This window comes from Myotis myotis, unplaced genomic scaffold (assembly GCF_014108235.1).
Source record: "Myotis myotis isolate mMyoMyo1 unplaced genomic scaffold, mMyoMyo1.p scaffold_m19_p_2, whole genome shotgun sequence".
Lineage (NCBI taxonomy): Eukaryota > Metazoa > Chordata > Mammalia > Chiroptera > Vespertilionidae > Myotis > Myotis myotis.
In genome coordinates, this window is record NW_023416324.1 from 10,483,239 (window position 1) to 10,548,058 (window position 64,820).

General features: G+C 51.0%; 2 protein-coding genes and 1 pseudogene across 2 annotated transcripts; all 3 read right to left on the reverse strand.

Annotated features, from left to right (window-relative positions):
- Nucleotides 1-6,916: 6,916 nt before the first annotated feature.
- On the reverse strand, nucleotides 6,917-10,111 carry PLA2G2E (phospholipase A2 group IIE). The gene is made up of 4 exons (XM_036351628.1): nucleotides 10,072-10,111; nucleotides 9,323-9,461; nucleotides 9,074-9,180; nucleotides 6,917-7,348 (listed from the first exon to the last, which is right to left on the reverse strand). The coding sequence occupies exons 1-4, from the start codon at nucleotides 10,109-10,111 to the stop codon at nucleotides 7,206-7,208; spliced, it is 429 nt and encodes a 142-aa protein (XP_036207521.1). The 3' UTR covers nucleotides 6,917-7,205.
- Nucleotides 10,112-31,317: 21,206 nt separating this feature from the next.
- LOC118676957 (phospholipase A2, membrane associated-like) lies at nucleotides 31,318-35,849 on the reverse strand. The gene is made up of 5 exons (XM_036351627.1): nucleotides 35,774-35,849; nucleotides 34,930-34,981; nucleotides 34,598-34,742; nucleotides 34,233-34,339; nucleotides 31,318-31,776 (listed from the first exon to the last, which is right to left on the reverse strand). The coding sequence occupies exons 2-5, from the start codon at nucleotides 34,967-34,969 to the stop codon at nucleotides 31,640-31,642; spliced, it is 429 nt and encodes a 142-aa protein (XP_036207520.1). The 5' UTR covers nucleotides 34,970-34,981; nucleotides 35,774-35,849; the 3' UTR covers nucleotides 31,318-31,639.
- Nucleotides 35,850-54,068: 18,219 nt separating this feature from the next.
- Nucleotides 54,069-59,684, reverse strand: LOC118676959 (annotated as a pseudogene).
- Nucleotides 59,685-64,820: the final 5,136 nt, after the last annotated feature.

Consider the following 64,820-nt stretch of genomic DNA (forward strand, 5'->3'; position numbering starts at 1 on the left):
ATGAGGCCAGGAGGAAGGAGTGGGGCAGTGATCACAGCTGCTTCCTAGTCTTATAAACTGTATATAAAGGTTTTATGAATTTAAAAAAAAAGACTTTTTTAGCTCTGTCCAGGTGGCTCTGTTGGTTGGAGCGTCATCCTATATACCAAAGGCGGTTTGATTCCTGGTCAGGGCACATACCCAGGTTGCAGGTTCCATCCCGGTCGGGGTGTGTGGGACGGTGGCTGTGGCTGATTGATGTTTCTCTCTCTCCCTCTCCCTCTTCCTCCCTCCCTCTCTAAAATCAATAAAAACATATTCTTGGGTGAGGATTAAAAAAGAGATTTTTTAAAGGTCAAAATAAATAAAATTGTAGTGGCAACAGCTTTGTCCTAGAGATAGATGTGTTAAAACAACATAGAACCACAGCTTCCAGTAATACAATTGCCACAGGAGATGCTAGAGAGAGGGCACGGATGTGCATATTTTGACTTCGGTGTTGAACACGTGCTTTCCGCACTGGTGGAGGAATTGTGGCCGGAAGAAGGATCTCAGACGTTTGTTGAGGTTGTGTGTGGTTTCTTTTATAAGCTCTGGAAGCACTTCCAAACCCCTTTTGATTCCGAGGGCTTGTGCAGTGGGCTCTCCCTGGGGGCAGTAGGTGCTGGGCGTCGAGGGAGCCTTGCTGGGTAGTTTAAACTGCCCTGCACCCCGGGCGCTCCTTCAATGGGAAATGATACGGTGGAGGATGGGGGCCATGTCGGGCGGGGAGCTGCTCAGGTATTGAGTAGGTAGATATCAGAAGGACTTGGCATTGAACTGCACTCCTAGTGAGTCCCTGTCATCAATGTGCGGCTTCTCATTCTGAGAAACTCGAGCCTCTGCCTGCGTTTTACTGGGTTCGCAGAAAATGCTATCAGTTTACCTCTGAAATGTCCAGCTCAGATAGTCAGTTAAAGGGCACTTGGAATCCTAGTCAGAGCCGTCTAAGTCGCCCTGACCAGAAGGGTCTTTGTCACAGTGAGAACGGAGTTCCATGGTTTCCCTGTCACACCCGTGGCCCCTCTGACTCCATTCTGGGCAGACGCATAGCTCTGTACCTTTTTACCTCAAGGCTCTATAGCAAACCTTTAGAGTGCGATTCCGTTTCCCGTTTGCCACTCTCATTTTCCAGGGTTCATCAGCTCAGCTTTCAGAACAGATGTGAACTCTGGAGCCTTCCGGCTGTTCTGACGTGATTCAATCATGAACTCTTTACAAGGCGTGTTTTTCCACTGATGTTGAATTGGAGATCTAGGGGCATAAATTGTAGCAAATCTCCCGCCATCGCATATTAGAGGGGGACAGGGATCATTGAAGTGGAGATAGTGAGGCCCAGTCACAATGTACTTGCACAGCATGGGACCCAACGTGCACCACGGCTGGACCCCAGCGAAGAGCTGGCCTGTGGGCTGCCCGGCCCTGTTCCGTCCCAAGGCGGATTCCCTGGGGACACCTCAGGCTCTGAGCCATTCCTTCGATGGGTTACTTTCTAGAGCAGTGATGGCGAACCTATAACACGCGTGTCAGATGTGACACGCGAACTCATTTTTTGGGTTGATTTTTCTTTGTTAAATGGCATTTAAATATATAAAATAAATATCAAAAATAGAAATCTTTGTTTTACTATGGTTGTAAATATCAAAACATTTCTATATGTGACACGGCACCAGAGTTAAGTTAGGGTTTTTCAAAATGCTGACACGCCGAGCTCAAAAGGTTCTCCATCACTGTTCTAGAGTCTCTGTCCTAGGTAAGACTGCTTTATAGCTCCATTGAAATGTTAAGCTTCCATGCAAAGTGCTTCAAAAGGGGGTGGTCCAGTAAAGAGCGTATTTCTGTAAAAGCAGAGCTCCTGCCTGGCGACTTGATTTTAAGCAGGGCATCCCCAGGTCACTGCTGGGGACCATGGACGGTGATGATCACTGGACAGCACCTCAGTGGTCTGCCCTGACCCTTTGCAGCCCACACCCCGCAGGCCGCTCTTGCCAGCTGTTCATGGCAAGCGTTTAAGCTCAGCACAGACCTCGGCCTGCGGTTCGGTCCCCTGGCGGGTCCCTCAACCAAAACTTGAGGAATGCTGGCGTGGCACTCCAACATCTTCCCCTCCTTGTTCAGTTCCACCAGCACTGGCTCAGCGAGAAGACAAGAGCCAGGACTCCGACTCCCTGTCCTGCTGCTGAGGTGGCGGTGCGGTGGCGGCCGTCCCCTTGGGAGGGAGGGCGCGTGTCTGTGGAGGGAGCCTTCTCTTGTTTTCTAATTGCACTATCCTCGTTCTGGCTTCAGTCCGGAGACACACGTGAGACCTCCGTGGGGTCACGATCCACAGACTAGCAGCCTCGCCTCATCTACGGGCGACGGGAGAAAGGTGACCACCGTCCCACGTCCACAGTCCATTCCTCTAGGTTTGTTCTTTCCACACATCGTGTTCATTCCAACCCTTTTATGTTTTATTTACCAAAGTACTGTACTTGGCTGTTTGCAGTGTTTTCAAAACAAAATGTTTCTTTTCTTTGTGTTTTCAATCTTCAATACTTGGTGCAATAGAAGCTGCAAAGATGTGCCACTTTATCTATGAAAGATTTATTGTATACCAATAAATTCTAGTTTAAAGACAAAGCTGTGCGTCGTTTCTGCCTCTGACCGCGTGTGAGTCATGAGTCAGGGAGCACCTGTGCAGTGTCCTTCAGAGACCTTTGTGCGGAAGATGTGTCCTTCCCACTGAGCGTTGTTCCGTGCGTGGGCGTCTGGGGCCTCCCGGCCGGAAGCAGTGGGTCAGAGCGTCAGAGCTGGCGCGTGCACACCGCCGTCTGAGGGCTGGACACTGGGGTTTCTGCTTGATATCTAAGCCTCTCTGATGGGTCTCTCGAACTCTGAGGGTCAGGTTGATCCCATTCTAGGAGGAGCTAGACACACGGACAGCAGTGACTCACCTAAACGTCCTCCAAAGCAGGGGGGTGGCCACAGACAAGCAGAGGTGGGTGAATCCTCAGCGCCTCCAGCAGGGCCCGGCCCTCACCAGGGCTCTGGTCACCCTGAGGTCGAGACGGTTTCTCCAGGCCTCGCCGTGGCCTCGCCACCCGAGACTCCCACGCTCTCCCTCTGGTTTCTGTTCATCAAGGATTCTTCCAGTGGGCTCCGTGCGACCTTGATGATAGAGTGTCTAGACCAGAGGAGGCTCTTCCTCAGTCCCGTCCTGGTGTGGTTTTCACCTCATCCCGTGACTCAGACACCCGGGGGCATGCACGTCTCCTTAATTCCCTGTGCAGGGTTCAGCTGGGGCCAGGGGCCCCCTGACGGGTTGGGTGGTGTTGGAGGGGCCTGCTGCCTGGGTCTGGGCGACAGGGATGTCCGCAGGCCTGTCGGGAATCATCAGAGCACAGCATTACCCTGCTTCCGTCTAGGCTGCAGCATCGCCGACTGGGTGAGTGACAGTTGATGAAGCCAAAGGTTGAAATACCACAGGGGGAATGGCTCTTGGTAACCGCTCGTGGTTGCCTAGAGAAAGCCGAGCTGGGAATCCAGGTGTAGGTTCCCCGGTCACAGGCACACCACAGAGTCCTTCCCCAACGCACAGAAGTGCGTGTGCCTTGAGATGCCATCCCCATGAGTCATAAGGTGCCCTGCTCCAATGTGGCTCTGGCTGGACCGCTGGAGGCACTCTGGGGCCGTGGTGAAGCAGTTGGGGTTGTAGGTCAAGATTGACAGCTTTTGTGGTTGCAAAGGGGCAAGACAGTCCTGCCGCTTCCTCGATTCTGGCTTGGCAGAAGGAAACATTTTCCACCCTGGAGACGCGACCTGGACCGCCCTGTGGTGGAGGGACTGAGGTCTCTCAAGAGACTCAGTTTTTATGCAGTTCGTTCACCCACCCAGACTTCTAGGACCCATCCACACTGACTGCACCTGTGCTGTGTGTGGGTCCTTATTGCTGAGCATTGAGTCAGGTGGACCTGGAGTGAAAGTGGGGAGAGACAGGCCGTTGAAGAAGGGCTGATGGGAGGGCCGGGAGTTCAGAGGAGCTCCAGGAAGGCTCGGTGGAGGACGTGACATTGGACCAGGCATGGAAGGGGGATGGGATGTGAAAATGGGGACAAAGTCATTTTGGACTGAAAGACCAGCATAAATAAAACCCTAGAGTGGACCGTCCCACGTGCATGTGACAGAATTGATTAAGGATGTGCAATTCCTGTGGAGAGAGGCTGAGCTACAAATGCTGGTCATGTGCTGAGTGGGGACGTAGTCTGTCTGACTGTGTCTCTGTGTCAGGAGCTGGCCCGTGGGTGCCTGGTGACCTTGGCAACCGCCACAGGCAGCAGCCCTCCAGGAGAATTGCTGTGCACTCGCTCTCCAGCCGGTTTTGCCTCTGCCTCTCTGGGGCATCCGCTTAGGGCACTGAGGGTTAATGATTTTCAAACGCGTGTCCACTTAAGATAAATGAGCACTCAGAGTAGTGAGCCAAAGGGCTATTAAAATACATTAGCGTAGTATTTACCATACGCATGATGCCACTTCCCTGAAACAGTTCCAGGGATCAATAGGGACAGTATTTATGTAGTAGCATCTACTGTGTGATGGATACAACAGGGGAGACAAAATATGTCAAGTGACCTAGTCTAGATGCTCCAGGCACTTTGAGTATGTCAACTCATTTAAACCTCAAAGCCACCCTGTAGGCTGATGGTTCTATCTTCATTTTACATAGATTTGAACCCAGGGCAGTCTGCCTCCACTGTATAGGAACCCAGCACCGGAACTCAAGTAACGGGTGAGCAGCACCAGGGGAGGTATGAACACCTTGCTCGGCAGTTCAGAGGAGGGCGAATCCTTCTCCTGGTGGAAAGCGTTAGGGAAAGGTGGCATTGGAGACGTGTCCTACCCCGTGTGGACTTGGACATGGGACAGGGAGCCTGTGAACAGGGAAGCTTTAAGTTGAAGGAAGCTACTGGGCACAGGTGTGAAGGCAGGAAAGCAGGGGGTATGCTCTGGAATGGTGAGAAGCGTCGAGAAATAGCTGGATAAACAAGGCTGGAAAAGCAGGTGGCTCCAAGCTTGACTGCAAGGTTTGGCAACAATGGGGAGCTACCGATGGTGCAATGGCGGAGGAGTGGCGTGATGGAAGTCGAGCTGTGGGAAGGTGAAGGTGGCATCAGTGGGCAGGATGGAGACTGGATGGAGGATGGAGGGCTGAAGAGCCCTTGGTTCTGAAACTCCAATCTGAGCTGTGTCACAGCATTTACTGTGTGGAATAACCAGGGGTGTGTGCCTGCTCCTTGGACACATCAGCATTCGGCAAGGAGCCAGGAGCTCCTTGTAGAAAAGCTTATTGGAGGAAAGAGTGAACTTTTAATAAGCATTCCGTTGTCCAGCAGCGACACTGCAAAGAACCCCAAAGGAGCAGGCAAATGTCCATGGAATCATAATCGAACTCTGAATGCCAAGCAAGTTATTTAACTGAGTACTTCGTGAATAGCTTTTGTTAGGGGCTAAGTGGGAACAAAAGCAAAACCAATACCAATCTTGTCATCAAAATTGGAGAGGCAAGCTATTAAACAATCAGGCAACACAGTCCCTTCTCCAGCATTGATGTAGCCCCTATGTCTGACCTTCCTTCCTCCTTCCCTCCTCCCCTCCCCTCCCCTTCCCTCCCCTTCCCTCCCCTCCCCTCCCCTCCCCTTCCCTCCCCTCCCCTCCCTCTCTTCCCCTCCCCCTTCCTTCCCTTCCCTTCCTCTTTCCTTCCTTCCACCCCTCCATTCCTTTCTTCCTTTCAATGAATTAAAAATTACGGCTCTAGCTGGTTTGGCTCAGTGGATAGAGCAGCGGCCAACGGATTGAAGGGTCCTGGGTTCGATTCCTGTCAACGGTACATGCCTGGGTGGCATGCTCAATCCCCACTAGGCGGTGTACAGGAGGCAGCCAATCAATGATTCTGTCTCTATCTCTCTCTCCCTCTCCCTTCCTCTCTGAAGTCAATAAAAATATATATTTTTAAAATTACATAAAACAGTGCCTGGTAAATGCCAAAGGCTTTGAGAGCCCTAATAGGTTTTCTTTTAGGATTTCCAGAATTCATTACTAGGGTGACATTCTCAGAATGTCCACAAGAAGGCAGTATTGTAACTAACCCCTTACTAGGGTACTGTCCTCAGAATGTCCACCAGAGGGCGCTATTGTGACTGACCACTTACTAGTCAGTTGTCCTAATAATGTCCACTATTGTAGCTAATCCCTTCCTAAGGTGCTGTCCTCAGAATGTCCCTCTCTTACTAAATTGCTATTCTCAGAATATTCACAAGAGGGCACTATTGCTACACCTCCCTGCAGGGTGAGAGCCCTCAGGTCTATCAATTGGGTTTTCAAAAGGACAGGAGGTTGGAATCGCATGCAGGGGCCACCCATATTGGCTTGTTCCAGCTGTTTCCCAGTGCTTAGCTCGTTGCCCGCACATGGGTGGTGCTCAAAAAAAGAATGAGTGAGTGAATGAATTTGTAGATTAATCAAATTCTACAAAGATAGAACCTGAGAATATTAGAATTAATAGAGGCCCAGTGCATGAAATTCATGCATGGGGGGGGGTGGTGGTGGTGAGGGGAACCTCAGCCCAACCTGCACCCTCTCCAATCTGGGACCCCTCGGGGGATGTCCCATTGCCATCCCTGGGATCGGGCCTAAACAAGCAGTCGGACAGCCCTCTCACAATCCTGGACCACCGGCTCCTAATCCTCCACACCTGCCCTGCCTGGTTGCCCCTAACTGCCCCCTGCCCCCACCGGCCTGGTTGCCCCACGCAGCCTGCTTGTTCAGTTGTTTGGTCGTCCCTCACTAACCCCCCTGCCGGCCTGGTCGTAGGCAGCCATCTTGTGAGGGCGTGAGGGTTAATTTGCATATCACCTCTTTATTATATAGGATGAGAAGCATTCACTGAGAAGAGGCAGCTGAGAGTCCAGGGGTGGGTTATGGAATCTTCTGGGTGCTGAAGCTTCCGGGGCCTGCCTCTTGCTAAGGGGTACATGGCCTGGGAGGCCAGCAATGGTCCCGGCCACACTCTGGGCATCTTCAGGGTGGGATGGGTTTGCAGGAAAGGAATGTTCCAGAAGGAGGGCCTTTGGTGCCAATGCTCCCCAAGCCTGGGGCTGCAGCAGCTGGAGGCGGGGCCTCAAAAGGCCACAGGGAGGAGGGGGGGCACAGCCTTAGCAGGGTGGGCTGGGGCCTGTGCACAGCTTGTTGGGGTAGCGGACGTATTTGCGGTCGTAGGTGTCCAAGTTTTGGCGAAAGCAGAGTGCAGCCGTCTTGTCACACTTGCAGGTCTCTTGCTGGCAGGCCGTTCTGCCGGCTGCGGGGACAAGGCAAGTCAGGGACCCGAGGCTCCGGGTCCACAGTCTCACCCCTGCTCTGCTGGAAGCTCATTCTCATGGGGATGTCTCAGGGATGGGTGAGAGACAGGGTGGACACAGGAGGGCTGCCAGGCCAGGATGCTGGGAGGCTGCAAGCTTGTCCTCCTCCCCCAGCTCGCTCCTCTGCCCTCCCCCGCCCTCCCACCCGCTTCCACCCTGCAGCTGGTCCACTAACTCTCATCTGTGGCGGGAGAGGGGGGGTGGGGGGGGAGGGGATTTCTAGGCAGCTCCTGCCCCATGTGAAGTATTGCTGACAGGGGATTGCAGCCATCAAGCCGAGAGGAAAATTACGAATGACAGCGACCCAATCCCAGATGGGCTGTGCGTGCCCAGAGCAGCCTGTGCCCAGACTGGAGGCCGTGGGGCCTGAGGCTGGGCCCCTGTGCTTGTGTCTGAGTGGACGGAGCCCATTTCTCTGACAGTTACCTTGCCCATCCCCCTCCACGTGTGTGCCCCCACCCAGCGGGGGAGCAGAACTGGTACCAGGCACCGGGGGCCCTAAGCCTCGCCTTCCCTCCCTGCCTGCCCCAGTGGCCCTGGCTCCTTTCTGTCCCCAGGAACACGTCCACAGCTCAGAAATGTCCCCGGCTCTTTCCCCCTCAGCGGTCGCTCTCCATTTTTCGTGCTATTTCAGCAAAACAGAGTTGGAAGGGGCTTAAGGGTCGAGTCAGTTCTTTTGGGTGGTTCCTGCAGGAGCTGGACTGAAGCTGGGCAAGTGAGTGTGACTACCTCCATTTCATAGATGAGGAGGCAGAGGCTTTCGAGGGGTGCCCAGCCCCGAGCCTGTGTCCATACCCACCTGACACCTCCCAGCACTGCCCTGACTGGGGCCATCCGGCCTTGCAGGCACCCCAGGGCTGGGGAGCTCACTCCCTGACAAAGCTGCCTCGCTGAGCAGATGGCTGCGGGAGCAAGAAACTGAGCCAAATCTGCCCCCGGTGGTTGTGGTCCTGGCTCTGCCCTCCCCCAGCACAAACCGGGGGCTGAGCTGAGTCTTCTGTGACCCTCCCTGCGCCCCACCCTGCGCCGGCTCCCCCTCCAGGCCGCCCCGGCTTTGCAGCTGGAAGATGGCTGGGTTAGCTGGTCTGGGCTCTGCGGGGGCTGGGCTGCATGAAGCCCTCCTCACTCTGACTTGGTCCAGGCTGCTTCTCAGGGTGGGGACCAGAGGAAAGGGAGCTGGTCCAAGTGGGCATGGGGCCTGGCAACGCTGAGCAAATGGGCCCAGCCTGGCGGCCCCTGGGGGACACAGCCTTCGGGCATGGCGTCTGCTGTCCCAAATCAGAGCGCCCGCTCTCTGCCTGGGCCCGTGCCCTGCGGCTCTGTCCTGGGGGTTTTACCTCGAGCTGCTGCCAGGCCTGGGGAGGGTGTGTGGGTGCGGCTCCTCAGGGCCCTGGCTCAGCTCTGCCCCTTGGCTCCTCTCCCAGCCCCTGGAACAGGGAGGCCTCTGGGTGGGGGAAGTGCCTGAGGCCAGGGCAGGGCCAGAGGGATCACAGGGCTCCAGATTGGGTGCCAGGCGGAGCAGGTGGGGGTGGACATGCCTCTCCGGGTTCTGTGATGGCGGGAGACCCCATCCCTCCAGCCCAGGGCCCGGTGCCGGGGTCTCCGTCAGGAGGGGCTTCTTGCCTGACGCCAGCCCCCTCCCTGGCATTCGGAGCATCACTCACAGCAGAGGATGTTGCTCTTGCTGGCCGAGAAAAGGTACCGCTCCAGTTTGGGCTCGCAGCCCAGCTTCTGCAGGCGCCCGTAGCAGCAGTCGTGGGCATGGCAGCACCTGGAAGGGTCACCAGGGCCTGCTCGGGGGCTCCCAGGAGAGGCCAGCCCCCCTTCCTAGATGGCCTCGGCTCCTCCCTCCTCCAGGGGTGCTCCCCCAGCTCCTCCACCCCCAGACAGGCCCCCGTGGGCCTCCCGCTCACCAGTCCGTCGGGTCCACCGGCCAGTGGGAGCCGCCGATGCCGCAGTAGCAGCCGTAGTCGTTGTACTGCAGCGCCGACTTCCCGGTCATCTTCTCAATCATCACCCCAAACTGGAGCAGGTTCCCGCCAGCCAGGGCCACTGCGGGGCGGGCGGTGCCCTCAGATCCCTGAGCGTCCCCTGAGGTCCCCTCCCATCCCAGTCAGACATCTCTCTGGCTGTCCAGTTAACCTCGTGTCCCCAGCACCTCCCTCCCAATATCAATAACGCTAATCGGTAATAATATCTCCATTGCACCCGGGTGACTGCACCTCCCCCCCTCATGTCACTGCACCCAATCCCCTCCCCCTCTCCTCTGCCACCTCCCAGGATAACCCCACTGTTCCCCAAGTCTCTCCCGGGTCCTGACCCTCCCCCAGCTGGCAGGCCTGGGCCCCCAGATGCACCCTGTTCCCACCACGTGCCATCGGACGCCACCAGCTGGGCTTCCTAACCACCTGGACCTCCCCCAGCCCCTCCAGATCCTTCCACCATGGAGGCGAGAGTGTGTGCTGTGTGGGGTCCCAGCCAACCCCTTCCTCATGCCCCCCGACCGCCTCCGAGGCATCTCTCCCACCCGCACCCTCCCAATGGCCAGTGCTGGCTCAAGCAGGACTGGCCTCAGGATGACCCACCACACCCTCCCCGGGCCAGGGAGTTTGGGGCTCCTGGCTGGGTCAGGGGAAGGGTGAAGGTCACAGAGGTCACTTACCCAGGAGGCTGAGGAAGGTCAGAAGAGGTGGAGGCTTCATCTTGGGGGAGGGGCAGTGAGCAGGGCCGGGGCTGGGAGCTGGGAGCTGGGACCTGGGCTGCAGAGAAGGAGGTGAGCAGGGGCACCTCTGGTCTGCGGGCGGGCGCTTCCTTAATAGTTAAATACCCGGCCCTGTCCACTCCCCATCATTAACCCCTGAGTGCCCAGTGATGCAAACACACTTCCAGGTCTGACGGGCCAAGGCCCGGGGGAGGGGCCCTCTGGCTGGCTGTTCTCAGGCCTTCCCGTCCATCTCCGCGCCCCTTCCCCAGACCCTCTGTGGCTCCTGCTGATGGGCTCCGGGCAGGGGCGGTGCCAGGGGCTTTGCATTCTGGGTATTTTGATCTCACCCCTGTTTTACTGATGCAGCCACTGAGGCCCACAGAGGCGGAGACACGGCAGCTCACGTGGCCTGGGAGTGCCACGTCTGTCCTTTCTCCCTGCGCTGGGCCTCTGCCCCCGCCCCGCGCCTCCCCCCGGCCTCCGTGCTGCCCAGAGGGTAGCCAAGAGCCGCTTGACCCCCGCAGGACACCGGGGCCTGGGCGGCCTTTGTCCAAGAACCTACGGCCGAAGGCTGGGAGCTCGGCCGGGGTTTTCCTTTCCTGTCCTTTCCTGTCCTTTCCTGGGGCGGCTCCTGCTGATGTGACAAGCAGTGAAAACCTCCCAGATGTGAGTCCTGTCTCCCCCAGCTCCCCAGCAGTGGGGCAGTGTGGCTGCCGGAGAAGGGGGCCTGAGTCAGCGGGATAACCCGCATTCCAGCTCTCTGCAGTCACCTAGGGGCTGGGTCGGGGAGACAGCAGCCCCCAGCCCAGCTTGTCCCCCAGGGCGAGCTGCTGTCCCCACGGTCGGAGGGATAGAGGAGAGGGTGGCTCTGTCGTGGTCAGAAATGCCAACCCCACCGGCCCTGGGCTCACAGCGCCTGGTTGGCCGGCGGCTGCCCCTCCCTGGAGGCCACTTGGGCAGAACTGAGGCCAGACCCAGTCCTGGCGCGTCTCCCTCCTGCCCGGCCCTCCTTCTTCCTGGCCTGGGACTGGGATAACTTGACCAACCACTTCCATCAACCTGTGGGGCCTGGGAGCTGCTTCATCTTGGCCTCCAAGTCCCAAGTCCATCATTTATTACATGGCTTTTTGGTTTATTTGTTAATCCTCACCCGAGGATATTTTCTCCATCAATTTTTAGAGACAGTGGAAAGGAGGCAAAGAGAGAGAGAAGGGAGGGGGAGGAGAGAGAGAGAGAGAGAGAGAGAGAGAGAGAGAGAGAGAGAGAGAGAGAAGAGAGGAGCGAGAAACATTGATGTGAGAGAGACATCAATCAGGTGCCTCCTTCATATGCCCTGATGGGGGCCGGGACCGACCTGCAACCCAGGTATGTGCCCTTGACCAGGAATCAAACCTGCCACCCTTTGGTGCACCGGCCGATACTCTAACCACTGAGCCACGGGGCTGTTATGTGGCTGTTGGCAGGTCCTTTCCCCAGCTCAGAACCTGGTTTTCCTATCATGAGGAGAGAAGGCATCGCACCCCGGCCTCCTTCGTGTGGAGCTCACATGCAGCTACACGGGGAGCACACACGGAGCACTCAGTCTGTGCCGGACTGCGCCCAGCCCCCCTCAGTGGGATCTCATAGCCCCACGAGGCGGCTGCTACCATCATGCCCACTCTACAGAGAGGCAAACTGAGGCACACGCCTACGTCCATGGTGAGCAGGATCTGGGCCAGGCAGATCAAAGGGCTTAACTAATTGCCAACAGGAGGCACACTGCCCAGCGCCCACGATGCCTTTCGATGCCCCACAATGTTCTAATTTCTTTAAAATCAGAAGAATGACTATAATCCAGTCTGCCTTCTATTTCTCTCCATACCTATGAGGTCACAACATTTGCTTTCTTTTCTTTTCTTTTTTTTTTTTTAACGCAGGAGAAGGCCCACGAAAGCAAAAGTGCCCGGGCCCACAACAGAAGCCGTGCTGCGGCCCTGAGCTGACCGCAGGCCAGGAGCACCCTCCCGGGAGCTGACTGGGAGCCTGGCCTTGACCTCCTTTCAGAGGAGAGGTGGTTGCACACTGCAGACAGGAAAGCGTCCCAGCCCAGATTCCCCCACCCCGCCACCAGGATGGAGTCCTAGGAGGTGTCCCCTGGGAGAGGGACAGGCAGGCTGGCAGCTGGGATCCCTGGCACAGGGTTGGAATGAAAGGCTTTTGACATGAGAGTAAAGTCAGTGAAGTTGGGTGCTGCCCCACCTCCTGCCCCTCCCACTTCTTGCTCGAAGCTCCTCCTGGGACTCTTCATGCTGGGCTCTCTCACCCACTCAGAGCAGACTTGGGGGCCCAGGGGCCGGAGAGGTGAGTCCACTGGCCAAGAGCCCCGGCTGCGGTGAGTCATCGGCCCCTCGGTGCTCACCATCGCCTTTTGGTTTTAATGAGGGCACCTCCTGGCAGCCCCTGGCTCCTGGCCTGGGTCACAAAGGCCCAAACAGTGAGTCACTGAGGAGCTGCCTCCTAAATAGCCAAGACTTAGCTTTGACTCCTGGGCAGGCTTGGCCCACAGCCCTTCCTGCAGCAGCTTCGGGGTGTTTCCCCGTGAGGGCGGCGGTGTTTCCGAGATAATCCCTTTGTGAGCCATTTTGAATCCTGGCCTGGCCAGGATGGGGCCCCTGCCAGCCCCTACCAGTGCGTGTACCTGTCACAGAAAACAGGATTGTAGGGCCAGAGCCAGACAGGGAAATCCAGGTGGGCTTCCTGGAGGACGTGTCCCGGCTGACGTTTGAAGTGGAGGTGTTGGACAGACTTGGATTTGGAAGAGAGTTTCAGGCATTCAGGCGATGAGGTTGGCTTTCTGGTTCTCTCACCAGGTTGTCTCTGCACCAGCAAGACTGGGACTGGAGTGTGAGCACCACCACTCAGAAGCTGTGCGACCTTAGCCGGTCCTGTCACCTCTCTGGGCCCAGCTTCATCATCCATACTAAGTAGAAAGGAAACAAGATGTGTAAATCCTTTGCAAAGGGCCATGCCCACAAGGAGGGGCCCAGAAATATTGGGTGCCTCCCTCCCTCTCTCCCTCCTTACCTGGCCACAGAGGACAGCTGCCAATCCAGTACCCCAAAGCATCCCCACCCCACCCTCGTCCCATGCAGCTGGGCCAGGGCCCCCAGCATTTCGGTGGGATTAGTGTCCCTACTCTGCAGGTCTTAACCTCCATGGTGGAGGGTGGCTGGGGCAGAGATGAGTGGAGGGCACAGAGCTCTGCCCTCTCTCTGGGTTTAGAAGGCATCATCGTCACCATCCTAACAATAATAACGGCAAGACGACTGCACGTATGTAGCTCCTGCAGTGCCAGCACCAGACTGGGCCTCTCAGTCTGCGGATCGCACCAGTTCCGCTGCTTCCCCGAAGAACCCTGCAGACTCCCAGCAGAGTGGGGTGCCCTGAGGAAGTCCTTGCCTGTTCGGTCAATACACTATATCGAGGATTTACTACATGCGGGGGATACACAGGAGAGCAAAACCGGGTATGATTCCTGCTCTCCTGGTCTGACAGTCCAGTAGACAGACAGACATTAGTAACTACCTACTGAATGGAAACTTGCAAAGAGAGGTAAGTAGCTTGGCAGAATGTTCCATGGGGCTATGAGGACAGGGCGTCTGATCTGGGCAGGAGGTCAGGGAGGGTAACTCTGTGGAAGAAATAACTTAGCAGGGATCTCAAGAAGTTAACTGGGTGAAGATTGAAGTGGAGAGAATTTACATAAAGAAGCAGCCTGTGCAAAGGCCCGGTGTCCGAGGGACATGGTACCCAGGCAGGGCTGAAAGGAGGCTGGGTAGCTGGGCTAGGGATGGGGCAGCCTTGAAGGAAAGTTGATCCAGGGACCTTGCCCTTCCATTGACCTCACAGGGAACCTTTTGCTTGAGCCCGATGGGCAGGTGGCCTAGAGTTCACAGAACGCTGAAGAGGGCCTGAGCGTCCCCCATGAGAATGAGGCAGCTATTTTCACCCCAAATGGGGAGCCCCTGTGGGCACCCGAAGGCCAGGGAGTGCTGGGGTCCAACCCCAGCAGGTCCAGGGGTCCCCAAAGGTGTGGATGGAGTCGGCGAAGGAATGACATGGAGACAGCGTTCAGTTGATCAGCAGCCTAGCCAGGATCTCTAGCCAAGTTCTGGTCAGGATCTCCAGCGAAGTTCTGGTTAGGATCTCCAGCCAGGTTCTGTGTCCATGTTCTCTTGCTAGGTTCTCCAGCCAGGTTCTCCAGCCAGGTTCAGTCACCAGGTTCTAGTCAGGTTCTCTTGCCATGTTCTATCCAGGTTCTGTAGCCAGGTTCTGTCTCTAGGTTCTTCAGCCAGGTTCTCTCGCTAGGTTCTGTCTCTAGGTTCTGTAGCCAGTTTCTGTCCAGGATCTTTTGCCATGTTCTCTCCAGCGAAGTTCTTCTGTCTCTAGGTTCTGTGTCTAGGTTCTGTGTCTAGGTTCTGTGTCTGTTGTCTTGTTACATCTGTATTTATACCAGTTGATTCCAATCCTATCAATCTCTATTCCAAAGGTTAGGGCGTTTCTTACCTCCATTCCAGGGAGTAAAGATTAAGTAGCTTAAGCATGATTGTTCGTAGTTAAAGTGATTAATTACCCGCCTGGCAGTTAAGGGGTTTTATTCCCTCCCTAACTTCAGGGAAAAATCCCTACCTGGGGAAACAACCTTTCTCAGAGAGGTGACCTTGGTTAAAACACATAGTGCCAAGAAGGTGAGCAAACATATTAAGAACAGTATGCCATATATGCCAGGTCCCTTGAAACAGCAAGGATGGACTGGCTCCCGGCAAGGGAGGCTGGTCCCTTCTGTGGGAACAGCTGTCATCACAGCTGGGTTCTCCATTTGTGATGGAGAGTAAAGAGCAAGAACCCTTGGTCGGGGCCTGTCGTCACCTTTCATAAGGTGACCAGTGTCATTATAAACGGATACAGCCACACCTTGTTGGTTTTTGTCTAGGGAACAATGGAACGCCAGTGAGGGCTTGAAGTAAGGAGGTGTCCCGCTCATACCCATGTTGGGACAAGATGCTCTGGCTGCTGAGAGGAGAGCGAATAGGAGGGACTCCAGCAAGGAAGAGAAGGTCAGGATGCAGGGTGCCCCCATGCATAGATGACAGGGCGGGGCTGAGCTGGGCGCGCTGGGTGGGTGACAGAGCCTGAGGAGGGGTGTGAGTGCATCGGGCCACACCCGCTTCATGGGTGCAGTGATCACGGGTGGGAGAGGAAACTGAGAACCCTCATCCCACAGATGCATCACTGCTGACCCAAGTGGGTAGGTGGGGGAGGGCCCTGGGGAGCAAGGATGCCCAGAGGCTGGAGCAGGTGCCACGTGCAGAACGAGGCCTGTGAGTTTTGCTGAGATACGTGTGTTTGTAAGTGCCTGTGTGTGTATGTGTGGGAGGCTGGGAGGGAGAAGGGGGGCATGTGTAGGCCCTGCCCAATGTGAGGGGCCCCTTTACTCTGAGTGCCACAGTGTCCTGGCTCTATTTTCCCATCTGTACAGTGGGATGGATAATAACAGCATCTGTCTTGTCACATTTTTGGCAGAGTTAATAGAACAATACCTGGAACCTGCAGGTGCCGGGGTGTTTCTCAGCATCTAGAAGCGTTCAGGAATCTGGAGAAGGGTCAATTAATAAAGAGACTAGACATGAAATATAAATTTGGAACGCATTTTTGGGGGGAGCCAGAGGAGACTTAGCTATAGTAACCAAGTTCTCTGAATCTCTGGACCCCTCGCTTTTTATTAACAAAAAGTTGCCCTAAAGCAAAGCAGATATACATATCAAAGGTAAGGTTTGGTATCAGGTTGGGGGAACTGCTTTTGGCTGTTCCAGCAGCAGGTAATATATATGCAGATTTTTAGCCCTGCTGAAAGCCCCAAGGCTCACCAACGTTTTGATAAACTTCTTTTTTTTTTAATATATTTTTTATTGATTAAGATATTACATATGTGTCCTTGTCCCCACGTTACCCTCTACTCCCCCCCACCCCCCGCCCCGCTCATGCCCTCACCCCTCCGTTGTCCGTGTCCATTGGTTAGGCCTATATGCTTGCATATAAGTCCTTTGGTTGATCTTTCCCCCTTACCCCTATCCTCCCCTACCTTCCCTCCAAGGCCCGACAGTCCAATCAATGCCTCTCCGTCTCTGGATCAGCCCTTGTTCATCAGTTTATGTTGTTCATTATATTCCACAAATGAGTGAGATCCTGTGGTATTTATCCACTTTCCAATTCCATCCATGCTGTGGCAAATGGTAAGAGTTCCTTTTTCTTCTTCCTCTTCTTAAAGAATACCTTTCAGCATTTCATATAATGCTGGTTTGGTGGTGATGAACTCCTTTAGCTTTTTCTTATCTGTGAAGCTCTTTATCTGACCTTCAATTCTGAATGATAGCTTTGCTGGATAAAGTAATCTTGGTTGCAGGTTCTTGCTATTCATCACTTTGAATATTTCTTGCCACTCTCTTCTGGCCTGCATGGTTTCTGTTGAGAAATCAGCTGACAGTCATATGGGTACTCCCTTGTAGGTAACTGACTGTCTTTCTCTTGCTGCTTTTAAGATTCTCTCTTTATCTTTTGCTCTTGGCATTTTAATTATGATGTGTCTTGGTGTGGTCCTCTTTGGATTCCTTTTGTTTGGGGTTCTCTGTGCTTCCTGGACTTGTAAGTCCATTTCTTTCACCAGGTAGGGGAAGTTTTCTGTCATTATTTCTTCAAAAAGGTTTTCAATATCTTGCCCTCTCTCTTCTTCTGGTACCCCTATAATTCTGATGTTGGTACGCTTGAAGTTGTCCCAGAGGTTCCTTACACTATCTTCATATTTTTGGAATCTCTTTTCTTTTTCGGTTGGGTATTTTTTGTTTCTTTGTATTTCAAATCTTTGACTTGATTCTTGGGATCTTCTTGTCTGCTGTTGGATCTCTGTAAATTATTCTTTATTTCAGTCAGTGTATGCTTAATTTCTAGTTGGTCCTTTTTCATGTCCTCCATGGTCTCACTATACTTATTGAGGGATTCATTAAATTTATCGGCGGTTTCCATAAAATTCTTGAAAAACCTTATAAACGTGGCCTTGAACTCTATATCCAGTCGTTTGCTTTCCTCCATTTCTGCCATTTGTGACATGTTTCTTTGTCTCCACATTTTGGCTGCTTCCCTGTGTTGATAGAGTGGCCCTGCGCGCCAGGTGTCCTGTAGGGCCCAGTGGCTCAGCCTCCCCAGTTACCTGAGGTGGACACTCTTGGTGCACTCTTGGTGCCTTGGTTGTTGTAGGATCACTGGGAGGAATTGACCTCCAGGCCAATTGGCTGTGAGAATCAGCTGTGTCTGAAGTGGGAGAACTTCTGTGCTGAAGACACCCTTCTGGGGCAAGACTTGCTTCAGTGGGTCTTTGGTGCTCACTGAGTCTGCTCCCTGAGTGTGTCCCTTATGGATCTGAGGAGTTGCAATCTGGATGGTCCCCCTCTGACCACTGGGTACAGTGGCTCCTGGATCTAAGGAGGTGCTAATTCAGCCTCTGCCTGAGGCCACACAGCAGGAGCCACGAAGAGGCTCAGCTGTGAAGCAATGCAAGCCGCTGCGGGGCCTTGGGCCTTCTCTTGGAAGTTCTGGGTCTGCCTGGCTCGGCTGCAGTTAGGTACATTCACATGCAAAAGCCTCTGCCGCAGCCTGGGTGGGGTGGGGTCTCAGGGAATCAAAGGGCGGAGCAAGCAGCTATGGCTGATTCTCCTAAGGAGTCGCGCGTCTCAGTGACCCGATAATTGCTGCAAGCACCTCTGAGGGAAAGTCGCACTCAAGTTCGCCCGCTGCCCGACAGTCCAGCTTCTCCCCGTATGAGTCCTGGGTCCCCAGAGACTTCCAGGAACCGGAATTCAGAGCAGTCGGGAGCTTGTGATTCAAAAAAACAGCCGCGTCCTCAGGTGCCACCCCCTTTCCGCGCGTGCGAGTCGCTGTACCTCTGCACTTCACCTCCGCAGCGCCTCTGGCTCTCAGTGTGCTTTTCTTTCCTTCTAGTTGTAGAATTTACACTCAGCCAGCCTTCCTGTTGTTCTGGATGATGTCTGCTCTGTCCTTTGCGGTATTTTTCAATTGTTGTGGGAGGCGGCAATTTCCCGGTGTTTATCTATGCTGCCATCTTAGTTTCTCTCTGACAAATAGTAATTCTTAATGATAAGTTGTAATGTTGAATCTTTATCCAAGAGATCCTTTAGTTCCAACGCCAAATTAGCAGAATTACCATTTCAATGGCACCTGAGGGCTGGTACTGCCACTCTCAGTCCTAAAAATGCCATTCCTTGATAAACTTCTTGCATTTATGACCTGCTGGAATTAGCCCCCAGCATATCCCCCTTTTTGTTTTAATAAATTTAACAAGAATGTATGTCATTTACAGAACTTGGGTCCTTTTAAGATTTTTAAATTCAATGGAAAGGATTGAGTTCTATCATGTCCCTTTAAATTGCTGCCAGGCATCAAAGGAGTCAGACTGCAGTAAGCTCCTTTCTGGGCCAACAGTTCTTTGAGTCCTCTTTCCAATTACAGTCTCTTGTGACATGACAACAATGATATTCTGGTTCTAGATGGTGGACAAACAATGGCAAATGCAGGTCTGACCTTCTTTGGCTTGGTCCTGGGCAACCTGCAGCGACGCACAGGTGCTGACTGCTAGCATGACAAGGCATCCTCACCATCTCCATCTCTGGACTGTTTCTCCTTTGTCGTCAGTGTGTTGCTTGGGGCCACCGCTCTCTGTGGGTGGAGTAGTCTGGTTAGTTCCTCTCTGGGATGCATTGTTGTAGGAATCCACACAGGCTTGGAGGAATTTTCTGGAAATATTCTTGACCAAAGGTTAATATAGGAATCCTTTCTATAAACTAGACTTGGGAATCTTTCATTCTTCCAAACCATTTTCCTTTGGCTTATTCTGACACCATGTATGTCTTGCCATCAGCATTACAAGTGAAAAATAATTTTAAAGTAAAGTATTTTAAGTAATTAAAGCTTGATTTACTTTACTTACAGGATATTTCTCCACTATCCCCCCCCCCTTTTTTTAAAAAAAAAATATATTTTATTGATTTTTTTACAGAGAGGAAGGGAGATAGAGAGTTAGAAACATCGATGTGAGAGACACACCGATCAGCTGACTCCTGCACATCTCCTACTGGGGATGTGCCCACAACCCAGGTACATGCCCTTGACCGGAATCGAACCTGGGACCTTTCAGTCCGCAGGCCGACGCTCTATCCACTGAGCCAAACCGGTGTCGGCCCCCTTTTTTGATTTAAATAATATTAAGAGGCTTTTGGAAATCTTGCAATGTATTCTTAATAGCTTTTAATTTAATTCTTTGCACAGAAATATGACTGGCCTGAATTCATTGCATGTTAAACAGTTTTTACTATGAGATAAACTATCAGTAAAAAATTAGTTAATGATTTAAGAGTAGTTTCCTGCCCAGTACAACTTAAGTTCCCTTGAACATTTATTTCAATTTGCCAATTTAAATTAGTCTGAAATAAGGCTTATTATCTAATTTTACTTGTCCTTGGCTGTGGACAGTAAATGACACTAATTGAATTTACCCACATAAGCTTTGTTTAGGGAGGCAAAAACACAAATAACTTACTTTTCTCTTTGAGGCCTACTACATTGATTTTTAATTAGTTTTCCAGACATTTGAAGGAAATATCCTTTTTTAAAAACTTCCTTCCAGAATAATGTCTAGGCCACCTCTAGAGAGTTTCTTTTAAAAACCTTTTCCCCCCTTCCCTCTCTCTTTTTTTTTTTTTTTTTTTTTTTTTACACCAAGCAACCTACAGGGCTGGTTTTCAGATGCTGACCTATACCCTCATGTCTATATTTAAGTGACTCTCTTTGTAGTTATGGTGACCACTATTGATTAGATTTAATGTTTGAATAATAACCTTCAGTTTACCCTGTAAATATTAGCAAGAGAGATTTCAAAATTTTAAAATTTCTTCTTTTTATTAAGCTTAAAATTTACTTTTAAATAGTATTCTTTTTGGCTCATTTGCATATACAGAGGGATTATAGGAGTTTTCAGTAATCTTTTTTTACTAGAATCAATTGCTTAACATTTTGGCTTCTTATTTAACTGAATTTATATGAGACCTTGATAATATTTTAAAAAGCTAATTTAAAAAAATATATATTTTATTGATTTTTTACAGAGAGGAAGGGAGAGGAATAGAGAGTTAGAAACATCGATGAGAGAGAAACATAGATCAGCTGCCTCCTGCACACCCCCTAATGGGGATGTGCCTGCAACCAAGGTACACGCCCTTGGCTGGAATCGAACCTGGGACCCTTCAGATTGCAGGCCGACGCTCTATCCACTGAGCCAAACATGTTAGGGCAAAAGCTAATTTTTTAAGTAAAGTAGGCATCTTTATTGAAAAAGCAAAGTAAGTAAACTTATACGTCTGATCCATGAGGTACAAACGCTGCCCCACCCCCAAGCCTTATCTTAAAGCAGGCTGCCTGGGGCTTTTGTCTTTTAAAATTCTGTTGCTGAAAAATTCAGCTTAACTTACATATTTCAGCAACTTTGCCTGCCCTCCCTTAGAGGTTAAAACTTTATACTATTTAAAATATATGTATATAAATAAAATATATTTATTAATTTCTATTTGATAAAGCTTTCCATGTGATTTCAAGTATATCAGATCAGCTTAATTAAAAAATATTTCTTTTAAGAAGAGAGAACAAATTTTTGAAAACACTCCAGGGACCGTGAAATGTTTCAAAAGCCATCCCTCGGTTAAAGTCTTGAAATTTAACTTGGAAAGACCATCATAAGGAAAAATACCACATGATCTCACTCATTCATGGATAATAGAGACCATTATAAACTTTTGAACAATAATAGATACAGAGGCAGAGCTGCCTCAAACAGATTGTCAAACTGCAGCAGGAAGGCCGGGGAGGGTTGGGGGGCAGGAGGTAGGGGGGTACGTGATCAACTAAAGGACTTGTATGCATGCATATAAGCATAACCAGTGGACATAAGACATTGGGGGATAGGGGAGGCTAGGGGACTGTCTAGGGCGGGGGGATAAAATGGACACATATGTAATACCCTTTGTAATACTTTAAGCAATAAAAAAAAAAGACCATCATATATATATATATATATGTATATACATATATATATATATATATCCCAAAGATTATATTATATACTTTTTATAATTATTTTAAAAGCTATAGAAGATGGCGGCGGTATAGGCAGACGCGTCCCAGGTCTTGTCCCGGAGCAAATGGAGTAAGCAGCTGAAACTAGTAACTCCCTCCCCGAATTGGCGAAATTACTCAACTGGTGAGACAGTGTGTGTGTGGATGGATGTGTGTGTGTATGGATGTGTGTGCCTGTGTGAATGGGTGGTGTGTGTCTGTGGATATGTGTGTGTATGGATTTTTGTGTATGTGTATATCAATGTGGATGTCTGGGTGTGTATGCAAGTTTGTGTGTGTCTGTGTGTATGTGTGTGTATGGGTGGCATGTCTGTGTCTGTGTATGTGTGGCGTGTCTGTGTGTGTGTATGGGTGGCGTGTCTGTGTGTGTGTATGGGTGGCATGTCTGTGTGTGTATGGGTGGCGTGTCTGTGTGTGTATGGGTGGCGTGTCTGTGTGTGTATGGGTGGCGTGTCTGTGTGTGTATGGGTAGCGTGTCTGTGTGTATGGGTGGTGTGTCTGTGTATGAGTATGGGTGGCGTGTCTGTGTGTGTATGGATGGTGTGTCTGTGTGTGTGTATGGGTGGCGTGTCTGTGTTTGTGTATGGGTGGTGTGTCTGTGTGTGTGTATGGGTGGCGTGTCTGTGTATGTGTATGGGTGGTGTGTGTGTGTATGGGTGGCGTGTTTGTGTGTGTACGGGTAACGTGTCTGTGTGTGTGTATGGGTGGCGTGTCTGTGTGTGTATGGGTGGCATGTCTGTGTGTGTATGGGTGGCATGTCTGTGTGTGTGTATGGGTGGTGTGTCTGTGTGTGTGTATGGGTAGCGTGTCTGTGTGTGATTATGGGTGGTGTGTCTCTGTGTGTGTATGGGTGGCGTGCCTGTGTGTGTGTATGGGTGGCGTGTCTGTGTGTGAGTATGGGTGGCGTGCCTGTGTGTGTATGGGTGGCATGTCTGTGTGTGTATGGGTGGCGTGTCTGTGTGTGTATGGGTGGCGTGTCTGTGTGTGTATGGGTAGCGTGTCTGTGTGTATGGGTGGTGTGTCTGTGTATGAGTATGGGTGGCGTGTCTGTGTGTGTATGGATGGTGTGTCTGTGTGTGTGTATGGGTGGCGTGTCTGTGTTTGTGTATGGGTGGTGTGTCTGTGTGTGTGTATGGGTGGCATGTCTGTGTGTGTGTATGGGTGGTGTGTGTGTGTATGGGTGGCGTGTTTGTGTGTGTACGGGTAACGTGTCTGTGTGTGTGTATGGGTGGCGTGTCTGTGTGTGATTATGGGTGGCGTGTCTGTGTGTGTGTATGGGTGGCGTGTCTGTGTGTGTGTATGGGTGGCGTGTCTGTGTGTGTATGGGTGGCATGTCTGTGTGTATGGGTGGCGTGTCTGTGTATGTGTATGGGTGGCGATCTGTGATATGTGGGGTCCTTGGCGCGTGGGGCCCAGGGCAGGGCTCCCTCTGGCCTTCCTCTCAGTCTGCGCTGTGCACTGATCGCACCTCCAGGTTGTCCTAGGGGTTTTGCATTAACTCCCACCACAGCCTTGTGAAGAGAGTGTTTTCCAGATGACGAAACAGGCTCAGTGTCTTCCCCAGGAAGCATCCAGCCCAGGACCCGGGGCTGCCCCATTCACAGGCTGAGGCAGAATCCCAGTCTGATGCTGTTGCTCCATGCTGCCTCCCAGTGGCGAGTTTAGGGATACGCCTAGAGCTTTCTCACTCATGCCCTGAGGCCCAGGGTCCTGGAAGCTGGTGTCTGTTCCTTGGATGCACTGAGGTTGACCTCAGCCGCCTCCTCTGACCATTTGTGCTTTGATCTCCCAGAGCCTGCCGCTCCGCCCTCCCTGGAGGTACCCAGGTGACCTTGGCCTCTGTTTTGTGACCTGGATTTCATAAAACGGCTGAGCTTCCTCTCTCCTGGGATCTATCAGCTGACATCACCGGTGCCCAGCGCTCAGGGACGCTGCCCCTTCAGACCTTTAGGAGCCTGAGGCACAGACTGGAGGGAAGAATCCCAGACGGAGGTGAGAGCTCAGGCTTCGGGCTCTGCCACTCACCAACCCACTGCAGCCCCGGGCCGCTATTTCTTCAGCTAAGCTATGAGATGATTGTGCGAGACTCTGCCATGGCCCTGCACGTGGTGGGATTCTTAGCAAGAGATTCCAGATGCGAAAGGGCCCGGGGCCTACATCTATTGCTGGTGACAAGCCACCCCAAACACAGTGGCTTAGCAACAGCAACTTACCGTCCCTCACAGTTCTGGGGTTGGAGTGTGTCTCACCGCGGCTCGCTTGCAGGGCTGCCATCAGCCGGAGGGGCCACGGGGCTGGGAGGTCCCGACGGCCTCACTGCCATGTCTGGTGGTTGGTGCTGGCTGCCAGCTGGGCACCTCCCTTCTCTTCTGCACCAGGATGCGATGGGACAACTCCTCCTCCATTTGGTCGACCAGCTTTCTGACCGGGGGGTCTTGGCGTTCCCAGGGGGCAAAGGCAGAAGCTCCGCCACCTCTCCAGTCTCCGGCTCTGAAACCCACTCGAGGCAGCGACATTCTATTGGTCAACGCGAGCCACAGAGCCAGTCCAGATGCCAGGAGGTGGAGAAACTGAGTCCGCCTCCGAAAGGGAGGATGACACGTCTCATCCCAGAGGAACCGATGTACTGGGAGGGGGACATTAGACAGTTTATCACAGACCGATGGACAGGCCATCCCTAGGGACAGCTCAACTGACCTTACACCAGGGGTCGGCCAGCTTTTTCTAGAAAAGGCCAGGTAATCCGTATTTGAAGCTTTATGTGCCGTATGGCCTGTCACACTACTTCATTCTGCCCTCATAGATCAAAAGCAGCCACAGGCAGCATGCCAACAAAAGGGCAGGCTTGTGTTCCCATAAACCTTTATTTAGCCCTAGCCAGTTTGGCTCAGTGGGTAGAGCATCAGCCCATGGACTGAAGGATCTTGGGTTTGATTCCGATCAAGGGCATATACATGCGCCCTGACCGGGGCTCGAGATGGAGCCTGCACCCAAGGTATGTGGTTGCTGAAGAGTAAGCAGACTGCATTTCCTCCCCTCTCCTGCCGGCTAACCGCGCCTTCTTTTGGCTCTTTCCTTCTCTGTTGTGCACCACAGCTTCCTTCTTTCTGTCCAGCATGTCAAGCTCCATCCATCTGGCCCCTGTGCCCTTGCCTCAGCTGCTCCCTCTGCCTGCATTGACTTTCCCGTGACCTCCTCAGGGCTGACTTCATATCACTTCAAGTGCCTTCTTCTATGCAGCAGCTCCCCTGGCCACTCTACCTCAACCACGCACCCTGCCTTCCCTTACCCTCTCCTAATTCCCTGTTTCATTTCCTTACATTCCTTTCGGCTCTCTTTCCCCCCTTGTAACTTGTTCATTGGCTGCATCGGTTTCCTCCCAGGGGCTTATAAGTGCCAAGAGGCAGGGACCTTGCCTGTCTGGCTGTTGCTGGATCCTCAGTGCTGGGTTCTGTGCCTGGAACATTAAAATTGCTCAGTAAATGGTCCTGTGGAATGGATGAATGGAAAGTGGGGAAAACAGAATCATCTACCTCATGGGATCGCTAATAAAACTGAATGAGAAAATGCATTTGAGATGCTTGGCCTGGGACTTGCCACAAAGTGAGTGCCAGTGAGTGGGAGGTGTTGAGACACTGTTTCTGCTCTTGTCGCTGTGCTGGCCTCTGAGGACCTTTCTCTATCCTGCTGTCACTCGGGGGGAAATGACTCCCAGGCCAGGACCCAGTTGAAAGTGGGAAAGTCCCTGGGTCCGCCAGCCAGCCCTTTCGTTGCCTCCGTGCTGTGGAAAGTGGGTCGCGTGATTTATTTCCCTCAGGGACTGGTGCTCACTGGTAGCTTTGCCCTTGAAAAGTCTCCCGGTTTGAACTAAATGTGAGGAACTCAGAAGGTCTGGATTTGATTTTCAGGGTCTTCAGAGACCAGCAAAAGCCTCATCACTTCACTGGCCAAACGAAAGCACCGGAAATCAAAGCGGGAAGGTGATGAGCAGAAAGGCTGGGTTTTTCTCCCCTGAAAATGTAGTCTTTCCTGAAAGAGCTTTTTCTTCGAGAGAAATCCTTTTCTCCAAGAGTCCATTCCCAGAGTTTCTTGAGCTAAGACAAGTACAGTACCATCCTTAGACCTGAGTCTCCAGGCCCTGCCCTGGGTGGGACCCCGAAGACCAAGGGATGTGCCTGCCGGAGCCGGTGGTCCCCTTCTAGACCGTGAGCTGCAAGTTCCTCGTCCAAATAGCTGAGTCTCCTCCAGGGCCTGTGCAGGGCGTTTGCCGGGTTCTTCCTCTTGCCTGAAGGTGACATATGGTGCCACATGAGCAAGAAACAAGCCAAGGTCCTGGCTGTGAATGAAGGAGATCGGAAATGGGTGTGAGAGGCAGGAGATGATGAATTCAGTTAAGAACTTGGAAACCACTGAAACTGCAGGGACTTCTTGATTCAGGTCTTGTAGGAAGTCTGGACTGAACCTCGAAGAGGGCTCTGTGACCTGTTGGCCTTGAGCCTCCCTTTCAGTGTAGCATGGCGGGCATCTTATCATTTATCACAAGGTAACAGGCCCCGTGTTGTCGGGTGGAAGCTGGGCATAACGGGAGGACATGGTGGATGTGAGTGGCTCAAGGGGTGACCATTAGGTGCCATCATGTGCCTCCCCAGATTCTTGCAGCCTCACCCGTGTCCTTGACCCTCAGCATTTGCTGCATCTGAGCCAGACCCCAAGCTAACAGTGAACCAGATGTGGTTTCCATCCTTGAGTTGCTCCCAACCCACCATTCACTCATTTTGTTAATTAATTAATAGCCCATCACATCCGGTATAGAAGCCTTTTCGTCTCAGATGGTCACCCTCCGCCACTTAGCGTGAACTTGACCTTACCTACTCTACTTGCTGTCAGGCAGGATGCCAGTTTAACTCCATCTGAAAACTGAGGACAAAAGCAAAATGGAAAGGATGTTTGGAATATGTATGATTCCTGTTACTATAGCCCAGAGGCAGCGATCAACGAGAAATGGGTATTTCATTCTGCCAGATGGTGTACACTAGGACCCAGAGGCTCATCTGGCTGTCACGGCAGCTGGCATTCACCCTGACTGGCATCCCAGTCAAGCTACCTAAGGTCATGGGGTGATAGAAAAACCAGACTTTGGGTCAAGACAGCTCTGGGTTTGGATTCTCACTCTTGTCAATTACATACTGCTCATGCATCAGTGGGGGTGTGTGTGTATGTGTGCGCACACTCACATTTATAGGGTAAACTAGGACCCCAGTGCATGGATTTGTGCACATTGAAAGGGAATTAATGAGAAGAAATATTTTAATATCGCTATTTGCCCTTTCTCTATAATAGAAGTGTCAACCAAATTCATGATTGACAATGAGAGATTGAAACACATGTGTGTGATTGGCGCCAGCAAGATCTTTATATGTATTGTGCATGTGCAAGTCAATATAGCCTTTTATATCTATAATATCTATAATAATAAAAGTGTAATATGCTAATTAGACTGGACAGCTGAACTACCTTCCAGATGTCATTCTGGACGTCCTTCCGGATGAAGCTGCAACAGCAGGGCCAAAGCAGAGGCGGTTAGGGGTGATCAGGCAGGCAGGCAGAGTGGTTAGGGGTGGTCAGATAGGCAGGCAGAGGCAGTTAGGGTTGATCAGGCAGGCAGGTGAGTGGTTAGGGGCAATGAGGCAGGCAGACAGAGTGGTTAGGGGTGATCAGGCAGGCAGGCGAGTGGTTAGGGGCAATGAGGCAGGCATGCAGAGTGGTTAGGGGTGATCAAGCAGGCAGGCAGGCCAGTGGTTAGGAGCCAATGGTCCCAGATTGTGAGAGGGTGCAGGCTGAGCGGAGGGACACCTCCGCCCATGCATGAATTTTGTGCACCAGGCCTCTAGTATATAGAATAAACTTGCTTAATTAGACCTGCTTTCTGATGTAGCTAAACTTTTTCCAACGCAATGAAGCAGCCCAACTTCTCTTTCAGGTAATTGTGAGCAACACAGCAGTAAATATCAACACGAAGCAGATTATTATAGATCACGCAGGGAGAACAAAGGGTAAAATATTTAACTGCAGCAGTTTTTGACTATATTCTGCACAGTGAGAAAACCTGAAGTCATTTTCAAGGTCCACCATTTCTTACTTCTTTTCAGTCGGGTCAAGTTTCTAAACTTTTTAAATCTCCATTTCCAGCTAATGAAAAGAAAATAGGATTCTACCGAGTCTCCTATCTACCTGCTCCAGGACTTCTGTGAGGATCCAATGAGATAAGGCTCGTGAAAACACTTCACAAATATTTGGTTAAAGTGTAAAATGTTTGCACCTGGCTATAAAGCAAGTCATGTTCCTGGGCTGAAGAAACTCCAAGGAGGCTAGTCGCTAGGGAGAGGAAGCTGGGCGTTGCTACGTGACATCATTACCCGGCACCCACAGTGACCATTTCCGGGCTGGGCTGTGGGCCGCATTTTGCACCATGGGGTCTCGGCAGCATTGGCTGCGATTTGGTGGGGTGTTGCTCCCGGATGGTGGCGGGGCCTGGGTCCCACTTGGAGAAAGCTGAGTGTTGGTTTGTCGGCACCAGGTCTGTGGTGCCATTTTTTTTAAATGGCCAGTGCACATCATGGCAGCTCCTGCGTTGAACATCTGCCCCCCAGTGGTCAGTGCGTGTCATAGCTACCGGTCGGACAGTTGGATGGACACTTCGGTTTTTAGATATATAGATTTCCAGAAGTGGAGTTGCTGAGTAGAAGGATAAATGCATTTATAATTGACCAGTTGCTTAACCAAATGCACCACACTTTCTCCTCATAACACACTGTCATCATTTGTTTGTGCAAGACTCTGTTGTATTTTATTCATTTTTTTCCCCTTTATCCTCCATCTCCACTACCAGTTTATCCTTCATCTGTTTATTTAGATATATGTTTGCGTGCTTTTAAATTCTACACAAGATAATGGCACTCTACAGGGGTGGGCAAAAGTAGACTTACAGTTTTTCCCATGAAAAATAATACAATAATACAATAATAAACTCTGTTTCCCGTACTCACAACTGTAAGCCTATTTTTGCCCACCCCTGTATAATTGCCTTTTCTTCTGCTGAGATTGCAAACTGGCCTAGGTTCGGTGGCTCCCTTTGCCAAAACCAACCTGGCAAAATACAGATCTGGGAGAGAAGCTTGGATTTGAAGCACTAACAAAAGAGCCTACAGGGTTCTGCAGGAAGAATGAAGCCAGGACTGTCGGAGAGGAGGCAGGCTGTGCCCTGGAGCCTTGCCTCTTTGCCCCGAAGCCAGAGCTGAGAAGCTCAAGTCCAGATACCCTGCCAGGAGAGGAATTGTTAAAGACAATACGTGCTGCTCATCCATTCTTTCCTCTCCTTTTTCATTACTTCCTCCTCCACCTCAACCCCAAATCCCAGGGATGGTTGATTTCAACCTCAGGGTGCGGCTTCCTGCCAGTGTGGCTGCTTCCCGGGTGTTTCATGAGGAAATCCTGACCAGAGCATCTGTGGGGGTGGGGGAGGGGGTGAGGGGAGTGGGGGTGGGGGGAGGTGGAGAGATACCAAATGGCAATCATCAAATCTAGGGCTCATCCCTTCCCCTCTGCAAATTCACCTGCATGCACACAACCGCACCCACTAAAGGAAAGGAAATATAGTTGACAACATACACCACCTGAAACAGAATCGTCAGAATATGGTCCTTCTCATGACCCCCCACCCCCCACCCCAGCCATGTAAGAATGCAACTATTTTCTTAGTTTATAAGCTGTGCTAAACCAGGCAGCAGAGAGACTTGGCCGACAGGCGGTAGTTGGCCAATTCCTGGATGAGACTATATGGTCTAACATTTGGTGGCTGTCTGAGGAGGGGAATGTGTTTGCTGATGCTCACTTTCTTTTGAATAGGAAATGCAAGCATGGGGCTAAAAATTTCACATCGAGGAATCTTCCTCTCACACATCTGTACCCACCCCATTCCCATGCTCGCCCTGCTTTCTCTCCGTAGGCAGCCATTTTAATGAACTTCTTGTGTGTCCTTTAAGGTTTATGGCAATAGCAACACATACGTGTTCACACTTCCACCCTTTCCTCCATAAATGCAGCACCCCACCCCCAACGCTGCCCTTCACCCCATTCCTTTCCCTGGCTGCCCTCATGGCGATTTCCTATCTGCCACAGAGAAAGCCTCCCTCCCTAAACAGATGCATTCCATTTTGAGGTCGTCATTGCTTATTTCATTAGTCCGCTCTACACGGATACTTGGGTTCTTTCCAATCCAATTCAGAATAATGTGGCAATGAAAAAATTCCCCAGGAATTGCTCTGCATGTGCCTGTGTGCCTTCGTAGAGCAAATTTCTAGAAGAGGGGTCGCGGAGCCAAAGGATATACACATTCATAATGGTGATGGATACGCCGATTGGCCCTCCGTGGGCATTTTGCCCTCCCACAGCGCCTGTCCCCCCCACAGCCTTGTGGACAGGGCAGGCTGTCATGCTTTTGGGTTTTTATCTATTCTGATACATACAAATGACATTTCAGTGGAGTTTTAATGTGCATTTCCCTTATTATGGGTGCCCGTGGACATGAGCAGGGCTCCCGCCAGCAAAGGAAGCGTCTTTATGCCGAATTAGAAAAAGGCAGCCCTTCTGGGAGATGAGTGACAGAAAGCACCGCCTCTGGGTCACGCCTGGGTTAAAGCTCAGCTCCCACCTGCGCCCCAAACAGGGACCCACGCCCAGCCGCCCCGATGGTGATTGTTCAAGTAGCAGGCCCAGGTGCGACTCTCCCAGCGGAACCTGGGACAGGAGGGCAAGTAGCCACCAGCAGTCATTTGTGGGTCTCAGTGCAGAATAAAAAGCGGGGCCCTAGGTCAGTGATGGTGACCCTATGACACGCGTGTCAGAGGTGACATGCAAACTCATTTTTTTGGGTTGATTTTTCTTTGTTAAATGGCACTTAAATATATAAAATAAATATCAAAAATATAAATATTTATTTTACTATGGTTGCAAATATCAAAAAATTTCTATATGTGACACGGCACCAGAGTTAAGTTATGGTTTTTCAAAATGCTGACACGCTGAGCTCAAAAGGTTCTCCATCACAGCCCTAGGTTATGCTGCATTTCAAGGTGGCTGGGACACAGCATGCAAGGAGGTGCGATGCCCTTCCGAACACGGGCCTGCGGGACTGGCAGCCTGGGAAGCCGGCCCCGGTGAGGGGATAGCGCCCTGGGATCCAGCTGCTGGCCAGCGACACCTGCGCCCACCTCCCCCGGGCCGGACACACAGAATATTGCCCGTGGAGGTGCGAATCGTAGCTCCCCAGACATCAAGACCGAGGCTCTGTTTTCCCCCACAGGCCGGCAGGAGCTGCTCTCGCCCAGGGAAGGAGCAGCCACAGCTGGGTCTCACTGGTGCTGGTACCTCTCCCGCTTCTCCAATAAGCCCAAAGCTGTCGCCAATGGGATGAGGGGAGAAGGGCTCAGCGAGGTGGCGCTGGCGGATGTGACTCAGCCAGTCTGACTGGAGTCTGTATTTATAACCCCTTACACTACATCGCCTTGTACCAGTTTGCTCTCACACCACGGCAGGCAGACACACACACACACACACACACACACACCCATACACACATTCCCACACACATTCACTCACACACACATTCACATACACTCTCACTCATATACACAGCTCACACACACACACACACACACACACATACATATACACACTCACATGCACACACACACCCATTCACACATTCCCACACACATTCACTCACACACACATTCACATACACTCTCACTCATACACACAGCTCACACACACTCTCTTACACACACACACACACTCTCACACTCATACATACACACACACTCACCGACATACGCACACACACACCCATACACAGTCTCATATACACTCACACACATACACACTCACACACACACACAGACATGTACACAGTTTGCCAATGAACTAATTGCTTTATTTAGAGGAGACCCTGGGAATGTAGCCGCCACGGCTAAGCAGGAAGCGGGACTTGGAGAGCAGTGGGGACGAGGACATCTCCTGCCTCCCAAGGAAGAGGGGAAAGGCGCCAGGCCACATGCCCCGGGGCTTCTCATTCTGGAAGGAAGGCTTCTCTCTGGGGGTCGAGGGCCTCCTGGCTTGTCTCTGGGATGTGAGAGGGGTGTTTCCTTCTTTGCAGGAACTAGCCAGGGCGGGGAGGGGTGGGAGCCAGAGAGGGGAGCTCAGCGTGGGAGGCGAGGCTTCCGGGGGCGGGACCTCAGCACTGGTGGTTTTTCCCAGGGCAGAACCATGTTAATTTGTGGTCTTTCTGGTAGGTGTTCAGGTTTCTCGCAAAACAGTCGGCAGCTGCTCTATCACATTCACACAGCTGCCTGCGACAGTGATCCTGCTCCCCTGGAATCACAAGAAAATAAACCTGGCTGAGGGTTTGGGAATGTTCCATGGCCCCTGTCCTCCAGACGTGTCTAGTCCGGGCAAGCACCTAGGCTCCGGGTCCTTCCGATGGGAAGACAGAGCTCCTGCCCTCGGGGAGCGAGCGCCCAGTCAGATGGGGACGCCCGCCCCCAAGCACTGGGATAGGCTTTCTTCTTCCCAACAGGTGTGTCCAGGTGCAAAGCCCCAGCCCCTAGCCTAGGGCCTGGGAATGGGTTGTGATTGGTGTAAACCAGTCATGCTCCCCCCTTTTTCCTTTCAATGAGTGGTCTCTGGGAGCACGAGACCTTGTTCTGGCCAATGAGCCACAGGGGAAGGATCCTGGGGGAATCCTCCCAAATGCAAATCTTCATGTCACTCCTTCCCTCAAGAGCTCCCCCTGCTCTAGGACAAAATCTAAATACAGTATGGCCTTGGGCTTTGCCTAGCTCCTGGGGGCTGTGGGAGGGATTCATTTCCTTCTCCAAATAGAGACATCCTAGGGGGAAAGCCTCTTCTATGGGGTAAGGCCATGAGGTTGGAGTGGCACCAGGTGTCGTGGCATCCCATGGCCAAGGTCTGGGAGCAGAAGGTGGGAAAAGGCTGTGTCTCTGACCACACGGTGGAGAAGCTGCCCCCCACCCACTCCCCGCACTGCCCTCTGCCAGTCCAGCCAGACTTCCCCATTACCAAAGCCTCTTGTGGTTGGGCATCTTGTTGCTTACGACCCAAAGCCTGCTAAGACACAGGGACCTCTGGAGACACCATTTCTGATCTTAAAGAGCTCAGGGTGTTGGGGGAGAGGCGATACTTTCTCAAAATCCCAGCAGCGGGTCTGCTGTCTGGGGCCACTGGGCAAACCCTTCCATTGACTACCCAGCTCTCTCCTCCCCTTCAGAGCCAATCGTGCCCAGGGACATCTTGGCTTCATGTCCCACTCACTCTCCCCCCGCCTGCCCACCCCGATCTGGATTTGCCCTCACATTCCATGGCAACAGCCCCAGTGAGGTCCTTAGGGTCTTCCTGCCTCTAAATCCGCGGAGCCTGTCAGCCCTTATCCTGGAGACTTAGTGTTAAATCTGCTGCTGTCCACTCCTTCCCTCTCAGCTCTCCTCTTTCTCTCTGACAGGCCCTCCTCTCTCTTCTGTCTGGGCCTTTAGACATCAAATGGACGAGCATATCCCACTCTCAGCTCTCTGTGCCCCGTCCAGACCCCTCCCTGGAGCTGCCGGTCCCTACATCCAGCTGCCTGCTTCGTGTCTCCCTGTGTGTTCTGGGAGCCTCTTAAACATGTCTACATAGAACTCCTCCTCCCTTCACCCACCTGGACCACCTCCTGTTCCATCCACGGGACGGATACCCACCCAAAAGCTCCCTATCCCTCTACCCAGGCAACCACCAAACTCTGCTGATTCTACCTGAAATGACACTCTCAGCCCTCCCATCAAGACTACCATTGTCATATGTCCAATGGCAATGGTCTTCTCACTGCTGCCCCCGCCTCCCAGTCCCATCATCTCTACCCACCCTGGGGGAATCCTCCCAAATGCAAATCTGTTCATGCCACTCCTTTGCTCAAGAGCTCCCCCTGCTCTAGGACAAAATTTAAATACAGAATGGCCTTGGGCTTGGCCTGGCCCCTCCCATTCCTTCAGCCTCATCTCTCACCACTCCCTCTCCTTCAGGCTCACAGAACTGCCCCAGTTCCCTTGGGCCCTTTGACTCTGCTGAGCCTTCTTGTAGGAAGGCCTCTTCTATGGGGTAAGACCATGATGTTGGAGTGGCACCAGGTGTCTTGGCATCCCATGGCCAAGGTCGGGGAGCAGAAGGTGGGGAAAAGGCTGGCTCCTGACATCTAAGCTGCGTCTTTAAGGCGGTGCAGGCACTCTCCTCCCCTCTGGTGCCTGCACAGCCTTAAAGACTCAGCTTGGCTGTCAGGAGCCTTCCTGGACCACAGCCTGTGCTCAGGGCCCTGCCCTTTGGCTTCCTGCATATTGGAGTCTCCCATCTAGTGTTTTCCTTGTCTTTACTTCCCACTCACCTATGAGCTCCCTGAGGCAGGGACACTGTCCCTTTGTATTTCTTCCTCTTTTTTTTGTTGTTGTTGTTAATCATCACCTGAGGATATTTTCCCATTGATTTTTAGGGAGAGTGGAAGGGAGGGGGAGAGACACATACACAGAGAGAAACATTGATGTGAAAGAGACATATCGATTGGTTGCCTCCTGCATGCACCCAACTAGGGGTTGGGGGTCAAGCTTGAAACAGAGGTAGGTGCTGCTGGAATTGAACCCACGGCCGATGCTCTATCCACTGAGCCAAATGGGCCAGGGTGCCCCTTTATATTTCTCTCTCTGGTGCTCAGAACAGTGCCCAGCACAGTGGGCACTCAGTAAGAGAAACCAAGGAGACAGGGTGAAGTTGTAGAACATCCTTACCACAGACGATTTTGCCATTTTGGAAAGCAAAGTTGTATTTCAGAAACTTGGTGCAACATTTCCGCTTCTGCAGACGTTCGTAGCAACAGTCATGTTCGGCGCAGCACCTGCGGCGAGGAGATGTGTTTGGGGCTGCTTCCCCACAGCTCCAGGGAGCCTGGTCCCCCGTGGTCTTGCCCCTTGACCCTGGGCAGAGACCCAATGACCTTGCAATGGTCTAGAGCGGAGTTTCCAACTTGCTGGCTGCTTTGCAAGCTGGGACCTCCTGGGGTTCTGTGACGATGGGCACCAGACCTGCCTGGCAGCTCCCAGCCCTGTGGGGGCTACGAGTGGGCAGAGGGAGGGTAGGGTTGGGGCTGTCTCACCGATCTGTTGCATCCAAGGGGGATCCTCGGCCGCCCAAGCCACAGTAGCAACCATACCAGCCATAAGTAAACACAGCATCCTTTCCTGTCTCGAACTCAATCATTTTCCGGAAATCCAGCAAATCCCCGTGGGTCTGCAGCAGGCCTGGAAGAACATTGCCTGGGAATGGGGCCCGGGGCCATGTGCCCTCCTTCTCTGACCCTCTCTGCTACTCCCCCTCCCTCTAGGGCCTCTCTCCCACCCACTGGAGAGGTCCTGTGGAAATGGGAAGGAAAGCTGGGGCTAAGGGTGCTCTGCCCCCTTGTGGCCAGAGGTCAGGGTTCGCTCTTACCAAAGGCCATGGTCAAGGCCAACAATAGAAGGTTCTTCATGTGGACAGTCCCCTGTGTGAGAAATACAGATGGATTGGCCTAGACTCCTCTCCCAGGTGGTCCCAGCTTCTGCCCTGGCCCCCTGCTCAGCAACTCTGGAGAAAGGAACCTTCAGGGGGACACACAGACATGCTCCTTAATCCAGGATGACTACCTTTGTCACACATGAACACACAGGAGCGTGCACACACAGGGTCTCCTGACCCTTCCCAGCTCTGTTTGACTATTTTCACACACATGCAGGCCTCAGACCCAAGGAGACCCCCACACTCAGGAGATGTCCACGCTTCCCATCAGACTGAGAGTTCCTGGAGGTGCAACCAGGTCGTTCCCAACCAACTCAGAGACTCCCAAGGTCATAGGTTGTGCACCTCTCCCCTAACCCCCATTACACATATCTTACTTATTCCAACCGGATTCAAGGCTTGGGAATTCCATCTATGAAGTCCAATCTCTAATATTTTTTTCCAAAACTAAAGCACAGCCCCCTCTCTTTGCAAGACTTTCCAACCCCTTACCCATATACACATGCGCAAATGCAAGTATAGTCACGCACATATGCATGCATACACCCACTCCTGAACTCACCCACTAATGTAGACCTCCTTTCATACAATCACTCACATACCCATACAACACACTTGTGCACATTCCCCCAAATCATGCGCATGCATGTATATGTCCATGTATGCAACAAACACATGCATAAATACACATGAACACATCTGCCTACACAGCCACTCTTAAAGGCAGCCACTGAGCAGGACCCATACTCCTGACAGGGCATGAATTTTGGGGTGTTACCTCTTATAGAATGCTGGTGTTAATAGCTCCAAATGCTGGTCTTGTTAAATCTGAACTCCAGCTCCCCTTAAATAGCTGCCCCCTAGGGAAGGATGGGAGGTGGTGGGTATGCAAATGGGGTGTGACTGCCTCCAGTGAGTGGACTCAAAGTTTGGCATGCCTATAGCCCTGGGCTATCCCCTTTTCTTTCCCTCAGTAGCTGGCAGGACAGAGCTGAGGATGGAAAAACCTTATGTGCTGTTAGCGGATGCCAAAATTGCAGATTACTTTGTAATCTTTCTCAGGGGCCTCCTTCCTGACTTCATTCCATTCCCATAACCAGGTGCTGGTGTGAGCACCAGTTGCCTCCCTGGAACCACAGTCAGGAGATGGCAGGGGCGTCCGCTGCTGCAGGCTACGGCTCATCTGCAGGCCTGCAGGCCCATCTCAGGGGCGAGGATTGCTCCTTTCTTTGGCTGAATGTGGCAGTTTTCTACTGCCTCTGTTCAGGGACTTGTTCTGTATCTCGACACAACTGAATCTGATTTGTTGGTATTTTGTGGTATAAATGTGGCATGCACCTCGAAGTTCTTAATGGGGAATGTATCTAGTTATCATGTCTATTTAGTCTTGATTTCCTTGTTCAATACGAGTACCATTTCTATCTGGATGAGACATAGGTCAAAAGTCCTGTCCTGGGAATGTGAGAAAGGTGGCCTCCACATCTGTTCCTGTCTGCTCAAGATCCCAAGACTGTAAAAGTACTTGTTCACTGAAAGGGTGTAAGAGTGGATGTTTATTTGATGTTTGTATGTCTACTTGGGTATCTGTAAAGGTGGGCGGAAATGAAGCTGGTCAAATGTACTGTAAGGGTTTGGTACCTGTTGCTACTAGCAAAGGAGGGGCTGATACCCACTTCTAGCGCACTCCCTTGAAAGGAACGGGTAGAAAGGAGGCCTGGTTGCTGCTCTGCCACAAAGGGAACTGGTAGAAAGACAAGAAAGCAGAGCGCTGTAACTGATAAACAGGGTTACCTAGAAGCCATCAGGACTTTGAAGTTCTCCAAGAGAGGAGGAATCTGACTCAGAGACTGGCGAGGACTGGGTGGCTTTTCTTTAACAATCTCTTTCCTTGAGAGGGCTCCAGAGGGCGCACAAGGACATTTGGCCGCTCCTCCGAGCCATCTATGAGACCAGCCCAACCCCAACTCCTCATCAGCACAGACCAGGAGATTGGGTCTACGTCAGAAGGCACTGCTGGGAGACCCTAGAGCCACGTTGGAAGGGTCCCTACACTGTGGTGCTGACGACCCCCACCGCTCTCAAGGTAGACGGCGTCGCGACCTGGGTCCATCCGGAAAGACTTCATCACCAAATGGAGCATCAATCGAGATCAACGCAACCCGCTCAAGCTCAAGCTACGGCGTGCTCGACCTGCCTGATGCCGGTAACATGACTCGGAATCACTCTTGTCACCAGGAGCCCCCACAATACTGTGTAATACACTTAGATAATGCCGGAATCTTCATGGACATGGCTCCAAAGAGACAAGGACAATTTATAGGATCACATGTTTAGTAGCAGAAGATTTGGCTGCCTAAAGCAGCCATGATGCCAATATTATGTTTCATTGTATTGATATGTTATATTAACCTTTGATTCTTTTGCAGGTTTGAATGTATGTTGGCTGTCCTGGAAGGGAGCTGTGTGGGGTGACCCCCAAAAGTAAAGGGTGTCTAGCTGCCAAGAGGGCAGGTGCCCAACTGGGCAGGGAAGGGTGCCCATCAGGTTTTGGTCTCTGTTGAGAGACAGCTAACAGTTGGCAGCCTGTAATACTGTCTTGCAAGCCTGAGTCACCATGCCCATGTCAGGGGTAGTAAAGCTGGAAAAAGCCTGTTTAGAATAGAAGGTCTGAGGCATGGTTATGCATAGAAAGAAGGTTTTATACCAACAGTTACTGTTTTGTTTTAAATCCATGAAAAGGAATTAGCAAGGAAAGTCAGAAAATCTTCGAGCAAATCAGTATGTTTTTCTCCTTATGTAATTCCTACGAAATCTGGCAATGCTAAATCTTGATTTGGCTTTTTGATAGCCATGGAGGAATTTTAAGAAGAAAAATCCTATTTCAATAGAATTTGTTAAATCTAAAATGGTTTCTTTCCCTTCCACTGGACCATTTGTTAAGCGTATAGGGATAGTTCAGTTGATAGTTCTGTGTGCCCAGTACGGGCCTCTAGCAACGGTGAAATAGAAATGCAGTCTGTCTCATGATTGAGCCTGAAGTTCCAAGACAAAGGGGGGAATGAAAGGGCGAGGACTATGCCCTCCACCTTGCCCTAGGGTAAGGGCTACGCCCTCCATCTTGCCCCAGGGTAAGGGCTATGCCCTCCATCTTACCTTGGCCATGTGCTCAGCAAGGCTTCTTCCCAGAAGCCAAGCCTCTGCTAGCCACACCCAGGACTTCTTTAAACTAACCAATGACAATCAAGGGAAGTCACCATAGATATGACCACATCCTGTTTAACAAGACACCGACTTGCGCCTGGCCAATCGGCAGGGCCCACAGTCCTTTCTCCTCCCCTTACCCCAACCCCCTATAAAACCTCTCTCCACACAGAGTTCTCTCTCTCTCTCTCTCTCTCGGCCGCTTGCCATTGTGTCGGTGAGTGTGGTGGACGGGGAGCTCAAGCTAGCTTGAAATGAGGGACTCTTTGCTTTTGCATTGGACTCGCTGGCTCACTGGTGGGCCCTTGGGAATCTTGAAATCTGGGCACAACAATATCACCAGGACAGAGCCTCAGGTAACGACTGTGGTGGCAGGTAAGCCGTCTCCTTTTTAATTGACACTGGGCCACTTATTCTGCCCTCCCTGAATTCCATCCTTGGCCACTCCTCAGTCTCTATTATGGGGGTTGACGGATCAGTCTCACAGCCATTAGACACCTCGCTCTACACTGCATCTTACTAAATTCCCTCATTCACTGTTTTTCTGGTTCTGCCTGGGTGCCCATCCAGGGCTGCTGTGCGTCCTGTTATGGGGCCCTGTTGTCCCAGACCAAAGTCGCCTAGTTGTCTTTGCCTACCTCAGCTTGCTGTGAACGCCTTATCTCCTTATCTCCTCCACAAACTGTCCTCTCCTCTGAACTGAGAACTACTCTGACCTCAGCGCCCTCTCGCCCCATCCCCCTCCACCCTTCCCAAAGGAAAAATGTGGCAGTTTTAAAATCCAAGCGGCTAGAGGCCTGGGAACAGGCTGCATGACCTGCTCCCTCCCTCCCCTGCCTTTTCTCCAGCCTCATATCCAGGTCCCTGGCCTCCACTGCTTCGTCCCTTTCTCTTTTCCCTTGGATAACAGTGCATTCTATCATTTCCTCCCACTTTCACTGCAATACCTACCTCTCTCAGGCTCACTCTTTCTCCTGGCTGACAGTCATTAGGGCGGGAATAACACTCCTAAATAGCACATCAATAGGAAATGCCACCAACTGCTTTCTGTGTGCTGCCCTCAGACGCCCTCCGCTAACAGCGGTCCCCCTATGCACCCCCTTTAACCTCTCAAGCCCTACATCCCGCAGCCTCAAAATCTTACAGAAGTACCTCTGTACATGGGAGCAGATTTCCCACGGGTCTGCTACTCATCCCAGCCAAGCCTAGCTTCCTGCAACATCACGGTTCGAGTCAACATGATCATCCAGGCACCCTCGGAGGGTTCTTCTGGTGTAACGGTACCCTAACAAAAGCTATATCACCTTCGACACAGGTCTGCTACCCAGCTTCCCTGGTCCCCCAGTTAACCATGTATGGACGAGGGGAGTTCCTACAAAACTTCTTACCAGCCCCCTCCCGCTTGAAACGTGCTATCTTTCTCCCCGTAGTGGCCTCCTCTCTGGCAGCGGGGGGCCTGGGTGGCAGTGCTCTAAGTTACAGCGTCTCTTCCTCTCCGGAGCTGGAGGGAAAACTGCAAATAGCCCTGGAAGCCTCTGCTGCCTCCCTAGCCTCCCTGCAACGCCAAATAACATCAGTGGCCAGAGTCGCCCTGCAAAACAGGCGGGCCCTCCACCTGCTTACGGCAGACAAGGGTGGCGCTTGCCTAGTCCTGCGAGAGGAATGCTGCTACTACATCAACGAAACAGGGCTAGTCGAAGAAAACATTGGCGTCCTCAGTAAACTGGGGGAGAACTGAGGCCGACGGGAGGGAGGCCTCTTCGCAGGATGGTGGGAGGGAGGAATGATGCAATGGATACTCCCTGCACTCACCCCCTTACTAACACTCAGCCTAATCCTAAGGCTTGCTCCCTGCATTTTTAGATTTTTGCAGTCCCGCATGCAGGAAATCTCTTGGATAATGGTCAACCAGCTTCTCCTACACCCTTACAGCCCGTTGCCCCTGGACCCCCCAGATCCCAACCTCGCTTAAACTCCGTCCATATCCAGCTCAGAAGCAGTCAGATGGGTCATCATCCTATATCACCAAAGAGGTCGGGATGTGAAGTCTGGGGCTGGGAAAATAGGGTCTTTCCTGATCCCACCAGCTGAGTTGGACAAAACAACCCCGAACTGCCGAGCCACATCCTGCTGGACAATAGCTGCCATCCTGGGACCCACCAGAGCATCCTGTTGTGCTGATGGCCAATAAATAACCACCAGAGAGAAAACTAAGATGGCGGCATAGATAAACACCGGGAAATTTCTGCTTCCCACAACAATCGATAAATGCATCAAAAACACAAGGTGGACACCATCCAGAACTACAGGAGGGCTGGCTGAGTGTAAATTCTACAACTAGAAGGAGAGAAAAGCACACTGCGAGCGGGAGGAGCTGCGGAGGTGGAGTGCAGAGGTACGGGGGCTCGCGCGCGGAAAGGGTCTGGCACCGGAGGACACGGCTGTCTTTTTGAATCCAGAGGGAGACACAAGCTCCCGACGGCTCTGAAATCTGGTTCCGGGAAGTCTCTGGGGACCCAGGGCTCATACGGGGAGATACTGGACTGTCTGGCAGCGGGCGAGCTTGAGAGCGGCTTTCCCTCAGAGGTGCTTGCAGCCATTGCCGGGACACTGGGACTCGCGACTCCTTAGGGCAGGGCTGAGGCTCCGCCATAGCTGCTTTCTCAGCCCTTTGATTCCTTGAGACCCCGCCCCGCCCAGGCTGCGGCAGAGGCTTTTGCATATGAATGCCCCGGCCATTTGCAACCTGTAATTACCTAACCGCAGCCGGGCCAGATAGACTCAGAGCTTCCAAGAGAAGGCCCAGGCCCCACAGCGGCTTGCATTGCTACACAGCTGAGCATCATCAGGGCAGCTGATTCTCGCTGCCAATTGCCCTGGAGGTCAATTCCTCCCAGTGATCCTACAACAACCAAGGCATAGCTACAACAAGACTGTGCACAAAGCCCACGAGGGGGTGCACCAAGAGTGTCCACCTCAGGTAACTGGGGAGGCTGAGCTACTGGGCCCTACAGGACACCTAGCACACAAAGCCACTCTATCAACACAGGGAAGCAACCAAAATGCGGAGACAAAGAAACAGGTCACAAATGGCAGAAATGGAGGAAAGCAAACGATTGGATATAGAGTTTAAGGCCACGGTTATAAGGTTTTTCAAGAATTTTATGGAAACCGCCGATAAATTTAATGAATCCCTCAATAAGGATAGGGAGACCATGGAGGACATGAAAAAGGACCAACTAGAAATTAAGCATACACTGACTGAAATAAAGAATAATTTACAGAGATCCAGCAGCAGAAAAGAGGATCCCAAGAATCAAGTCAAAGATTTGAAATACAAAGAAACAAAAAATACCCAACCGAAAAAGAAAAAAGAAAAGAGATTCCAAAAATATGAAGATAGTGTAAGGAACCTCTGGGACAACTTCAAGCGTACCAACATCAGAATTATAGGGGTACCAGAAGGAGAGAGAGGGCAAGATATTGAAAACCTTTTTGAAGAAATAATGACAGAAAACTTCCCCTACCTGGTGAAAGAAATGGACTTACAAGTCCAGGAAGCGCAGAGAACCCCAAACAAAAGGAATCCAAGGAGGACCACACCAAGACACATCATAATTAAAATGCCAAGAGCAAAAGATAAAGAGAGAATCTTAAAAGCAGCAAGAGAAAGACAGTCAGTTACCTACAAGGGAGTACCCATACGACTGTCAGCTGATTTCTCAACAGAAACCATGCAGGCCAGAAGAGACTGGCAAGAAATATTCAAAGTGATGAATAGCAAGAACCTGCAACCAAGATTACTTTATCCAGCAAAGCTATCATTCAGAATAGAAGGTCAGATAAAGAGCTTCACGGATAAGAAAAAGCTAAAGGAGTTCATCACCACCAAACCAGCATTATATGAAATGCTGAAAGGTATTCTTTAAGAAGAGGAAGAAGAAAAAGGAACTCTTACCATTTGCCACAGCATGGATGGAACTTGAGAGCGGATAAATACCACAGGATCTCACTCATTTGTGGAATATAATGAACAACATAAGCTGATGAACAAGGACTGATCCAGAGACGGAGAGGCATTGATTGGACTGTCGGGACTTGGAGGGAAGGTAGGGGAGGGTGGGGGTAAGGGGGAAAGATCAACCAAAGGACTTATATGCAAGCATATAGGCCTAACCAATGGACATGGACAACGGGGGGGTGAGGGCATGAGCGGGGGTGGGGGGCGTGGGGGGTAGAGGGTAACGTGGGGACAAGGACACATATGTAATATCTTAATCAATAAAAATATATTTAAAAAAAAAAAAAAATAACCACCAGAGACTTCTCAAGATGGCCAGGGTGCAGCTGCACCAACTTCCCGCTCATCAATCACCCGCCACAAGCTACCTCAGACAAACCTGATTGGACCAACAGCAGCATAAAAAATCTCTGCCAGGCACAGGCGGGTGTGACTCGCCCGGCCTGCACCTCCGGACCGTGGGACCTCACCCGAGAGCTTCCAATAAACGCGATATTTCGCTCTTACCCTGCTTGTCTTGGTCAATTTATTGGCTTTGGTCAGATTAAATCTCACATCTCAGATTAAACCTTACATTAAACCTAACACAGAGTACACCAGAAAACTAACTAGGTTTTATCATTGTCCTGCCTTACAGAGGATCGAGCTGAGACCTGAGGAGGTCGGGAGGCACAGGCAGTCAGAGGTGACACCCAGGTTTGAATCCACGTCTGTCTGACTTGAAGCTCAGGCTCTTTGACCCAACACTGTGCTCTCTCTCCATTCATACATTCAATCACTTGTTCACCCGGTGTTATTATTGAGTCAGAACTAGTGCCAGATGCTGCTCAGCCAACTAAAGCTCCTGGAATCTGCAGGGAAATAAGACCCAAATCCCTGACCTCATATGAGCTCACCCCAGGAGAGATGAAGGGGGGGTGCAGACTTCCTTGAAAACACCAGCATTTGGGGGCCGACAGAGATGGGAGCTGAGTAGCAGGAACACAGATGACAGGGAGGCCCCTTGGAATTCAGAGGGAGAGTTTTGAGACAAGAGAAGATGGTCAGCGGGATGTATTGCCTGAGAGACTGAGGGGGTGAAGTCCAGGCATGGGCAACCCCAGGCTTTGGGGGATCCCTAAGAGCCGGCTGGGGGACGCAGCCAGAGCCAGGCAGCACAGGGTTCAGAAGGGAGCGGGTGATGAGTAAGTGGAGGCTTCTCTGTCCAGAAACTGGGCTTTTGCAGGAAACAGAAACTGGAGAGAGGTCAGCAGAGGTAAGGGGTGTTTCCCTTTTTTGGCTGCTCTCGTCTGGGTTGGGGTGGGAGCTCCTGTGTGCCCGCAGCAGAGGAGGGGACTGGAGGGAAAGAGAAATAAACACACCGAAGGCGGAGTTTCCCCACGGCAGCTACTGCTCAGGGGCGTGTTGTGTATTTATTTACGTGACCGATGCCTGTACGCTCTCTCCATGTCCCCCAACCAGAAAGGCAGCCCTGCTCACAGTGGGTCCCCGGCAGGGCCTGGCACACAGCAGACTCCCAGTGGGTACTTTTTGTGTTAAATTGAATTCACAGGGTTCCTGGCGGGGGGTAGGTCCTAGGAAGAGACGGGCTCATGCGGGCCCAAAGGAGGGGCTTTGGGGACAGGAGGACAGGCACACCCGTGTCTTCTCAGTGTGTGTATGTGGGGGTCAGGATGGGGAGCAGGATCAACAGAAGTGGAGGATGGAGAGTAATGACAGCTACCCATGTCCTTGTGAGAACTCTAGGAGGCTGTGTATTTGTTAACATTTTGGCCACTTCTCTGTTACAAATGCATTAGGTCATTTAATCCCAATCACTCTTGGAGGCGAGAGAACGACCATCAGCCCTGAGGTGAAATAGCTGAGTGGGGAAGCCAGGATTTGAACCCAGGATTTGGAGCTGCGAGGTGAACCCAGGAGAGCCTGTGGTGTGAACCCCTGAGCCGCACCCCTCCCCACTTGGCCTTACCTCTCCCTGAGCCCCTCAGGCGGTCATTATTGTCATAGTCCCAGGCACAAACAGACAAGTGTGGCGCCTTTCCCGGGGTCACACCGCTGCTGACTGGGGGACTCCAGCTGGCATTCCTCTCACTGCAAGGCGGTGGTTTCTCCTTCTCAGAGCGAAGAAATGTGGCAATTTGGTAGAGAGTCAGGTGCAAAAAAGAGGTGCCAGCCGTGCTTGGCAACATTTTACTGCGACTCCAGAGCGGGGCTTTCACAGGTTCCCGAACAGGACAGAGAGTTGGGGTTGGCAGATGGGGAGCAACAGGCAGAGAACGGGGCAGTCAGAGGGGGTGCCACCCCCTGTCCTGGCCACAGCTGGGTCTCACCGGTGCTGGTACCTGTCCGACTTCTCCAATAAGCCCAAAGCTGTCGCCAATGAGATGAGGGGAGAAGGGCTCAGCAAGGTGGCGCTGGCGGATGTGACTCAGCCAGTCTGACTGGAGTCTGTATTTATAACCTCTGACACTACATCGCCTTGTACCAGTTTGTTCTCACACCAAGGCAGGCAGACACACACACACACACACACTCACATACATGCACACATACGGGCACACACACACACACACCCATACACCCATTCTCACACACATTCACACTTACACACACACACACACACACACACACACTCACATGCGCACATACTGGCACACACATACACCCATACACACATTCACACACACTCTCACACTCATACACACAACTCACACACACTTTCACACACAAATACATACACACACTCACACACATACACACACTCATACACACACCCATACACACTCACACACTCACAATCATACACACACACATACACACACTCACACACATACGCACACACTCATACACAGTCTCATATACAATCATACACACACACTCACACATACATACACACTCACACACATTCACACACCCACACACACTCACACACACACATGCACCACACTCACACATGTGAGCATGCATACACACACACACATACACACAGACATGTACACAGTTTGCAATGAACTAATTGCTTTATTTAGAGGAGACCCTGGGAATGTGGCCGCCATGGCTAAGCAGGAAGCGGGACTTGGAGAGCAGTGGGGAGGGGACATCTCCTGCCTCCCAAGGAAGAGGGGAAAGGCGCCAGGCCACCTGCCCCAGGGCTTCTTATTCTGGAAGGAAGGCTTCTCTCTGGGGGGTTGAGGGGCTCCTGGCTTGTCTCTGGGATGGGAGAGGGGTGTTTCCTTCTTTGCCAGGAGCTAGCCAGGGTGGGGAGGCATGAGGGCCAGAGAGGGAAGCTCAGCGTGGGAGGCGAGGCTTCCGGGGGCGGGACCTCAGGACTGGAAGTCACTGCCACGGCACTTCCGGTTGGGGTAGAATTGGTACTGTTTCTTGTAGGAGTTCCGGTTTCTCACAAAACAGGAGGCAGCTCTTTTATCACATTCACACAGCTGCCTGCGACAGTGACCTGCTTCCCTGGAATCACAAGAAAATAAACCTGGCTGAGGGTTTGGGAATGTTCCATGGCCCCTGTCCTCCAGACGTGTCTAGTCCGGGGCAAGCACCTAGGCTCCAGGTAGTAATTCTTTTTTTTTTGTACATAAATAGTCAGCAGCTTTATTCACAATAGCCCCAAACTTGAGAAACACAAATATTCCATAACTTGTGGATAGACATGCAAATTGTGATAGAATGGTCCCAGCTCTCCTCCAAAATCTCTTAAAAGAAGCAAGTTCTAAGCCTCCCTTAGTCCCCACCCTTATGTCACAGAGGGATCTTTCTGTCCTCAATTGTTTCTCTTCTGTTGGGGATTTAAAAGGAATGGCTCAGGATTTGTATTCCATGTTATTTAATTGTTGAGTGGAATACTAGTCAACAATTCAAAGGAATGAACTAGTGTTAAAACATTGTGGAGGAATCTCAAAAGTTCTGTGCTGAGTAAAAGAAGCCATATACATAAGAGGATGGACTGGATGATTCCATTCTTATGACATTCTCCATAAGGCAAAATGCCCATGACAAAAAGGAGATTAGGAATTTCCTGGAACTGGGGTGGTGGGAAGATTGAAGGCAAAAGGATAGAAGGGAACTATTTTCGAATGATAGAAATGTTCTTTGTTTTGATTGGGGTGGTGGTTATTCAGCTTTATACATTTGTCAAACTCATTGGACTATAGACTTAAAAGGCATGCATTATTGTATGCAAACTGTATCTTCCAGGTAGGTCTCCTTTGCAGCCACATTTGAGAACTGCTGGACTGCTGCTTCCGGCGACCCATGTCTGTCCTTGCTGTCTTCTTTTTTTCTTTTTTTTTCTTTCTGTTCATCAGATTATTTATTCACTTGATTTTTATTTTTTTTATTTTTATTTTTTAATATATTTTATTGATTTTTACAGAGAGGAAGGGAGAGGGATAGAGAGTTAGAAACATCGATGAGGGAGAAACATCGATCAGCTGCCTTCTGCACACTCCCCACTGGGGATGTGCCTGCAACCAAGGTACATGCCCTTGACCGGAATCGAACCTGGGACCCTTGAGTCCGCAGGCCGACGCTCCATCCACTGAGCCAAACCGGCCAGGGCAATTCACTTGATTTTTAGATTTACTTGTTGATAGATGTGTATTTGTTGTTCATAGTTTGTATCTTTACCTTTTTCTTCTTCTTCCTCTTCTTAAAGGATGCCTTTCAGCATTTCATATAATACTGGGTTAGTGGTGATGAATTCCTTTAGCTTTTTCTTATCTGTGAAGCTCTTTATCTGACCTTCAATTCTGAATGATAGCTTTGCTGAATAAAGTAATCTTGGTTGTAGGTTCTTGTTATTCATCACTTTGAATATTTCTTGCCACTCCCTTCTGGCCTGCAAAGTTTCTGTTGAGAAATCCGCTGACAGTCATATGGGTACTCCCTTGTAGGTAACTGACTGTCTTTCTCTTGCTGCTTTTAAGATTCTCTCTTTGTCTTTTGCTCTTGGCATTTTAATTATGATGTGTCTTGGTGTGGTCCTCTTTGGATTCCTTTTGTTTGGGGTTCTCTGAGCTTCCTGGAGTTGTAAGTCTATTTCTTTCACCAGGTAGGGGAAGTTCTCTGTCATTATTTCTTCAAATAGGTTTTCAATATCTTGCTCTCTCTCTTCTTCTGGCACCCCTATAATTCGGATGTTGGTATGCTTGAAGCTTTCCCAGAGGCTCCTTACACTATCTTCGTATTTTTGGATTCTTTTTTCATTTTTCTTTTCTGGTTGGGTGTTTTTTGCTTCCTTGCATTTCAAATCATTGACTTGATTCTTGCGCTCCTCTGGTCTGCTGTTGGGAGTCTGTATAATATTCGTTATTTCAGTCCGTGTATGCTTAATTTCTAGTTGGTTCCCCAATATAACATCGAGGGTCTCACTAGTTTTCTTGTAGATCTCATTAAGTTTATCGGCGGCTTCTAAACAGTTCTTGAGAGACCTTAAAAGTGTGGTTCTGAACTCTATATCTTCCATTGACAATTTTGTCCTGTTTCTTTGTCTCCGCATTTTGTTATGCTTCCTTGGTGCACCCCCTAGTGGTCTTTGTGCTCAGTCTTATAGTTAAACCTTGATTGTTGTAGCTAATACCAGGGAAGGTTTGACCTCCAGGCCAAGTGGCTATGAGAATCAGCTGTGTCTGCAGCGAGAGAACTTCTGTCCTCTAGGGAGGTGCTAATCTAGCCTTTGCCTGAGGCTATCCAGCAAATGCCTGTGTGCAGGGCTTGGGCGGGGCGGGTCGCACAGGATCAACAGGGTGGGCTGGAGAGAGCAGTTATGGCAGCTCTCAGTCCTGTCCCCAGGGGCTCTGCCTCTCTGAGTCCCAGCACCTGCTGCAAACCTCGGAGAGAAAGCTGCACTCGCTCTGACCGAAGCCAAACAGTCCCGCTTCTCCCGTTTGAGTCCGGGTCCCTAAAGACTCGCCTGTATCTGGAGCTCAGAGTCTGCGACTCCCTCCCGATTGAAAACGCCAACCGCACCCTCCGCCGCCAGCCCGCTCCGCGCACTACGCACCTCAGAATTTGACTTCAGCACTGCGCCTCCTCTGAGTGTCCGTATGCGTTTCTCTTTCCTCCTAGTTGTAGGACTTCCACTCAGCCAGCGTTCCTGTGGTTCTGGGTGATGTCCGTTCCGTTTTTTAGTTTCACTTTTGAAGTAGTTGTTCAAGGCAGCAAACTCTGGCGTTAACCTATGCCGCCATCTTGGTTCTCCCCTAGGAAATTCTTGAAAAACCTTAAAAGTGTAGTTTTGAATTCTATATCCAGTAGTTTGCTTTCCTCCATTTCTGTCATTTGTGTCCTGTTTCTTTGTCTCTGCATTTTTTATGCTTCGCTGTGTTGATAGTGGCTTTGTGTGCTAGGTGTCCTATAGGGCCCAGTGGCTCAGCCTCCCCAATTACCTGAGGTAGACACTCTTGGTGCAATCCCTTGTGGGCTTTGTGCACAGTCTTGTTGTAGTTAAACCTTGATTGTTGTAGGTAACACTGGGAGGGATTGACCACCAGGCCAATTGGCTGTGAGAATCAGCTGTGTCTGTAGTGGGAGAACTTCTGTGCTGGAGACACCCCTCCAGGACAAGACTTGCTTCAATTGGGCTTTGGTGGTCACTGAGTCTGCCCCCTGAGTGTGACCTTTGTGGATCCGAGGAACTGCAATCTGGATGGTCCCACTCTGACCACCGGGCACACTGGCTCCTGGATCTCTAAGGAGGTGCTAATCTAGCCTTTTCCTGAGGCTACCCAGCAGGAGCCAGCTGTGACGCAATGCAAGTTGCCCTGGGGCCTTGGGCTAGCTGCAGATTTTTAGGTAATTATCAGATTGCAAAGGGCCAGGCCTTTCATATGCAAAAGCCTCCGTCCATGGCTTGGGTGGGGCGGGGCGGGGTACCAGGGGATCAACAGTGTGGAGTGAGCTGTTATGGCAGCTCTCAGTCCTGCCCTCACAGGCCCTGCTTCTCAGTGTCCCAGCAATCGCTGCAAGCACCTCCGAGAGAAAGTTGCCCTCCAGTTCCGACCGATGCTAGACAGTCCAGTTTCTCCCGTATGAGTCTGGGTCTCCAGAGACTTGCCTGGAACTGGAGCTCAGAACTTGAGACTCCCTACCAATTGAAAAAGACAACCGTTATGTCAGCCACCAGACCTCTCCTCATGCGCCTCTGTACCTTTGTATTTTACTTCCGCACCACACCACCTCTGAGTCTCAGTATGCTCTTCTCTTTCCTTCTATTTGTAGAATTTCCACTCAGCCAGCCTTCCTGTGGTTCTGGATGATGTCCATTCCATATTTTAGTTGTATTGTTGAACGCCAGGTAGTACTTCTGATGGGGAGACAGAGCTCCTGCCCTCAGGGAGCGAGCACCAAGTCTGATGCGGATGCCCGCCCCCAAGCACTGGGAGACGCTTCCTGACAGCCTTTGCTTCTTTCTTCTTCCCAACAGATGTGTCCAGGTGCAAAGCCCCAGCCCCTAGGACAGTGGTTCTCAATCTTGGCTGAACATTAGAATCACCTGGGAATCTTTTAAAAATCCTGATTTCTGGGCCTCATACTCTGGAAATTATGTTTCTTTGTTACGAATGTTGTGGCCCCACCCCATAACAAAGAAACAGAATTTCTGGAGGATGAGGCCCAGAAATCAGACTTTTAAAAAGATTCCCAGGGGATTCTAATGTGCAGCCAAGGTCGAGAACCACTGTCCTAGGGCCTAGGAATGGGTTGTGATTGGTATAAACCAGTCATGCTCCTCCCTTTTTCTTTTCAATGATTGGTCTCTGGGAGCAAGTGACCTTGTTCTGGCCAATGATCCATAGGGGAAGTCTCCTGGATTAATTTCCTCCTCCAAATAGAGACATCCGAGGGGGAAAGTCTCTTCTATGGGGTAAAGCCATGAGGTTGGAGTGGCACCAGGAGTCGTGGCATACCATGGCCAAGGTCCGGAAGCAGAAGGTGGGGAAAAGGCTGTGTCTCTGACCACATGGTTGAGAAGCTGCCTCCCATCCACTACCCGCACTGCCCTCTGCCAGACCAGTCAGACTTCCCCAATATCCAAGCCTCTTGTGGTTGGGCATCCCGTTGCTTACGACCCAAAGCCTGCTAAGACACAGGGCCCTGTGGAGAGGTCATGACAGGGAGACACCATTTCTGATCTTAAAGAGCTCAGGGTGTTGGGGGAGAGGAGATACTTTCTCAAAATCCCACCAGTGGATCTGGGGCCACTGGGCAAACCCTTCCATTGACCACCCAGCTCTCTCCTCCCCTTCAGAGCCAAACGTGCCCCAGGATATCTTGGCCTCTTGTCCCACTCACTCTCCCACCACCCGCCCTTCCCCGCCCCCCCCCCCCCCATCTGGATTAGCCCTCACACTCCATGGCACACATCCCCAGTGAGGTCCTCAGGGGTCTTCCTGCCTCTAAATCTGCGGAGCCTGTCAGCCCTTCTCCTCGAGACTTCGTGTTAAATTGTCTGCTGTCCACTGCTTGACCTTCTCTCTGTCTCCTCTCCCTCTCTGACAGGCCATCCTCTCTCTTCTGTCTGGGTCTTTAGACATCATATGGGCAAGCATATCCCACTCTCAGCTCTCTGCTGTGAGTCCTGAACCCGTGCCTTGTCCAGACCCCTCCCTGGAGCTGTCAATCCCTACATCCAACTGCCTGCTTCGCATCTCTCTGGGTGTTCAGGAAGCCTCTTAAACATGTCTACATAGAACTCCTCCTCCCTTCACCCACCTGGACCACCTCCTGTTCCATCCAGGGGACCGGATACCCACCCAACAGCTCCCTATCCCTCTACCCAGGCAATCACCCAGCTCTGTTGATTCTACCTGAAATGACACTCTCAGCCCTCCCATCAAGACTATCATTGTCATATGTCCAATGGCAATGGTCTTCTCACTGCTGCCCCGCCTCCCAGTCCCATCCCCTCTACCCACCCTGGGGGGATCCTCCCAAATGCAAATCTGTTCATGCCATTCCTTTACTCAAGAGCTCCCCACTGCTCTAGGACAAAATCTAAATGCAGTATGGCCTTGGGTTTGGCCTGGCCCCTCCCATTCCTTCAGCCTCATCTGTCACCACTCCCTCTCCTTCAGGCTCACAGAACTGTTCCAGTTCCCTTGGGCCCTTTGACCCTGCTGAGCCCTCTTGTAGGAAGGCCTCTTCTATGGGGTAAGACCATGATGTTGGAGTTGCACCAGGAGTCTTGGCATCCCATGGCCAAGGTCGGGAGCAGAAGGTGGGGAAAAGGCTGGCTCCTGACATCAAAACTGAGTCTTTAAGGATGTACAGGCACTTTCTCTCTGCCGCCCCCCCCCCCCCCCCCGCCCCAACGTGCCTGCACAGCTTTAAAGACTCAGCTTGGCTGTCAGGAGCCTTCCTGGACCGCAGCCTGTGCTCAGGGTCCTGCCCTTTGGCTTCCTGCCTATTGGAGTCTCCCATCTAGTGTTTTCCTTGTCTTTACTTCCCACTCACCTATGAGCTCCCTGAGGCAGGGACACTGTCCCTTTGTACTTCTTCCTCTTTTTTTTTTTTTTTTGCATTTTTGTTAATCATCACCTGAGGATGTTTTCCAATTGATTTTTAGGGAGAGTGCAAGGGAGGGGGAGAGACACACACAGAGAAACATTGATGTGAAAGAGACACATCGGTTGGTTGCCTCCTGCATGCACCCAACTGGGGGTTGGGGGTCGAGCTTGCAACAGAGGTATGTGCTGCTGGAATCAAACCCATGGCCAATACTTTATCCACTGAGCCAATCGTGCCAGGGTGCCCCTTTGTGTTTCTATCTCTGGTGCTCGGGCTTGGGCTTTGCCTGGCCCCTCCAATTCCTGTGTCCAGTTGCTGGGGTCCAACCCCAGCAGGTTCAGGGGTCCCCAAAGGTGTGGACGGAGTCGGTAAAGAAGTAATGACATGGAGACAGTGTTCAGTTGATCAGCAGCCTAGCCAGGATCTCCAACCAAGTTCTGTTTGTCTTTTATTGTCTTTTTACATCTGTATTTATAACAGTTGATTTTAATCCTGTCAATTTCTATTCCAAAGGTTAGGGCATTTCTTATCTCCATTCCAGGGAGTAAAGATTATGTAGCTTAAGGGTGATTGTTTGTAGTTAAAGTGATTAATTACATGCCAGGCATTTAGTTAAGGGGTTTTATCCCCTCCCTAACTTCAGGGAAAAATCCCTACCTGGGGAAACAACCTTTCTCTGAGAGGTGACCTTGGTTAAAACACATAGTGCTAAGGGGAGCAAACATATTAAGAACAGTATGCTATATAGGCCAGGTCCCTTGAAACATATGCTGTGCAGATGTTTCTTTTCTTCAGCGACTGTGTTAAGCAGCAAGGATGGACCGGCTTTTAGCAAATTCCCCCCTTTTTATTTTTTAAATGATAACGCATGCAAATCAGTGGCCACCTCTCAGATTGGGCTGTTTAAGACTCGGAAGAAGACTGGCAAGCAATGACAATAAGCATAGCTGTAAACATAGTGGATGGAGCGCACAAGGAGCCTTGTTCCTGTAGAAGGTTGCTGGCCCCTTCAGTCAAGGAATTTCAGCTGGCCTCAAGTTGTTGGTTTGATTATCTTTTTGGTCTGGCTAGCAGTCGGCGTCACTGGCGACGGGCTTCCTGAAGCATCAGCGAGTTGAAGGGCTGCATCAAAGGGTCCATCAGGGCTGTGCTTGATGGTGGTGTTGGTGTCCGAGGAGGAGTAAGCTGTGCCCTCTGGGTTGGCTGATATGGAAAATTGAGGGTAGTAGAGAGAAAAAGAAGAGAAAGCAAAAGAACTACAAGGCATGGAAGTGTTTAGAAAAAAGAGGGAGCAGAAAGGGATGAAGGCAGCATCCTGACACAGCCCTTTCCTTCAAGCTGCCCCTTTCCCTGTGGTCCAAGGTAGAAATGGGAAACAAGTCCTGTTGCAGTGAGAGGGCAGCTGCTGTCAGCCGGTCTCTGTCTTTACCTGGGTCCCGATCTGAGCTGGGCGTGGGAAGCGAAGCAGCCATAGGGGCAGGAGACCTCCCTCAGAAGTCGTGAGGCTTCAGGCCTCTGCAAAGTTGGGGGGGGTGAAGGTCTGTGCCCCACCTCTGTTGACCCCCAAGTTCTCTCCTGATGGCCCTTCTGCGACTGTGCCTGTCTTAGGTTGTTCCTTCCCTGAGGAATCTGACCCGTCTCTGGCTAACCAGCCATCCTCCGGGGCCAAGCAGGGTGATGTGAGGTGTGTGAATGAGGGAGGAGCAGCGCCCCCCTGCAAGAGGTTCAGTTTTGTCTCCTTGGTAGCCTATGCCCCTGTGGCCTCCACGCCCAGCACCTGCCTTGGGATCCCCACGACTGCTGGCGGGGCCCTGGCTCTGGTCACATCTCTTGGGGAACCCAGGTTTCTTCTCCAGGGAGGGCCCAGCTCACACCATTGGGCGAGAGGCAGATAAATGGCACCGGCCACCACGAGGCCTCAACTTCAGCGTGAACAGAAAGCCCAGGCAACAGCTGTGGGCAAATGGACTGTGAGAAGGGGGTCCCTCTTGACACAAGGGCAAGAGGGGCCAATACTGGACAAAGGAGAGCCCCAGGAAGGGCTTTCTTAGCCCAGGATGTCAGGCTCTTGGCACAAGACAACTCCATGTATGGGGCATATACCAGACACCCCATAGTCATGGCAGAAAAGGGAGGTGCTCTTCCTGGAACAGTAGAGTAGGGAGATTCTAGAAAAGGCTGTGTTCAGGAGAAAAGGAGAAAGGCCAAAGAACCAGCAAACAAGTTGTCAGATTAAAAAAAAGAAAGAAAAAGGAAAGGAGATGTGGGGCAAAGCTGGGACATATGGACACACAAAAAGGAGGCACATGTGATCCTCCCCATGACAGGTTGATCCAGCTCAGGGCTGCACATCTGCTGCAGACGGGCACTGGTCAGGTGTGCTAGGGTGAGGCGGAGACGGAGGGCGGTGAGACATAAGGTCTGACTAGACTGTCTGGAATCCACACAGGTGAGTCTGTGTCCTGTGGAAATATACAAGCATATCCTCTCCCCCAGGTTAAAAGTACATCAGGTCCCTTCCAGGCTCCTGTAAGCAAGTCTCTCCATTTGATGAGGGCTTCAGGTTTAGTTAGATCAGGGTTCCAATGTCTGTACATCGGGGAATTTCCCTCAGAACCTACATTTAGTATATTAATTACGAATAGAGTATGTTGTAGAACATGATGAGGAGAGGAATATTTAAAATCATTTTCTTGTAATTTTTTGTAAAGGAGTAAATCAAACACCACTGGGGCTATATAATAGAACTCCCATTTGAGACAAGATATCTCTTCCCCATAATGTAAAAGGGATAGTCGTAATTACATAGGGACAGAATGTTCCTGAATGTTGATCTTCATCAGCCCAAGTTAAAATCTGAGAACTCTTTTTTACATTAGATGCCTTGCCTAGTCCTACTAAGGAAGTGGAGGTGGTGTGCGTGGGCCATGAAGAGGGCCAATCCTTCCCTGCTATGCAGGAAACATCTGCTGCTGTATCCAATAGACCTTCAATTGGTTTTCCCTGAATTTGTAAAATTTTTGTAGGTCTAGCAGCATGGATTTCTTGTATCCAAAATGCTGCATCACTAGATCCAAAGCCTCCGGCCCCTCTGGCTTCCTGGGTAACAGTTGTCCCTATTTTATGCATTGGTAACAGGAGTAATTGGGCAATTCTCTGGTTGGGCTGAATCTGTATAGTTGTGGTGGGTGGGGAAAGTAAAATCTGTATTTCTCCTGTGTAGTCTGCATCAACAACTCCTGGGATGACTAAGATCCCCTGTAATGAGGTGGAGCTCCGTCCTAATATTAAACCTACAGTTCCCTCAGGCAGCGGCCCAGACACTCCTGTAGGAATGGCTGCTACTGGCGAGTCTGGGGTTAGTATTGCGTGGGTGGTTGAATGGAAGTCCAATCCTGCACTGCCTGGGGTTGCCCTGAAGAGGTCACTGACTGATTGAAATTTGCAGAGGGGTTGAGGGTTGATGCCCCTATTATTGCAGGAGCCTGAGGCTGGCCCCTTCTCAAGTTTCCCAATTGAGGTGATGGGATATAACCTCCTTGGGAGTGGTTTGTAGAATTTTTCAAGGGCGACCATTTTTATGGTATTTTGATCTACATTCCTTTGCCCAATGGAATCCTTTCTGACATCGGGGACAAACAGTTTTTGGAGGAATAATATTATTCCCTGATGTATTTCCAGGCTGTCGAGGAGCTTGCCATCTGGCTTGAGTATTATTATTTCTATTTGGGCATTCTCTGCTAAAGTGCCCAGATAAGCCACAAGAGTAGCAGTTCATATTTCTTTTATTACCAATATTATTGCTGGCTTGTCCTATGCCCTGTACATATTGAGAGTATGTCTCCCCTTTGAGAGCTGCAGCTATAGCTACACCCTGTATAAATGCTGGACTTACATCAGCACACTGTTTTATAAAATCATTTATAGTTCCTGTTCTGTGAATCGGCCTTAATAAAGCCTGACAGGTATTATTAGCATTTTCAAAAGCCAGTTGTTTAATTAGGATATTGGCTGCCTCTTCATTATTGATTACTCTCTTGACTGCCTGTATGAGGCGAGAAAGGAAATCCTGATATGGTTCCTCAGCCTTCTGTTTAACCTCTTTAAGGGTGGTTGTTTTTCCTACTGTATAAGGTAGGGATTTCCAGGTATTTACTGCACAACTGGTTACTTTAATAAGTGCCTCTTTGGGCATATACATTTGCTCCTGAGCCGTGTTAAAATCACCTTCTCCTAATATCATGTCTAGGGTTATTCCTCCTCTGGAATTTTTGCTAGTGGCTACAGCTCTCTTAGCAAGATCATCATATTCAGTTTTCCATAGTAAGTAATCACCTCTGGAGAGACAGGCTTTACAAACCTGTGACCAATCATAAGGAGTCATCCATTTACGGGCTAGGGTTGCTACCAAGGTTTGTGTGTAAGGAGCTAGAGGTCCATATTCAGAGCAGGCCAATTTTAATTCTTTAAATATTTTGTAAGAAATAGACTCCCAGGTGGGGTTTTCGTCCTCACCAAACTCATTCTCATATGCAACTGGGAAGCAGAGTGAGAATTCAAGATCTCCATTAGCTTCAGCTTCTCTTATCGCCCTTTGAAATTTAGACATGCAGCTCATAGGAGCCACAGGACCTGGTTTAGGCTTCCTTTCTAATTTAGGGAGCCTGATTTGAATGGGAGGGCTTCTCTCCTCTCTACTGACTGGAAAGGACCAATGGTCATGTTTATGATATTCATTCTCCTTCCGATCAGTAGGCATAGCTAAATTGCTCTTACATTGAGCTGGAGACAATAATGATGTGCCCTCTTTAGGTGGAGCAGAGGGACTATTTAAAGTTTGAGAAAGTTCAACCGTTTCTGCCTCTGGTGCCAAGGTGTCACGAATTGAATTCCAGAGGGAAAAGGTATCTGCCGGGACCATCTCAGACCAATCGTAGCTGTAATAATTCTTTAATTGCTCTCCTACTTTAGTCCAAGTTTCTAAATTAACAGTTCCATCCTCAGGAAGCCATGGACATACGTCTTGTATAAAACTTTCTGTCTGACTGGGAGTAACCTTAACTCCTCTGCTAGCAAGCATATTCGTTAAAAGATTAATACAGAGTCTTTTTTCTTTAGATTCAGTATGACCCATCTTCACAATCTAAGTTCTGTATTATCTACTCGCTTACCCTATTTATCCTCTGTAGGAGGGTCTGCAGCACCCTACGGTGCAGTCCTATCCGTCCCAAGTACGAGGGGACTTACCTAGAGGAACCCAGTTCGGGTGCCAGATGTTGGGGTCCAACCCCAGCAGGTCCAGGGGTTCACAAAGGTGTGGACAGAGTCTGCAAAGAGGGAATGACATGGAGACAGCGTTCAGTAGATCAGCAGCCTAGCCAGGACCTCTAGCCAGGTTCTCCAGCCAAGCTCTGGTTGTCTTTTATTGTCTTGTTACATCTGTATTTATACCAGTTGATTTTAATTCTGACAATTTCTATTCCAAAGGCTAGGGCATTTCTTATCTCCACTCCAGGGAGTAAAGAGTATGTAGCTTAAGGGTGATTGTTCATAGTTAAAGTGATTAACTACCTGCTAGGCATTTAGTTAAGGGGTTTTATCCCCTCCCTAACTTCAGGGAAAAATCCCTACCTGTGGAAACAACCTTTCTCGGAGAGGTGACCTTGGTTAAAACACATAGTGCTAAGGGGAGCAAACATATTAAGAACAGTATGCTATATATGCCAGGTCCCTAGAAACATATGCTGTGCAGATGTTTCTTTCCTGTAGCGACTGGGGTAAGCAGCAAGGATGGACCGGCTTCCAGCATCCACTTATGGCTTCTATGGTTGCTACTGTGGCTGGGGCGGCCGAGGATCCCCCAGGCTTGGCCTGGCCCCTCCAGTGCCCAGCACAGTGGGCACTCAGTAAGAGAAACCAAGGAGACGGGGTGAAATTGTAGGACAGTGATGGCGAACCTATGACACGCGTGTCAGAGGTGACACACGAACTCATTTTTTGGGTAGATTTTTCTTTGTTAAATGGCATTTAAATATATAAAATAAATATAAAAATATAAATCTTTGTTTCACTATGGTTTCAAATATCAAAAAATTTCTATATGTGACACGGCACCAGAGTTAAGTTAGGGTTTTTCAAAATGCTGACACGCCGAGCTCAAAAGGTTTGCCACCACTGTTGTAGGATGTCCTTACCACAGAAGATTTGGCCCTTTCGGTAAGAAAAGTTGTAGTTCAGATACTTGGTGCCACATTTCTGCTTCTCCAGATGTCTGTAGCAACAGTCATGTCCAGCGCAGCACCTGCGGCAAGGAGATGTGATTGGGGCTGCTTCCCCACAGCTCCAGGGAGCCCGGTCGCCCGTGGTCTTGCCCCTTGACCCTGGGCTGAGACCCAATGACCTTGCAATGGTCTAGAGCAGAATTTCTAACATGCTGGCTGCTTTTCCAGCTGGGACCTGCTGGGGTTCTGTGACGATGGGCACCAGCTCTGCCTGGCAGCACCCGGCCCTGAGGGGCCACGAGTAGGCAGAGGGAGGGGAGGGCTGGGGCGGCCTCACTGGATCCATTGCATCCTTGGCGGATCCTCGGCTGCCCAGCCACAGTGGCAACCATAGAAACCATAACTGGACACAGCACCCTTTCCTGTCTTGAACTCAATCATTTTCTGGAAATCCAGCAAACTCCCGTGGGTCTGCAGCAGGCCTGGAAGAACATTGTCTGGGGATGGGGCCGGGGGCCCTGTGCCCTCCTCCTCTGCCCCTCTCTGCTACTCCCCCTCCCACTAGGGCCTCTCTCCCTCCCACTGAGGGAGGGCCTGTGGAAATGGGAAGGAAAGCTGGGGCTAAGGGTGCTCTGCCCCTTTGTGGCCAGAGGTCAGGGCTCGCTCTTACCAAAGGCCATGGTAAAGGCCAACAACAGAAGGGTCTTCATGTGGACAGTCCCCTGCGCAAGAAATGGAGATCAATTGGCCTAGACTCCTCTCCCAGGTGGTCCCAGCTTCTGCCTTGGCCCCCTGCTCAGCAACCCTGGAGAAAGGAACCTTCAGGGGGACACAGAGACATGCTCTTGGATCCACGATGACTACCTTCGTCACACATGAACACACAGGAGCGTGCACACACAGGGCCTCCTGACCTTTCCCAGCTCTGTTTGACTATTTTCACACACATGCAGGCCTCAGACCCAAGGAGACCCCCACACGGTACGCTCAGGAGATGTCCACGCTCCCCATCAGACTGAGAGTTCCTGGCGGGTGCAACCAGGTCGTACCAACCAACTCGGAGACTCCCAAGGTCATGGGTTGTGCACCTCTCCCTCACCCCTATTAGACACATCTTACTTGTTCCAACCGATTCAAGACTTGGGAATTCCATCTATGAAGTCCAATCTCCAATATTTTTTTCCAAAACTGAAGCACAGCACCCTCTCTTTGCAAGACTTTCCAACCCCTTACCCATATACACATGCGCAAATACATACATAGTCACGCACATATGCATGCATACAACCACTCCTGAACTCACCCGCTAATGCAGACCTCCTTTCATACAATCACTCACATACCCATACAACAGACTTGTGCACATCCCCCCCAAATCATGCACATGCATGTATATGTCCATGTATGCAACAGGCACATGCATAAATACATATGGACACATCTGCCACCACAGCCACTTGTAAAGGCAGCCCCTGAGCAGGACCCGTTCTCCTGACAGGCATGGGTTCGGGGTGTTACCTCTCAGAGAAGGCTGGTGTTCATAGCTCCAAGTGCCGGTCTTGTTAAGTCTGAACTCCGGCTCCCCTTAAATAGCTGCCCCCTAGGGAACGATGGGAGTTGGTGGGTATGCACACGGGGTGGGAGTGCCTCCAGTGAGTGGACTCAAAGTTTGGCAGGCCTATAGCCCTGGGCTATCCCCTTTTCTTCCCCTCATTAGCCTGCAGGACAGAGCTGAGGATGGAAAAACCCTTATGAGCTGTTAGCGGATGCCAAAATTGTAGATTTCTTTGTAATCTTTCCCAGGGGCCTCCTTCCTGATTTCAGTCATTTCCCATAACCAGGCTCTGGGTGTGAGCACCAATCACCTCCCTGGAACCATGGTCAGGAGGGGGCAGGGGTGTCCACTGTTGCTGGCTATGGCTAATCTGCAGGCCTGCAGGCCCATCGCCGGGGTGAGGATCGCTTTTTTCTTTGGCTGAATGGGGCATTTGGTATAGGAATGGGGGCATTTAAAAAAAGGGGGGAATTTATTGTTATTCATTCAGTCCATCATTCATTCATTCATCAGAAGTACGTACTCAACCTCTACAAAATGTGGGAAGTGGTGGGGGTATGAGGACTTGTCCTGCCTCCCGACCCTCCACCCCACCTGGGGACCCAGCAGGGAAAAGGGTGCAGTGAAGCAGATGGTCCCTTCCTATGTGGCCAGTGCCTCCACCTTCTCTTTGTGCTCCTCTTTCTTTTTCTTCTTCTCCTCCTCCTCATCCTCTCTTTTTGGTAAAAGTCAGAGCCTGCCCTGGAGTTCACCCTGAAGCGCTGCCTCCACCTTACCCCAGTCCTCACTCACCTTGCCCGGAGACGGAACTGATGACTGCTTCCCAGGTCTATTGTTCTTTCTTTTTCAGCTGTCAGGGACATGGGTGATTCCAGCTTTACTTCCTAAGCAAATACCTTCTCCCCGGCCCTTCAAGACACGCTCAGCATTGAGCTTCCAGGGCCTTCGGTAAACACTCCCTGACACCAGCCCCCAACAGCCAGCATGGCGGAGGCCGGAGCTCCTAAGCACTCCACCTGTGCCCGGTCCCCAGATGCCCCTCCGGGTGCACAGGCCCAGGGCACCGGCTCCGGTGAGAGCACCTGAGCATTGGCGCGGAGGGGCCTTTCCCGGTCCCTGAGGTGGGCCCAGGAGCGGGGCAGCAGGTTGGATCCCTGAGGCAGGGCCTGGAGATGACCCGCCCGGGAGAGACCCACCCACCTCATGGGACTGGGGGAGAAGGACGTGTTGGTTTCAGGCACTGGTCACTGAGATTGGCAGTGACTGCAGCATGAGCTCGCCTGTGCTAACAGCCTTCGAGGCAGCGTTCCCCTCGGAGATGCAATGTAGTTCCGATGCTGGGCCTGTGTGAGGGTGTACTGAGTCCCCGGGCCAAGTCCTGTGGGGGGGAAGGAGGCTGCCAAGAGACCAAATCATGGACTTCGAATTCCTGTGGGGGAAACCCTGAGAAGATGGGACAAGAGCAGCCACGTGGGCTGCCAGCAGAGTCCATGAGTGCTGCGGCCTGGACGCAGTGCCAGGGCCCTCCAGGATCGGGGCTGTTGGGGAGGCAGTTTTCCTATTGTAGACATGACCATGTTCCAAACACTGCAGTGCTTAACAAAAGACGAAGGTCTACTCTAGCCCCTCCCCTCTGAACCCTGACTTAGGCTAAAGCTAACAGCTCTGAGAGCGAAAATCCCTTTCCTGTGTGGAAGTCCTAACTTCCAGTATCTCAGAGTGTAACCTTATTTGAAAACAAGGCCTTTGAAGATGTGATTAGTTAAGATAAAGTTATTAGGCTGAATCCCCTAGTACTGGTGTCCCTACAAAAAGGGAAAATTTAGGTACAGACACACTCAGCATGGACACCATGTGAAGATGTAGGCTGAGGTCGACGATGCTTCTATAAGCCAAGAAACGCTGAAGGTGGCGGGAAACCCCAGCGGCTAGGGGAGAACATGGAACAGATTCTCTCTCAGGGCCCTCCCTCCCGAGGAACCGGCCACGCCAGCACCTTGATCTCCGGCTTCTGGCCTCAAGAACGATGAAACAATACATCTGACATTTAAGCCACTTAGCTGGTGGGACTTGTTCCTAGCAACCATCACCCTCCAGGGATCTCTGTTTGCCTGTGATTTTCACTCTCAGAGCTGTTAGCTTTAGCCTAAGTCAGGGTTCAGAGGGGAGGGGCTAGAGTAGACCTTCGTCTTTTGTTAAGCACTGCAGTGTTTGGAACATGGTCATGTCTACAATAGGAAAACTGCCTCCCCGACAACCCCGATCCTGGAGGGTCTGGCACTGCGTCCAGGCCGCAGCACTCACGGACGCTGCTGGCCGCCCACGTGGCTGCTCTTGTCCCATCTTCTCAGGATTTCCCCCACAAGAATTTGAAGTCCATGATTTGGCCTCTTGACAGCCTCCTTCACCCAAGGACTAATTTATGCACTTGGAGTACATCAGTGGACAAACAAACACCTGTATTCAAGGTGCGCCTTTTTAGTGGAGAGGTACAAAGCATAAACAAAAGACAGAAAAGTAAATTATATAGCCAGCCTGTTCGGTGGGGATCATGCAATGAACAGAAGCAATAGAGATGGAGAAGGGGTGGCAAAAGGGAGTGGGTGAAGGTGGGTTGCAATTTTATGTAGGGTGGACCTTCTCAGATGGAAAGTGCTTTGAGCACCATCAGTGTTCAGAATTTTTTTTAAAAAAAATATATTTTATTGATTTTTCACAGAGAGGAGGGGAGAGGGACAGAGTCAGAAACATTGATGAGAGAGGAACATCGATCAGCTGCCTCCTGCACACCTCCTACTGGGGATGTGCCCACAACCAAGGCACATGCCCTTGGCTGGAATCGAACCTGGGACCCTTCGGTCTGCAGAATGACACTTTATCCACTGAGCCAAGCCGGCTAGGACAGAGACTCAGCCTTTTGGCAATGGTTGTTTTTCATCTCAGGATTATGGCTGAATTTTTTTCTACTACTACTTCCTATTTTGTGTATGAGAAAAAATTACTTATTTCTCTCTCTTAAAAAAAACCACCTTATTTTGAAACACACTTACACTTACAGAAAAGTTGCAGTGGGACATGCCTGTATTCCCCGGGAATCCCAGCTTCCCCGAATGTTAACACCCCCCATGTAGCCATGGTACAATGATAGGAACCAGCAAGCAGACACTATTAACTCATCTACAGACCTAATCGGGAAAAAAAAAGAAAAAAAAAGACGCCGCAGTTTGCCAATTCCAGGATGAGACTATATTGTCTAACATTTGGTGGCTGTCTGAGGAGGGCAATGTGTTTGCTGATGCTCACTTTCTTTTGAATAGGAGATACAAGCATGGGGCTAAACATTACACATCCAGGAGTCTTCCTCTCATGCATCTGTGCCCACCCCATTCCCATGCTTGCCCTGCTTTCTCTCCGTAGGCAGCCATTCTAATGAACTTCTTGTGTGTCCTTTAAGGTGTATGGCTTTAGCAACACATATGGGTTCACACTTCCACCCTTTCCTCCATAAATGCAGCACCCCGCCCCCAGCGCTGCCCTTCACCCCATTCCTTTCCATGGCTGCCCTCATGGCGATTTCCTATCTGCCACAGAGAAAGCCTCCCTCCCTAAACAGATGCATTCCATTTTGAGGTCGTCATTGCTTATTTCATTAGTCTGCTCTACACAGATACTTGGGTTATTTCCAATCCAATTCAGAATAATGTGGCAATGAGAAAATTCCCTAGGAATTGCTCTGCATGTGCCTGTGTGCCTTCATAGAGCAAATTTCTAGAAGAGGGGTCGCGGAGCCAAAGGATAAACACATTCATAATGTGGATGGATACGCCGATGGGCCCTCCGTGGGCATTTTGCCCTCCCACAGCGCCTGCCCCCCCCCCCCCCCACGCACACACACAGCCTTGTGGACAGGGCAGGCTGTCATGCTTTTGGGTTTTTATCTATTCTGATACATACAAATGACATTTCAGTGGAGTTTTAATGTGCATTTCCCTTATTATGGGTGCCCGTGGACATGAGCAGGGCTCCCGCCAGCAAAGGAAGCGTCTTTATGCCAAATTAGAAAAAAGGCAGCTCTTCTGGGAGATGAGTGACGGAAGGCACTGCCTCTGGGTCACGCCTGGGTTAAAGCCAATCTCCCACCTGTGCCCCAAACAGGGCCCCACGCCCAGCCGCCCCGATGGTGATTGTTCAAGTAGCAGGCCCAGGTGCGACTCTCCCAGCGGAACCTGGGACAGGAGGGCAAGTAGCCACCAGCAGTCATTTGTGGGTCTCAGTGCAGAATAAAAAGCGGGGCCCTAGGTCAGTGATGGTGACCCTATGACACGCGTGTCAGAGGTGACACGCAAACTCATTTTTTGGGTTGATTTTTCTTTATTAAATGGCATTTAAATATATAAAAAAATATCAAAAATATAAGTCTTTGTTTTACTATGGTTGCAAATATAAAAAAATGTCTATATGTCACACAGCACCACAGTTAACTTAGGGCTTTTCAAAATGCTGACACGCTGAGCTCAAAAGGTTCGCCATCACTGCCCTAGGTTATGCTGAATTTCAAGGTGGCTGGGACATAGCAGGCAAGGAGGTGCGATGCCCTTCTGAACACGAGCCGGTGGGACTGGCAGCCCGGGATGCCGGCCCCGGTAAGGGGATAGCGCCCTGGGATCCAGCTGCTGGCCAGCGACACCTGCGCCCACCTCCCCCGGGCCGGACACACAGGAGGATATTGCCCGTAGAGGTGCGAATTGTAGCTCCCCAGACATCAAGACCGAGGCTCTGTTTTCCCCCACAGGCCGGCAGGAGCTGCTCTCGCCCAAGGGAAGGAGCAGCCACAGCTGGGTCTCACCGATGCTGGTACCTGTCCGACTTCTCCAATAAGCCCAAAGCTGTCGCCAATGAGATGAGGGGAGAAGGGCTCAGCGAGGTGGTGCTGGCGGATGTGACTCAGCCAGTCTGACTGGAGTCTGTATTTATAACCCCTGACACGACATCGCCTTGTACCAGTTTGTTCTCACACCACGGCAGGCAGACATACACACACACACACACACACACACACACACACACGCACGCGCACACACACACACAGTCACACACACATACACACACTCCCATGCACATATGCACACACATTCCCACACACATTCACACTCACACACACATTCACATACACTCTCACTCATACACACGGCTCACACATATTCTCTCACATACACCCCCTCACACACACACTCATACATACACACACACTCACCCACATATGCACACAGACTCATACACACACACACCTATACACAGTCTCATATAC

What these genes read in the sequence shown, in the direction of transcription:
- LOC118676957 (XM_036351627.1), bottom strand. Translation starts at nt 34,969, where the DNA reads ATGAAGAACCTTCTATTGTTGGCCTTGACCATGGCCTTTG. An exon ending in GGCCTTGACCATGGCCTTTG is followed by an intron (nt 34,743 to 34,929) that starts GTAAGAGCGAAC and finishes ATGTTCTTCCAG; the next exon opens with GCCTGCTGCAGACCCACGGG. An exon ending in CCCTTGGATGCAACAGATCG is followed by an intron (nt 34,340 to 34,597) that starts GTGAGACAGCCC and finishes TCCTCGCCGCAG; the next exon opens with GTGCTGCGCCGAACATGACT.
- PLA2G2E (XM_036351628.1), bottom strand. Translation starts at nt 10,111, where the DNA reads ATGAAGCCTCCACCTCTTCTGACCTTCCTCAGCCTCCTGG. An exon ending in GACCTTCCTCAGCCTCCTGG is followed by an intron (nt 9,462 to 10,071) that starts GTAAGTGACCTC and finishes CCCGCCCCGCAG; the next exon opens with TGGCCCTGGCTGGCGGGAAC. An exon ending in CAAGAGCAACATCCTCTGCT is followed by an intron (nt 7,349 to 9,073) that starts GTGAGTGATGCT and finishes TTGTCCCCGCAG; the next exon opens with CCGGCAGAACGGCCTGCCAG.